This window comes from Lycium barbarum, chromosome 10 (assembly GCF_019175385.1).
Source record: "Lycium barbarum isolate Lr01 chromosome 10, ASM1917538v2, whole genome shotgun sequence".
NCBI lineage: Eukaryota > Viridiplantae > Streptophyta > Magnoliopsida > Solanales > Solanaceae > Lycium > Lycium barbarum.
In genome coordinates, this window is record NC_083346.1 from 17,633,653 (window position 1) to 17,705,741 (window position 72,089).

General features: G+C 35.9%; 1 protein-coding gene and 3 long non-coding RNA genes across 13 annotated transcripts; 1 reads left to right on the forward strand and 3 right to left on the reverse strand.

The window, feature by feature from the left end:
- Positions 1–11,006: 11,006 nt before the first annotated feature.
- LOC132614314 (uncharacterized) lies at positions 11,007–20,543 on the reverse strand. 10 transcript variants are annotated; one of them, XR_009572261.1, is made up of 7 exons: positions 20,062–20,543; positions 14,610–14,682; positions 14,315–14,419; positions 12,067–13,326; positions 11,761–11,931; positions 11,622–11,666; positions 11,007–11,542 (listed from the first exon to the last, which is right to left on the reverse strand). It is a non-coding gene; the product is annotated as an uncharacterized LOC132614314 (long non-coding RNA). The 10 variants fall into 10 exon arrangements; XR_009572257.1 differs by having other exon boundaries at positions 14,610–14,710; positions 20,062–20,542; XR_009572262.1 differs by lacking the exon at positions 20,062–20,543 and adding an exon at positions 15,520–15,768 and having other exon boundaries at positions 14,610–14,710.
- Positions 20,544–28,373: 7,830 nt separating this feature from the next.
- LOC132616178 (uncharacterized) lies at positions 28,374–34,388 on the reverse strand. The gene is made up of 2 exons (XR_009573037.1): positions 33,789–34,388; positions 28,374–28,800 (listed from the first exon to the last, which is right to left on the reverse strand). It is a non-coding gene; the product is annotated as an uncharacterized LOC132616178 (long non-coding RNA).
- An 8,154-nt stretch (positions 34,389–42,542) lies between these two features.
- Positions 42,543–45,254, forward strand: LOC132614160 (uncharacterized). The gene is made up of 2 exons (XR_009572194.1): positions 42,543–44,455; positions 45,018–45,254. It is a non-coding gene; the product is annotated as an uncharacterized LOC132614160 (long non-coding RNA).
- Positions 45,255–56,345: 11,091 nt separating this feature from the next.
- On the reverse strand, positions 56,346–57,306 carry LOC132614332 (RING-H2 finger protein ATL78-like). Its single transcript, XM_060328754.1, has one exon. The coding sequence runs from the start codon at positions 57,178–57,180 to the stop codon at positions 56,521–56,523; it is 660 nt and encodes a 219-aa protein (XP_060184737.1). The 5' UTR covers positions 57,181–57,306; the 3' UTR covers positions 56,346–56,520.
- Between the last annotated feature and the right edge of the window lie 14,783 nt (positions 57,307–72,089).

Consider the following 72,089-nt stretch of genomic DNA (forward strand, 5'->3'; position numbering starts at 1 on the left):
AACAATCTTTTACATTGAATAATTATTATTACCGCATAACAACTGATGGTATACTATAATATTTGTATAACTAGCTAGAAGCCTAGAGTATTCGGGAAAAAACAAGCCCTAAAATGATATCTTCAACCCGAAGCATGAACTATTTACATGGCATAAAACGATATTACATTTGATCTTAACAAACTGTAAAATTGAGAAAAATTTAACAAGTGGGGAGACAAATCCGACGAAATTTTATGGTTTTCTGTAAGAGAAACTTCACGAGCCAATCTGATATGCTACTATATTATTCCATCTGCGCCTAGAAACTTTACAAAAAGTTAAAGCGTCTACCATCATATTCATATCGAATGAGATTATGCTGATTATTAATAGGAAAAGTGTTACCAAACGTTAGGAAAAGTCTACTTGCATCTTGTAAACACTCTGCGTATTTTCATATCAATTCTAGATTCCTAGTACATGACCAAATCTTCAGTTAGGCACTTAAGTTCTCTAGTATAATAAACTAGTTCAAGTTGTTTGAGATTTTAATATACCTTAGATTGATCAGTCCCATATAGCCTTTTTTTTTTTTTTTTTTTTTTAATTTTTTAGTGATTCAAATTCACAATCTTCGGGTTGGAGGTGGAGGATGCTTACATTTGAGCAACTTCCTTAGTCCCATATAGTAGGATCAACTCTTTGTTTGTTTGTTTAATACAGAAAAGGTTTAAAATCGCCTTCCTGGTTTTCGAAATGGTTTACTTTTGCCCTCCCTTTTAAAGAGGGGTCAATCATATTCTCCCAGTTACAAAACAGACACACATTTGCTTTTACGGTTTGTGATATGGTTTACTTTTGCCTTTTTCACTAACGAAGCAATTAAAAAATAAACATGAGAAAGATATTCAAATTCGCCCCACTAATTTAAAATATGTTTACTTTTGCCCAAAGTATAATAATCGATCTGAACTAATATTGGCTTCTATTTTTCACTAAGACCTCATTTTGAACCTTAATTTGTGTATATTAAAATCACAAAATGACACTTAATCAATTGAACCTCCTCTTATTTACGACCCATCCCTCTCCCACCCTTTATGGACCCGTCGCATTACGAAGTATTAGGATTATAGCCTTGTCAAATCAAATAAAATCAAATGAAAATTAGTTCCCGGAAGTACTAATGAGAAAACCAAATCCTTACTTAAGCTTTTCGGCTTTTTCATAACTTCCCTTCGATTGGTTACCTTTTGGGATTTTCCAATGGCATGCACTCATAATTTTAGTTTGTAAGTAATCCTCTGGATTTCGTTCACAAACCAAATCCTGGATAATGCTTCTTAGTATTTAACAAGTCCCCATTTGGTAGGAAATCTTGAGAGATTATACTCTCCTGTTAAATCAAATATTATCTTGTTTATGCATAATGTTAGCTTGATATTGGTAATACCTTTCCGGCATATATATCTTTATCCGCAAAGTAACAATTTATTGAAGGACTAATCAATTCCCTTGTATACTATGACAACCTGTAGTTTTGTTGAAGACAGATCGATGAAACAATGGTTATCACCATCATAGACATATACATTAGTTGATTCTACTTATTATGATGAGAAAAGTAACAACAACATGTTATAGATAATTGGAACCACAATATAAGTTATATTTTCCTAGTGTACTGCTACAACTTGTCATTTTTTAGTCTTAGTGTTTAACTCTGGTTACCGCTGGGTTAAGAGCATCTTTCCATTTCAAGTTGTATATTGCTGGATTAAGATGTAGCGTCTAGTAATAAGCACCAAGTTGGTCTTTAGAGGAGATAGTGCAACATCAATTAATATCTGTAATTATTTTTTTAGTAAATAAAGTATTTATTAACAAAATAAGATGATCAGTACAAGGCAAAAGAAAGACTGAGAACTAGACAGCATGTCCCAGAAAAACCTCAGCCACTGCTCAAAGTATTAAGAGCCATAAGACCATAAGCAAAACGGGAGTAAATTTTATGGGTGGTCATACAATTTTGTGTCCGTTACCAAAAGGTCATTATCCTTTTTTTCTTACCTAAAAATCATTTTATTTTGCTCCACCTATCACAAAAATAACTTTGACTGGATTTAGGAAAACCCCTTAGAATGGGTAAGAACAATTTATATGTAAATCTCCTTTTACAGATTGAGGGGACTGATAGAAGATCTACTTGTATAAAGACACCTAATTTCTAACGGGATATATCTACTTGTTTATAAAACTAGATGTAACCATTTGTGTGTGTATATATATATATATATACTCATGGCTATAACTAATCCAGCACAATATCCTTGAAGGCACAGTCGAATTAGGAAGTATGATATTTTCGTATTTTGAATTTTTATGTGTACGTTCTCCACACATGCATGAAAGAAACTTCTATTGAAAAACAAATGTCCAATCGCAACACATTTGAAACCTTATTTCATTTCAAAATGACACTTGCAAATATGTTAATCGAAATTTAAAATTTACGATTGCTACTCATTCCAACGACTTGTTTCGTGTAGAAATTTTCTTACTTTTGATGGAAAAAGGAATTTTATTTCTGACCCACCAAACCAGTTCCAACATATAAAGCACCCTTGTCATTTTAATCAGTTTTATGTCCTTGAAGCAGGAAAAAAAAAAAGTTGAATTTTATATTTTCTCGTGGCTCTGGAGCAACATAGCCACTATCTTCCAGACAGACCGTGTTGGTGTGTGTATTATTTGACGAGACAATGAGCCAAAAGAAAAAAAAAAAAGCATAGTTGACTTTTAAAAGCAGAGTCAAAATCAAATTAAGTGAGTGAATAGTACAACTACCGTGTCAAAGGATCCTGAAGTCCTCATTAGAAATCCCACATAGTGTGAAGCCTAAATGGGCAATGTCACTTCACTACTTATAGAGGTTAGTTGTGCATAACTTCATGGATTGATCCTCACCGAAATAGGTGGGATCCTTCGTCCCTTTTCAAATTATTTTTCTGACAATACTATTTAAGCATTTTAAGGAGTATTAGATAGATTCGTTAGATAAACGTTGTATTTAACTAATTTTTCATGGAGACATGATTTCGAACAAGACGTTCATTATCTACTATATAGATATTAAGAAAAAAATATTAACCTTATATATATATATATATATATATTGAAATTTTCTGGTGAACGGTTTCGCTCCTCTAGCTCCATCCCCGTGCCAACTAGAAGAAGCTATAAAGCATCCACCAATAGACTAGGAGGACGAGAAATTAAAATCCAAATATATATATTGTACGCCAAAATTATGTGTCTGAAGCTTTAATGTAATTATGTTGTCACGACCCGACTAGAGGGCCATGACGGGCATCCGGAGCTACCCTACCGAGCACCACCTAACTCACTTGTCATCACATTCAATCTGAACATACACCGTTCTCATCATGAAACTCATTACGAGACAACCTTCGTTTACTTCCCAAACATATATATATATATATATATATATATATATATATATATATATATATATATATATAGGCCCACAAGGCTACAAAATGATGTACAGAACATGCACTAATAAGATCATGAGACATCTACTACCCACACACATGTATCTGCGAGCCTCTACTAGAATACTAGAATCATAAGGACGGGACAGGATCTTGCCATGCCCCAAATATGTACACCAAAAATATACCAACAAGCGGCAACTCCGGAGAAGTGGAGTGCTCCTATAAGACTGCTGATAGAGCTCCTAGGTATCCGGTTCGTCTCCCTGTCTACCTGCGGGCATGAACGCAGCGTCCATAAAAGGAAGGACGCCAGTACGAACAATGTACTGAGTATGTAAGGCATGAACCATAATATATATATATATATATATATATATATATATATATATATATATATATATATACATATAGGCCCACAAGGCTACAAAATGATGTATAGAACATGCACTAATAAGATCATGAGACATCTACTACCCACACACATGTATCTGCGAGCCTCTACTAGAATACTAGAATCAGAAGGACGGGACAGGATCTCGCCATGCCCCAAATATGTACACCAAAAATATACCAACAAGCGGCAACTCCGGAGAAGTGGAGTGCTCCTATAAGACTGCTGATAGAGCTCCTAGGTATCCGGTTCGTCTCCCTGTCTACCTGCGGGCATGAACGCAGCGTCCATAAAAGGAAGGACGCCAGTACGAACAATGTACTGAGTATGTAAGGCATGAACCATAATGTGGTAAAGCAATAAGGAAACATGAGGGAAAGAGATAACCTGTATATCAAACTGCCTCTTAAGGCGAATACCATGCATGCTTAGCTTTTTAAGAAAACATTTTTCATACATGTTATACCCTATTTTAACCGAAGTCAAAAATAGTTTACAACATCCCGGTAGTTCCGGGGTTAATTAAAATTAGGGAGTCGCCACCTAATTATTTATGATGAATTAGGACACCTAAAGTTCATTAAAGTAATTATCTAAAGTTAACTCCGTTTTAAAGTCTACGAAACCAAATGATTTAGGTAAGGGTACAACTAATCTAAAGGGAAGGTATTAGACACCCCTTAGAATCCATTAACAATGGTTATCCAACCGGACTTATGTTATTTAATTAAGACTAAAAATATACAAATATAACATTTTAAATGTTTGGAAAAATAGTTTGTAAGTATCATCAGGATTCCAAAATGGAGAATATAAGGCTACTATTTAAATTAGAATAAGGTAGTAGTTTATAGAAAAAGACATTAGCCATATTAGAAAATATGCTGGATTAGTCAATACGTTAATAGGAATTCAATGATCGATTATTAACTCATTTTTAACTGCTTAGCTTATTAAGTAACAAATAAGATCAAGAAGGCAATAAACAAATTAACTTCCTACTATTATGTGAAAAGTTGTCTAAAATATACTACCTCTTTTATGAAAATTGGGCCTTGTTTGGGAAAATAAAGATGTGAATTAAGCTGGGAAAATGATTCATCACTTTAGAAATGGTCATTTATTGCCTTTAAATAGAATTACCATAAAACTTAAAAAAACATTTTATGAAATAAAGTTATAATTTAAAGTAGGTGGATAGTTTGAAATCAGATTTAATTCTTGATCGGATGACTCAATCCTTTTTAGACTTGTAAAAGAGCAATTAACAGAAATTTTGTACTAACGAAATAAGCTAAATTATTAAACCATGAAAGCAAATTCAAACTCTAACTATCCATTATCACTAGACTATCCCACTAATTCTATTAGAATTCATCTAACCTAAGAAAGACAAAATAAGATAAATGTTAGGCAAGTAAACAGATACACAAAGATAGAGTAACAGAAACACATGCGTTAAATGGGTTTGGCCCATTCAATATGCTGCCATATATTCTGCCATATGGGCTTCGGCCCAACATCATATTTTGCACGATTGATAGAGTGACTCGAGGAATATGACATTGGACTTTTATCCCAACATCGAATGCGGGAGAGGTGTCCGTCGGACTCGTGCCAGGATTTCACATACAAAGACAGAGAGAGAAAAGAATTAGTAAATGAGCCCAACTATAATCAATACTACTCGAATCTAAACTCAATGCTTCATATCAAAAGTAATAGATCTGAATGACTTTAATGAACAACAACACAGTGGTATGTTGACTCCTCAACGAATTAGAGTTAAATTTTAGAGCCACTTGCTAAAAATTTGCAGTAGCAAGGTTAATCTGAAGCGGTGTTACAACCTCAAAATACAATAACAATTCAGCTCAGAATGAAGCTGAAATTCAGCTCAAAGCACTGCAGAAATTCGGCTCAAAATGTAATGGTTCATGGCTCGAAAGTACAACAACAAAAGTGGCTAAAGCTACAGTAGTTCATGACCGTAGGTAAGGTGGAAAATGGCTGAAATGCAGCAGCAGTTCCAGTCCAAAATAGGCTTCAGAATTAAATAGCCAACTCCATCAAAGTAGAGAGATGTTTACTCTTTCTCTAATCCTTAAAACCGAGGCATCTTTATTAAGAAAGAATGGTCTCATAGAGCAAGTACAAATATTCACCTAATTTATACAATATCCTAGGGTAAGTACCAAACAGATCCAATTTACTAAGAGATGACTAAATAGCACACGACTAGCATGTTTCATCAATAAAGAAATTTCAAATATCATCACAAGACTTAGCAGGTCATTTGTATAGATTTAAAGTGGCTAAAACTGAGCTTTTAAATGCTTAGACTCTTTGGACCTATTCTGAGATTTGGCAGGATTAAGGCCAACAGCAAGTTAAAGGTACCAGCTTTATAGTTTTGAACAAAATCACTAAAGAGGGAGCATTTACAGGTCCTGGTCAGTTTACAGATCATATTATATGTCACTTAATCTCAACTGGGCATAGCCTTAGGTTTAGATAGACTTACACAAACCTATATGCAGCTTATCATCAAATCTTAACAATGTGGACATACAAAGACAACTAAATACTTTGAAGCAAACATCATTTTTTGAAATGCCAATTCTACTGACCGAGAACCAAATACATATATATATAGTTAGATATGATTTTGTGCTACCAAATAACAACTCTGAGTCACACATAGATTAAGTGAATCATCAAGCATGTTATTTAAATATCCAAACATTTCTAGCAGTTTCAAACGAACAGGAAACTAAGGTTGGCACAATATTCTTCAAATGACTCATTCCCATAGTTAACAATTTCTAAATGGACAATACCCAGGAAGAAGCAGGAACAATATGCTCTTTCACACATTTCTGAGATTCTACAATGTAAAACCCACACACACCTAACATATATATGCTAAGTTTAATTCACTATTATCACTAAATTAATCAAACATGTGGATAAATTCATGTAATTTAAGGAGCAGGACCATAAACCATACATGAGTGTCTATTACAGGCTATACCTTAATCCTCTTTAAACTATATAACCAGTATTTAAAGACTAAGCATAGTGTTAAAGCATCCTGTAAGTAGATATACACTTGACCAAAGATTAACTAATAGACGTGCTAATCATATAACTAACAAACTAAACCCACAGTCGGATCTAAAGAGTGAACTACTCAACAAAACCAAAACTAGATTTAACTATATTATGCACTACACTTGAATAACTTATACAATAACCAAGTTTAGATTCGAACAAGACACTCATGACCATACTAATATTATTCAAAACAACATAAAGAGGACCAGATTATCCATGAAACAGCATAAGCATACTAACTTAAATCAAACAAGGACTAAACCAACAACCAACACCTTGGTATGGTCAAACAGGAATTAAACATCCATAAACATGCCTAAACTAATAATTAGACAATTAATCTGACTGCATAGGAAGAGCAATTAACTCAAACATGCATACACCAGTAATTCGGCACACACAACCATCAAGTAGGTAAAATACCAAATAAACTAAAAGGAAAGGAAGTCACCTCCTTCGGGTGCAGTGAACGTGGTTTCAAGTCTCCGATTTACCCTCGACTCCAAAGTAATAGAAGAATTGATAAGAGTGAACAATTTAATACTCCAAATAATTATTCCAAGATATGGTGATTAAAAATGTCGATATTTTAAGAGGGGTCAAAGCAGCTGAAAAGAACTTCCCTTTGTTGGATCGAAAATGAGTATTTATAGGATGATTTAGGGTGCCTTTAGGGTTCAAAATTTGGGCGGTATTCGAATCTTGGGTTTTGAAAACGAATCAAAAATGAACCGTTGAAATCTGAGCTAATCTTCACGTGATTTGATTCGGGTGTTACCAAAAATGGTTCGACCATTCTCTGATTTTGGAGATTATTGTGTGTCTTGAAGCAAAACGGGCAGACCTTTCCCTTTCAATCGACAAACACATGCAGGTAAACAGAAAGAAAGATAAATTTTGGTATGAAAATATAGTAGACAAGCCTGTTCATGGCTAAAAAGGACTGGTCTTTTGCTGGAAATGGAGCGAGAGAAACGAAGAGAGAGAGAGAGAGGGCAGAGGGGGTGAAGAAGACGACAAGGTCGGCTGGGGCTTTTTCCTTTAGGGTGATGAATTGGCTTTAAACAAGAAGTGGGCCGAGTCGGGTAGAAGCGGGTGTGGGCTGATCTGTTAGAATATGGGCTGGCCGGGTGAGTTGTTAAAGGGTATGGGCTGATGAGATTTTAAAACGTGGGCTGAGTAAGTTTGGGCCATTTTTTTGGCTGAAATTCCTCTACCATGTAAATTCATTGGGTTTCTAATTTAATGGCAAATGCAACATATTATTATGTGACGGCAATCGACGATCAATACGTAGAAAATAAAGTACTAATATTATAACCCCTCCATGTATGTAGATACTAATAAAATATGGATTTATAATTAATTTAACAAGTCGAATCTTGATATAAAATAACCACAATCTATTAAAATGGTGATAAAATAATACTATTGTCGTTGATAATAAAATAGTCAAGATGACAATAAAAAGAATAATAGTATTAATAGTAGTAGCGTTAAAATAGTGACGAAAAATAAAGTATTTAGCTCGTTAATAAATTTGGAAACCCAAGGGAATAAATAGGAATAAAGGAGGGATGGAATTGGGTGTCAACAGATGCCCCTCTTCGACCGGAGACGATGTAAGAGTTTTCGGGCGAAGAAGTTGACGCAGTAGCCAATTTTGTTCCGACCAACAAATATGACTTGGAAGAACTTGAGAAAATATGGGTTAGGAGAATTGGTGGAAAATATTATACCGTGGAAGGAATTATGGTTGGAAAACATTATGGGATGGAAGGAATGTTGGAAAATTATGGCCGAACCCCAGTTTCGAGTTGCCTATATGTCACGGGTTTCGTGAGAATCAAACTGTATGAAGTTTGAAAGAAGCGGGTCGATACTGACGCTACGCTTTTTGCCCCAGCGTTGAATTATGTTGAGACCGGATATAGAAAGGGATATAAGATTGTGAAAAGAGTTGATTGAGTAGAGTTTTAGCGGTGGATATGAAAGAAAATTTTGGATAACCCACGTATCATGTGTTTGTGGACGTAGGTGGAGTTGAGTTTGAGAGTAGATCCTTGACCTTTGCTTGTGAGTTTGATATTCCTCTTTAGCACATTTTGCTCCAGTTCACTGCATAAGATAAAGTTCCACATTGCGTTGTGCCTCTGTAGATTGTATTTTCTGTCAAAACTGAAATTCATGTCAGAATCATTAATAAAGTCTGGGATAAATTTGAAAATGTAAAACTTATAAGGAGTGTAAATATGAGTGTAAGAATGAAGCCGCGTGGCTTATAATGAGGCAGTGTGGCCCAATGTTGTCTCTGGTTGTCTTCAGGGACTTGAATGAATGCGTGATGTTTATGCCGAAGATGTAATAATATCTCCAGTTGTATTTGGAGACTTTAATGATAATAATAAGGTCTCTGGCTGTCTCCCGGGACTCGATGATAAATGATGTCTGTGGAATTTAAGGTAAAGTCATTAAAGTAGGCAAAGTAAATGATAAAGTAATTGATAAAGTAGGGGGTAAAGTAAGTGTATAGTCGTTTGGCTTATGAAAATGAGGCTGTATAGCCATATGATATCTCTGTTTGTCTTCAGAGACTTGATGAAGATTCCCGCAAAGTCCGGGGTAAATTCGTTAAAGTAGGTAAAGTGAATGATGTCTCCGGTTGTCTTCGGAGACTTAATGATAATTCCTGTAAAGTTCAGGGTAAAGTCGTTAAAGTTGGTAAAGTGAATGATAAAGTAGAGAGTAAAGTAATAGTGTAGCCGTCTGGCTTATGCATATGAGGCTGTATAGCCGAATGATGCCCCCGGTTGTCTTCAGAGACTTAATGATAATTCCTGTAAAGTTCAGGGTAAAGTCGTTAAAGTGGGTAAATTAAATGATAAAGTATGGAGTAAAGTGATAGCGTAGCCATTTGGCTGATGATGCTGATGGTATCATGACAAGCCAACTCAATGACACGTAATCCTGATTTAATTCGCCTTCAATCATGACAACCTACAAAACAGGTATATTTGTTAATAACTCATAAAGTTATTGTGATAAAAATAAAGTTCGAAATAAAGCCGTTTGTCTTTTAAGGAGAGGTCATAATGAGCCTAATGGTGCTTTTCGGCCATGATTGATAGACTTGACTGTTGGTCACGCGGTTTTAAGTTCCTGCACTCAAAGAAAAATTCTTAGTTTGGGAGGGGGAAGTCGATTCGTGTTGACTCGAAGCTTGACGTTGTCGGCGCTCCATTCGTCTTGTTTGTTCGGATCTTGTGATCTCCGTTCAAGCCTCAGTAGATGAATAGTAGTGAAAACGATTGAAAGAAAGTGTTTCATTTAAAATAAAAATATATATAAGTACTAAAAAAGAGGATTTCCCAACCTCAAAAAAATGGCTATTACCGACCTCATGAGGTCGGTTTTCTCGAAAAACCGACCTCAAAACCGACCTCAAGCTTAGGTCGGCAAACAGTGGGTCGGAAATTTTACCGACCTCATGAGGTTGGTAAAATTTTTAAGCTAGATAAAAGTTTTTTAATTTACCGACCTCATGAGGTCGGTATAGTAATATATTTTTTTTTTTTACAAAATCATTACCGACCTCATGAGGTCGGTAATTTGCAGTTTCTGAGAATATTTTGCAAAAAACCGACCTCATGAGGTCGGTAATTTTCAGTTTCTAGGAATATTTTGCAGGAAACCGACCTCATGAGGTCGGTAATTTACAATTTCTGGAAATATTTTGCAGGAGACCGACCTCATGAGGTCGGTATTCTGTAAAAAAATTGATAGGATCTAGCTACTTTTGCAACTGCCCACCTGTCAAGATGAAAACAATTTTATACTCAACTAAAACCAACTCAAATAGCTGCCAACAATTCACCAAACTAATACAAATACATAAAATATTAAACAACTTCAACAATTAAAAAAGGAAGTGTTACACGATTTAGTCTACTTTTTTTTCAAACTTTTCCAAACTCTATGTCATTAATCCACATATGATAGAACCAAAAGAAAACATTTCAATTAATAGAAGGTTAAATAGCTTCTAATTCATTTCCAGGAACCAGCAAGACAAAGATACAATAATTTGTGTGGGAAAATATATCAAACAAACCAACAACAATAAGTAAAAGGACTAGAAAAGTATTAACCAAAGGTCTCTTCTGTCAGTTCTCACAAATCAATTACAACAACAACACCACAAAAAAAAAAAGAAAAAAAAAGAAGAAGAAGATAATCAAGCTCCGCCTCAATTCCAAACTAGTTGGGTCAGTAACAGATGAAACATGAGAACTCTCCGCGGGTCACCCATCCTAGTACTATTCTCGCCCACGCACATTTAAAGTTCTGACAGGATCCGGTGCATAAGTGTTGGTATGATTCCATCCCTCAAAAAGATTAATTTTTACACCGGCTATCAATCGAAGACAACCTCAACTCAAGTAGTTCTTTCATCTTAGCACCTTATCTCGTACGAAGCAGCTTTAGTGATATAACGAACCTACTCAACTGTGTTGTAGCCACTCTTCTCCCACACCTGCACAGAATTGACTTACATGAAGCAGATATCATACCAAAACGAGACCACTATTGAATTGTAAGTTTGGCAAACATACCTTAAGAAACCGAAAACGAAAACCAGATGTTGTAAACATGGGAACCTGCAAAGCACAAAAAATTCATCCTGAACTCTAGCGCCAATAGAATAAACCACTGCATAACAAGGAAAGAATGCCATTGTCGAAATTAATTTACCCCACCCCACAGAAAGCCCTCCAAAAGATCCATACAAGGGATAAAGAAAATCGTCAACTTAAGCGAACACAGCTATCAGGTCTCTCAGGAGGGATGGAATCATTAGCTCAACATCAGCACTCAGTTTGTCCCGGAAATCTTATCTTGCACCAAGTTGTCCATATTGAAGATCTGTTTTTGAAGAAGCTAGCTTTAATGCAAAAGAATGTACATTACATGATTAAGATTAAAATAGTCAAAGTTAGCAATAGTAAATCATATAAACAAAGATTGATGTTTCAAATCAAAATTCATTCCATATCAAACCTTAACATTCACTTCCGTACGTGTACGGCCTAATTCTTTGATAGTTGGTAATACACGGAAAGGAAGATTTACTCTTTCAGTAATGCAGTACCTGAAGAGAACCACGGGTTAACCATTTCAGGCACTGTTATATAAAAGTATTCCCATGAAAATCGGTATAATCTGAACCTCCTCCAAATCAAGTGATGTACATATTTTCACAATTATCTAACCAAACCAGTATATACACAAAACCCAACAAGGAAAATGTAGAAATCAAAAGCAAAATGAAACTATAAGAAGAAGAAAATTACTTGGCATACACATAAACAAATCCAATACTGAAACATGAAAGAACAAAAGATCAGGAAAAAGTTAACCAAATATTCAGATCTTTATTGCATCAGTAACACCACTTTGCAAATGTTGCTATTATCAACAGAACTTCCATGGATATTAGAAGAAAAAACCCAGCTTCCTATCACAACCCATAAACAGAAATATACAGAAAACCAATAAAGTTTGCAACTTTACTCATTATTTCCCTTTGTATTATGCATAACAATCTTAAAAAGACATACCTTTGACTTTAAGTCCACATGCATTCAAGATTTTCACTATGTAGAACATTCCTTATCTAAACCAAAGTAGCAAACAAGCATATACACCTTACCCAAAAAGGGAAATTTAGATATCAATAGCAAGATGAAACTGTAACAAGACGAAAACTACTGGGCATACACATAAATAAATCCAATACTAAAACATGAAAGAACAAAAGATCAAGAAAAAGTCAACCAAAAATTCAGATCTTTATTGCATCAACAACACCACTCTGCAAATATTAAAAGGAAAAAACCATTTTCCTATTACCCCATAAACAAAAAATATACAGAACACCATAGCAACTTTACCCATTATTTCCCTTATCAATATGCATAACAATCTTAAAAAGACATACCTTTGACTTTAAAGTCCACATGCATAGATATATTTTCTATAAAAGGTTTAGAAATCAATAGCAAAATGAAACAACAAAACAAAAAAGAAGAAGAAAACTATTGGGCGCACACATATAAATCCAATACTGAAACATGAAAGAACAAAAGTCAACCAAATATTCAGATCCTTATATAAGAAGAAAGACCAATAAACATGGCAACTTTACTCATTATTTCCCTTCTCAATGTGCATAACAATCTTAAAAAAGACATACCTTTGACTTTAAAGTCCACATGCATTCAACTTCCCCTAAACTCAACTTCCCCTTTCTTAACACAACTATATATCAAATTAACAAACGTCAAATACAAAAAATAAGCGCTTCAATCAAGAATCAATCTTTAGAACCCCATAGCACAAAAGAAGTAAACAGAGATAAGGCTAAAATTCATAATTGATCACTGAGTAATTATCTTGTAATTAGTTTCCTGGATATTTTAATTTTCAGATATACTTCAACAGATTTTGTGAAGAATGGAAGATAATACACCACAAAATAAATAAATTATCTGCACCTTCAAGCTTGGATAAGTTCCCTATATTCCTTTACATTATCTCCATTTTCCCAACCAAAATTTTCCAAAAGTTCACTCTATCTTAATTTGTCTTCCAAGTCATACTACTCCTTAGTTCCTACTATATATCTATTCCTAGAAAACACTGCAATGATAACATGTGAAACGACTCTAATCTAACTCATAAAAAAGGTACTAAAACTGGTCAAACTACTAATGTTCAAAGTGATATATAATTGAAATAGAGAAATACTTGTAATTATTAATTTGACTCAAAGGTACTATTAATTTTTTTGACGGTATCTCTGTTCTGACATTTTATCAAACACCACATAGGCTTCTTTAAGTCGCCCTCTGGAAAATACACTACAGGTGATTTAGTATAAGCAAATAAATCAAAATTGGACCAAATAAAAAACAGTGTATATTGAAACAAATGAATCAGACTAAAGCTAGTCTCCAAACACAAACAAAATAAGCAAAAGTACTCTATTTTGACTCTCGTATTCTGAATGACTTCACACAAATTAGGTGTTTAGGCACTAGCTCCCATTGGTATTTTGATAATAAATCTTATGAGGTACAAGCTATATATATCCACAACTTGTTTGGAGTAAGTTTTACATCAATGAGGTCACCCTGAGGTTACCCCCACAACAGTAAGCAAAGATATTCCTTTAATGAATATTGAGATTAATCAAGATACATAAAGCAAGCTGCTCTTTAACCCAAAAAAAAAAAAAACAGTTTACCTCTTCCAACAAGATGCTTTCTGTTGAAGGATCCAGTAACAAGTTAATTCTATCCCCAGTACTGAAATAAAGGCTATATAAAGAGATCACCGCTGTGCCAACTTCCTTAAATAACCAAAGAAACAAGTAGAAGTCAAAGCTAAGGTATAGGCATATTAAAGGGCAGAAAGTGAAATTCCAACAGTAGGGCACATGGCAAGTCAATCAACACTACCGTGGGCCATATTGAACAATCTTCATTCAAAACATCCAATTTGAAAAGCTAAAAAGAGGGGGGAAACACAGAAGAACTTACAGGAAACAAGAATCAGTCCCAGTTATGAAGAATTTTCAGAGCCTTGAAACAGCTGCTCAGCAACAAATGCATCCTGTAAAGAATAGAAATAAGCTAATTCCCTGAAAATAAATATCACACCATTAGTTGCCCTCAAGACAAGAAGCAGAGTATGTACATACATCCGAGTTATGAGTCCAAAAACATTATTCTATAAAAACCATATGTAGCAAAATACTTCATGATGATCTTCTTTCTTTAACTTAACTATCAGAACTTCGAGCAAACCATGCAAAAATAAAAATTTCTGGAAGCCAGATACTAAAGTTGCAAACTTCATTTAACATGGATACAGTTCCCATATCAATATTTCAGCCATATACATAGTCATATTATACTGTCAAAAGAAATCTACCTTAAAATCCAACAGACGGATTGTCCAATTTCTAAAACTAAAGCCTCTCAAGCAAGGAGACCAAATAATTCACCTTTAGCAAACTCAACAAACTAAAAATTACCCAGTATCTCACACCAAACATAATCATCAAGCAAAAATCAGCACCAAATACCAAATTAAAACAAAGACAACAATTTGGAGAATCAACAAGAAATTTGACAACCCAAAGAATTTCCCTTTGCCAAACTCAACAAACTAAAAATTACCCAATATCTCACAAACAAGAATAATCATTAAGGGCAAATCAACACAAATATACCAAATTAAAATAAAGGGAAAATTTTAGAGAATCAACAAGAAATACTTCAGCCATATATATACAGTTCCCATATCAACATTTCAGCCATATAAATCGTAAAATTAAACTGTCAAACGAGGATTATTCTAACTTAAATCCAACAGACAATAGTTCCAATTTCTAAAGCTTGGGAGACCAAAGTATTCACCTTTACCAAAGGATAAGTTAGGGCTTACCTAAAATATGGACGACGTGGGCGTGGGTAGGGACGGTGGCGGCGTGTCATGACCGGCAGGATCGGCGGTGACGTCGCCGGAGTTTCTAGGGTTAGACAGAGAGGGGGAGAGAGAAGTGAGAAGAGAGAGGCAGAAATGGGAACGAGTACAGGAACGGGTATAATGGGTCTTTATTTGACAGATTATACCGACCTCATGAGGTCGGTATAAGTAAAATATTTTATTTTTTATTTAAAATAATACCGACCTCGTGAGGTCGGTATTCTTTTAAATTAAATATATTTTTAATTTAAAAGAATACCGACCTCACGAGGTCGGTATTATTTTAAATAAAAAATAAAATTATTAAATATACCGACCTCACGAGGTCGGTATTATTTTAAATAAAAAATAAAATATTTTACATTTATCATCAAATAAATTCCCGACCTACTGAGGTCGGTATATTATTTTTTCAAATTTTGGTACAATATTACCGACCTCATGAGGTCGGTTTATTTTTTAAAAAATTAAAAAATACGTATTACGACTTTACCGACCTCAACTGAGGTCGGTTTTTTGAGGTCGGTAAAAGCTATTTTTTTAGTAGTGACTAGATGCATGTTGGTGTTAACCATGACTTTTAAGATACCTAGGTCAGTGTATGGATTTATGTTATCTAAGTTCATTATCTTTTATAATATCTAGGTACATTATTGTATTTTCATGAAGGCTAAGTTCATAGTGAGAGTGTGAACGCATTTACTAGTATGAGTTTAGAATTATCCTTTAGCACCTATATAAACCTTTTTTGTAATGTTATTATGGAGTTATATGAAGTGAGCATAATGTTTATCTACCTCTTCCATCATCTTTGTGCCTTATGATATTATCAAAGGCCCGCCTTAGATTTCCAACAAGTGGTATCAGAGTATTGGTTCGATCCTAGAAGGTGTAAAGGTGAAAGTTTGGCTATCTCCATTGAAGGTGTATCTCCAGGTTTGATGACCTGTTGAGAGGCCAGCTATTTGCAAAGGAATAGTGAATTCTTCAGGTTTGTGAAGAGAAGACAACCCATCCAAAAGGTGTGAGTCTTGAAGGACTTCACAAGATAGGAAGAGAAGACAAGAGAGTCTTCCGTGAACTTTTGTTTACAAAAGCCAAAAGTTGAAAGAAAATGGAGATCGAACTGCATGTATTGTCACGACCCAACTCGGGGAACATACGGGCACCAACTATTTCCTCCTGAGTAGGCGAACCCGTTCCTTATGCATCCAATCATCAGAAGTAAATCATGAATAAAAGAATGAAAACCCAAGAATAATACTATAAGTCTGACATAATATAGAAATACCAAGTGCGAAAGATAAGCAAATCCCAAATCGTGGTCTGATCAATACAAGAGCTACTAAATACTACTAGAAGTCTGAATAGTCAATACATCATCTGAAGACATATTGTCTCGAAATAGAAATGGGACAATAAAAGAGATAGAGTCTTGAGCTGCATGGATCATCAGTAGGCTCACCCTTTGAACTCTAGGATAGATTGCAAACTAGGAAATCTAATCTAATGTTGTCCTTTTATTTTTATTTTTCTTGAATTGATAGCCTTCATGCTTATGTCATTATCTATTGGTTATTTCACTTTCTTTCGAGTAGAAGCTTGTCTCGTCCTCTAATTTCTTTGTTATTCTCTCGAGATGTTGTCTTCCTGTTCTTCATAATCGTGTTCAGCACATAAATTTTATTCATTCGTGTCACAATCATAAAATTGACAGATTTGATAATTTATATATTAAATAAAATAGAAAATAACAAATAATAGAAAGTTAAGGAAAATCAGAAATGTATTCATAGATTTTGCAATTTAAGCTTCCAAAAGATTAGGCAAAACAACAAAAGTTTTGGGGCACGATTAAGCCTCAATTTTAAAATCGTGCTATCTCAAAAAGTTCACTACATGTTCAATCTACCAAGACTCCCGGCAAACCAGGGACGGAGTGCAAGTCCAATTCTTCAAAGTTTCTCCTGGTTCGGCTCCCCAGATGGTCGGTGTCTCGGTGTTGTGAGTAGTTGTAGCAGCAATCTTCATTGATGCTTGTCTTTGGACTGTTCCCACGGGAGCAACAAAGGTTGATGACATACCCTTTTCCAAATTTTCGATTGGCATAATGGTTCCTTTCAAATCCCCATCCTCCTCAACAGTTATCATGTTCACGTTAGCATTTTCGTGAGTAGGTAAAGGGTTGTTATCCACATTGGGTCGAGCTCTAGTGAGCTGGATCGCTCCTTCTTTAATCAAGGCTTCGATTTTGTTTTTGAGACCAAAGCAATCCTCAGTGTCGTGCCCGGCAACTCCAGAATGGTATGCGCAACGCTTGGAACCATCAAACCATCTTGGAATAGGATCGGGAATTTTCCCTTCAATCGGTTGTATCACGGCTGCTGCTTTTAGTCTTTCAAATAATTGAGCCAAGGGTTCAGCGAACCGAGTGTAATTACAGGTATTTTTTATGTCGGGGTTTGGACGGGTTTTGGGTGTAGCATGTGGTCGATTTTGGTAAGTTGGAGCTTGAACAAATTGATATGGACGTGGGTTTTGATAGGGAGGTGCTCGGGGTTGGTAGTAGTTTGCTTGGGCGTTGTAGACAGGGTAAGGAGTTAGTGGAGCTTGGTAGGTGTTATACCCCATTTTAAACGGGTCAAATCGGAGTACAACATATTGGAGATTCCTAAATTGCTTATTGTAAGGAGTCGCCACCTAATTGATTTTAAGGTGAATTAGGGCACCTAATAATTAACTAAGGTAAAGCTAACTAAACCCCGTTAATGGTCTGCTTAACTTTAATTCTAGGTAAGGGTTCTAATTATCCTAAAGGGAAGGGGTTAGGCATTCTCTAGGATCCGTAACTACGGTTATCCGGCCAAACTTAGGTTAATTATACGATAAAACTTGATAAGAAAATATAGCATTTTGAATACTTCATTAGATCTAAAAGAGAAGGAAAATTTCAATACTAATATAATAATGTGATGAAGCAATATTTACCTAACATGACAAAAAAAAAATTATACCTTTATAAAAAAATATTTTAAAAATCACATGGACGTTAGCTTTTAAAGAATTTATTTTGAAGCAAAAGACAAAAGATGACTTTAAATTTTAGGCCAAATAGTCATAGATTTTCTTCTAAATTTTAGTCCAAATAGTCATAGACTTTAAAGTTATCTACTGGTTTTCCTTTTATGAACTACCCTTTCTAAGGTCTATGCCATTCTAAGCTTAATCCTTCTAACAGAATCAAAGTAAAATTCAGCAAATTACTAACAAACAGCAAGATTGCAAAAAGACAAAGAGAAAGCTAGGAGAGAGCGAAGGCAATGGCTAATGAGAGATAGGAGCGTCGTCACGCTCTTCTTCCTGTTTTCTTTTTCTGCTCTGAGGCATAGAGGGCGAGACAAGATGCAATAGGATGTAAATGCAGGTCTTGGGTCTAGCAACAGCCATATCGAGTCTCAAAACGAGACTCTTTGTTACTCCGAGTGCATTACATGTGAAGAAAAGAAAAAGGTGAAGATTAGCAAGATAACTTATGCAAAATATATTGGCAACAGATTTCTAGATAGAAAGGCTAGATAAAAGAGATCCATGAGGGAATAATATAATGTTCAGTAGAAAAAAAAAACCATTTTATGTCCCAATCTCATTCCTAACTGATTGTAAATTAATGAAAGTACCATCTACATTACAGTGAAGTGACGAGACTATATTAATGCAGTTAAAGGAGTATTAGTGCATGACATCTGAATTCTAAAATGGCAACAGAGGAATGTACATGGATCAATAAAATAGAAATAGAAAAATCACACACCATACGTCAGTCGCGCTTATCACTAATCAGAGAAAATTTATACTCTTTGTTAAACGATCATATGATAAAAATCTGTTTAAAAAAAACTTGAAGGTACATTTGAAGCTTTCATATAAATATCCTAAGTTCATTTACAAGGCTGAGAACAGAAAAGGGATATCATATTTTGGTTTGAATAATACATTATTTGAGAGTCCTAAAGAACATGGTCTCTTCTTATTATGCTCAAACAGATTCAGCAGAATAATCTACATTACACATTACTGGTGTTGTAGTTTTCTCATAAAAATGTTAACAACATGAAACATACAAACATATTTTCCACAAGTTATATATATTCTTTAGACAAGTAAAAAAGTACTAATGTATATCCTAATGTGGACAGCAACTGAATACATACAGAAGAGCATTTTTTAACTGGAAAGAAAAAGAAATTTCTCATGCTTTTATATGAACAGTGAAACAGAGATTTTAAGCCATATTTTCGAATGAAACACTGAGTATACTAAATAAGCACCAACCATTATCAAAAGACAAATGCAACTTCCTATTTCAAGACATCGGGTATACAAATTTTAACACAGAACCAAATCGAAACTAAAAGTACTTTAGACACACAAACAAAGAATCTAAATACACATCAAAATCAAAGCGAACTAAAAAGAGAGGAAGAAAGGGATTGCACTGACCTTTTTTGGGTGCAGCGAACAGGGGTGCGGGGTTTAGATCTATGCTCGAACGCGACGAACCCAAACTCGGAAGGACTTTCAAGAGTGGTTTTTCTAAGAGTGTTTTTCCGACCAAAAAAAAAATCTCCTTTTCATGAGCAGCAAAGCTTCTATTTATAGTGATAAGCTAGGGTTTTAGCCTAACATTTTTGGGCGGGAATTGGAATCGAAATTTGAAATCGAATCCTCAGCCTCCGAAATCGAACATTGCAGACCTTCATGTGATGGTTCAGGCTTTGCTAAAAAATGGGCCGATTTCCTCTGATCTTTGAAGATTTTATGTGTCTATATTCACCAAAGGAATGGAAAGGTTCGGAGTAGTGCAGACTTACACAGAAATGGAAGGATAGTCTCTGTCCATGGCTAAAGAGAAAGGGGAGTTTAGCTCAAAATGGAGGGGAGAGAGAGAGAAGGGGAAGGGAGGCGGCTGAAGAAATGATTTGTAACCTTAGTGATTTCATATTTTGTTTAACAAACGGGTCGGGTCACTGTAACGGGTGTGGGCTGGGTTGATAATGAATAGTGGGCTGATTTTATGGACTGGTCCGAAAGCAGCTGATTGGGCTCGAATTTGGGGTTGATGTGAGGCCTTCTTGGGCTAGAAATTTTTCTTCTTCTTATACTGCTTTGGGCCTCTAAATTAAATAAAAGACCTTCTTCAATTAATTACATATTAACGTGTGCCAAAATATTATTTACTATAAAATATATTTATCACTAAATAAAGTTGTATGATGTTGTAATAGTCGTGCGATAATATTTTAAAAGGTTAACAGTAAGTAAATGCTTTGTTTAGTTGCATAAAGTAAAATGCGATGCGTGTGTGCATAACACGGTAAATAAAAATGTTAAAAGTGAACATAATAAAGGTAATAATAATAATAATAATAATAATAATAATAATAATAATAATAATAATAATAATAATGAGAAAAGCGACGGTATTAATAGAAAACTGATTAAAATTGTGGTAAAGTGTAAACAACTATTCTTAATCTATCAAAAATAAATATTTGGAAGAAAGACGGGACAAAATTGGGTGTCAACAACTTGTCCCTCTTTGACCGGTAATGATAAAAAAAATTCGGGCAAAGACGTTGACTTAATAGCCTATTTTGTCCCGACTAAAAGAATTTTGGGAGACTAAGGGTAAAGAAAATTTGAGAGAATTGTGGCCGAACTCCGGTCTCCGAGTTGCCTACATATCTCGGGTTGCACGAGAATCAGGTCGTGTGTAGTTCTGGGATAACTACGACACCTATGAATAACAAATCCTGATTGGTGCGAATCTTTGCAAAATATTGTCCCAGTGTCGAATTATGATGACACTGGGTATTATGATCGAACTCGAGAATTCTGAAATATGAATGTGTTGGTATGCAAGCGGAATATTTGGGGTTGGAGACGAGTGTTCGAGGTAGATCCTTGACCCTTGTCGGGAAGTCTGATTATCCTTCCAACAAATTTCCCCAGTTTGCTACCGAAGAAATAGTTCCACGTTGCGCTAAAGCTCCTGTGAAACTTAAACTAGATAAAATAGTCAGTAAGAATAAATATCGGAAGTAAAGCGATGTAAAATAAACCTATGAAAGAGCTGCAATGATTTAATAAAATGATAGCCTTAGCTGAGGCTAATGCAAATGAGGTTGTAGGCCGATGATTCTTGAGAATGATGCCTTTGGCGATGATTAATGAGGCCTTAAACCGGATATGAATATGGGCTATATAAGCCGAATGATTTATGAGAAACGAGGCTTTTCAAGCCAGCATAATGAGGTTCCCTCTGAAATCTAATGATTGATGAAAATATGGTTTTTAAACCATCATGATTCAATGTGTAAAGTACTTATGCAGTGAATTTTAAAGCATTTGTGCGGTGCATGTGCGTTTGCAAGTATTCATGCGAGGCGGATGAAAGCATTTGTGCGATGCGTGTGCGGTGCAAAGCATTTTGAAGGCAGCCATGCAATGTATGTGTGGTGCATTTGCGTTTGCAGGTATTTATGCGAAGCGGATGAAAGCATTTGTGCGATGAATGTGCGGTGCAAAGCATTTTGAAGGCAGCCATGCAATGTATGTGCGGTGCATTTTGGAAGCTGTAATGCAATATGCGTGCGGTGTACTTGAAAGCATTTATGCAGAGCATTTGAAGGCAGCGGTGAAATGTATTTGCGGTGCATTTGAAAGCATTCATGCAGAGCATTTGAAAGCGGCAGTACTATGCGTGTGCAGTGCATTCATGTGCGGGGCGTTCGAAAGTATTTATGCAATGCGTTTGCAGGGCATTTGAAAGTAATAGTGCAATGCATGTGCGGTGAATTTGAGCATTTATGCGGTGCTTTTGCAGGGCATTTGAAAGTAATAGTGCAATGCATGTGCGGTGCGTTTGAGAGCATTGATGCAGTGCGTTTGCAGGGCATTCGAAAGCAGTAGTGCAATGCATGTGCGAGATTCATACAAAATATTTGAGATAAAAGTGGTGCAAATAAAAGTTGTGCAAGTGCGAGATCAGTACAAAATATTTGAGATAAAAGTAGTACTGGTGCGAGATTAGTACAAAAATTATTCGAGGTAAAAGCAGTGCAAATGCAAGTGCAACATCAGTGCGCTTTTTGTAAAACTTAATATGTCCAATTTTAAGGCGGACATGCTCAAATAAATTAATCAAGTCCTATTATAAGGCGGACAAACCCAAATAAAATGATTAAATCCTATTGTAAGGCGGAAAAACCTAATAACATTGCGTCCAATTTTAAGGTGGGCAAACCAGATAAAATAATTAAGTCCTATTATTAGGTGGACAAACCTAATAACATTGCATCCAATTTTAAGGGGGACAAATCCAAATAAAATAATTAAGTCTTATTATAAGGTGAACAGACCTAAAATGTCCTAGTAAAGGCGGACGGACCTAAAATATCCAATTAAAGGCAGACGAGCCTACACTGTCCAATTAAAGGCGGCCGAGCCTAAAATGTTCAATTAAAGGTGAACGAGCCTAATATGTCCAATTAAAGGCGGACGAGCCTAATACGTCTTATTAAAGGCGGCCGAGCCTATAATGTCCAGTTAAAGGCGGACGAGCCTAAAATGTCCTAATAAAGGCGGACGAGCCTAAAATGTCCTATTAAAGGCAGACTAGCCTAAACAAGTCCTATTAAAGGCGGACAGACCTAAGATGTTCAATTAAAGGCGAACAAGCCTAAAATGTCCAATTAAAGGCGGACAAGCCTAAAATGTCCAATTAAAGGCGGACAAGCCTAATATGTCTTATTAAAGGCGGACTAGCCTATATGCGGTGCTTGATTTATAATTACTAAAAAAAAAAAAAAAAAAAAAAACTGGTGCGGGGCGAAGATCTTGATGCGATGCTTGATTTGCAATAGTAAATATCCATGGTGCAGTGAGGAGAGCTTGTGCATTGCCTAGTTTGATAGTAGCAAATATTTCGCAGTACGATGCCAATAAATTGGAGATCTTCCACTTTGCTGCAATTTGTTTGCTAAGAAAATCCTGCACTCAAAGAACATTGTGAGTTATGAAATTTAAGTAATGTTGAGTTGGCCTAGTCCTTTGCTTCATCTGAATCTTACAACTTCCGACTTGATGATGAGCTTTCAGATGACGTGCAATATCATTGAAGAATAGCTAAAATATGCCCCTACGTTACTCAAAGAAAATTTGTTAGTATAAAATAAAGTGGTTGCCTTGCATTGAACACTGAAGATTTGGCGTTGAATCTGCATTTCTCGTGGTGGTGGCATTGCAACAATCTGGTGACGGTAATATATTGCTCGGGATTTCGATTCATGCTTTTGTCGAATAATTATAGGCCATTTGCAAAGCTGCCCAGTGTCGCTTTATGGGGAAAATGAAAATTTTCATTATATTAAGACCGAACCCAACATGGGCGCCTACGTATCCCGCTACTAACAGGAATCAGGTCGAACGTAGTTCATACAAAGCTTTAGCAAAATTACAAGAAAGAAAGCTGATCATAAGGCGAGTGGGTGGAGAATGCTGGTGACGGTAGATCCTTTCAATCATCCTACTTAGTTCCACGCTTCCTTTTCAAATGCCTCGGTGCCAATTTTGATGGATCACCGGTAACAATAATTGCATTTGCAACTGGAGGGCCATCATTGTCGCATAATTTATTTTGTTGTACGCTTATCTTATCCTTTTCGATCATGTTCTGGATCTTATGCTTAAGTGCTCGGCAATTTTCTGTGTCATGACCTGGAATATTAGAGTGGTAAGCACAACTCTTGGACCAATCAAAATCTGGCGGTAGGCTTTTAGGGATCCATCCTTTCTTTGGATTCAGGAGTCCCTTGGCTTTCATTCTCTCAAATATGCTGGTTAATGACTCTTCAAGAGGAGTAAAAGTGCGGAATTTTACGTGCTCTGACTGTCGTAAGCTGGACTGTGGTTGATCGGGTTGATAATGAAAGCCTCGTTGATGAAGAGATATATGATCACGCGAAACTTGATAGTTCTGTCGTGATTGCGGCTGATATGTAGACCTGATAGTTGTGTCGGTTTCTCTCCTTTTGCCTTGCAAGTTGTTGAATGTCTCAGCTTGAAAAGTTGCTTGTACTGATGAAGTGTCAACAATTCTTCCTGCTCGAACGCCCGCTTCTACTTGCTTTCCAACTTGAATTAGATCAGAAAAGTCACGTAACCGCGCACATAACAACTTTTCATAATATATGCCCTTTTGCATTTGGATGAAAGTTGAAATCAACTCATTCTCGTGCAATGGAGGGCGTATTTTTGAAGCTTCCAATCTCCATCGGATGGCATATTCCTGAAAAGACTCATGTGGCATTCTTTCTATCTTACGTATATCATAAAGATTTGGACTAACCCCGATGTTAAACTTGAATTTTTCTACAAAGTCGCGGGTCATGTCCTCCCATGTGTACCATTTGCGAAAGTCTTGTTCTGTGTACCAATCTAATGCTAACCCTGACAGGCTCTGAATGAACAATTTCATTCGTATGGCTTCATCTTGTCCAATTCCCATTAATCTGCTACAATAGTCCTTCAAGTGCGTGACATGATTTCCTCTGCCATTGAAGGTGTTGAATTTTGGCACTTTGAATCCTGGCGGCAACTTAACATTTGGAAGCATGCACAAGCTTTCATATCTTAAACTTTGGACATTTCTTGCTCGCATCTCTTCTTCGATAATTCTCCTTAAATTGTGAAGCTCTCTATCCGAGTTATCCCAATTGATTGCATTCGTTTCATTTCTCAATCTCTTGTATGTGCATACCGCTAGCTGATTTTGCTAGTTTTTTGTGAAGGGTGCTGCAAGTGCAGCCTTTTGGACATCGGGCATCGACGTGACTTGCAAAGCTTCTGGTTTAATAGAGTATCTTGGCGGTATATATGTAGGAGCTGGGTGAGGAGAAATAGTGAAGGAAATGTTTTGGGTTGAGCTGGAAGCTGAAGTTGTGTTAGGAAGAAGGCTGAAGGTATTTCCTAAATTGACCAAAATGCTTCTTTGAACCACATTCTTTTTGCTATCATCACTTTGTTTTCGCACCAACCCCATGCTAGTGTTGAATGATTCAAATCTCTTCGCCATTTTAGTCCCGTCCTTAATGCAGATGCGCAGCCAAAACAATGTTCAATGCTAGGCAACCTCTAAAGAATGCAATAAAACTAAACAAACACAAAATAAAATGTTAGAGCGTGAGAATATACACCAAAATAATAAAATATGTGATAAATTAGTTCGTGATTTGATTAAGCAAGAATAGACGACCTAAGTCGTAGCACGAGCGGAGGAAAGCGACTTATTGGCTAGTAGGCTCTAACGCTTGAGGATTAATGAAAGAAAAAGCAAACTACATTGGAGTAGAATTTGAAGCTTGAAGAAAATCTGAAAAATTGAAGTTTGAAGAAAAGCTGACTTATGCTGAACACCAAAGCTTGGCCCTGATTTGATTCTTATCCTTTGCTAACTTTGGCATATTTTTTAAACAATTTGCCCCAGTTTCATATTGGCCGCCTACGCATCCTGTATCCGATAGGAAATCAGGTCAAACGTAGTTCACCTTGCATAACAAGGGACTTCTAATAATGCAAAAGATTGGTCATTTAAGCTTACAAAAGATCATGATTGATCGAGCGCTTATATGGGTATGATGGACAAACTCGGGATGAAGATAGAAAGATCACGATTGATCGAGCGCACGACAGTTGCATTTAATATACTCGAGAGTTGCGAAGCATTGGCGGATTGCAAAATGTCAAGGATGAAAAACCTATGAGATTGTCCCTTGACTTGCATGCCAAAAAAATTGAAATTGCGCGAAGATAAATCTCGGCGACCCAAAATGAGGATGACGCGATTGAATGAGTGAAGACGCCGCAGAAGTAAGGTACTTGAAAAGTCATTCTTGAACAACTTAATGGAAAACGTTGAATAAATTTCAACAAGCATCATTTGATAGATTGTGCAAATAAATTTGGACATCTACCAATTTAAGAAGCGATAAATGGTGAAAATGACGGAGTTTTGAAAGTAAAAGTTCCATGACGTAGACCGAGTGCAAAATAGATTCTACGAGGCATGGAGCTAACGGGCCAAATGTTCCATCGTTTGAGACAGAAGATCATACCCATAAAGGAAGGTCTTGGAGAAGCTCTGGAATTTGCAGTTTGATGCGAGACAAATTATTTGACACTAATAGATTTGATTAACTAAGCAACTAACGATGGGAAGGACAATTATAGAAAAAACGCCTATTAAAACAAAGCTGGAATGACAGGAATTAACTTCAAGCATTGGCAAAATGAATTTTTCAAGGCTAGTTCATGGATGAGAAATTAGGAAATTTCCTCCGACGATTAGAACGTTGTTGAGTGAAACATCCTGCTTTGTAGAAAACGGGAATCATGCTAGGAATGTGAACGATCTTAAAGGTGCTCTAGAGTCGCTAAAGTGCGCTAATCGCGGAATAATTTGATTACTATTATTTTAAAAATCGTGAAGGTGATGCATAAAAAAATAATTAAAAGATAATATCAAAATAAAGAGATAAGCAAATATGGATTCAATTTTCTCTCTTTTTATCAAGAGAAACGAAGAAGACGTTAGTAAACATCAAGTAATAGCATATCACAAATAAATTCAAGTAAGAGCATATTGCAAATAAATTTAAGTAATTCTCTTAGCATCAAGTAATAGCATATCGCAAATAAATTCAAGGGCGAGCACATTGCAAATAAATTCAAGTAAATCACTTAGCAAGTAAGTAAGCAAACGACTTACAAAGTTTATGACACAAACATTAATAACACGTCCTAATATGCAGGGACCTCTTTATGCCAGAGGTAGGCCTAACGCCAAATATTTGAGATTATGATAGAGTGATCCAAGCCATTTAATTGAGGAACTTGAGTTTGGAAATAAAAGGCCAAGTTTCATTGAAATAACAAAAGCGAGACAATAAACCAAAATACATAAAAGGTGACATAGTGTAAAGACAATCCTAAGACTTGGCCTAGATCTTTCGCACTTGATCATGCTGGTGGCTGAACTGAAGATGATGCTCCGTCATTGCTAGGCCATGCGCCCGCATTCCCCAAATACTGCATTATGTTAGCCATTTGAGCCCACATCTTGGGAATGACAACCACGGTCCCTAAGCGAGAATGTCTTATCCAAATTGTCTTCCCATGACGAAATCCAAACGCAATGAACACTCCCAACCCAGGCGAAACTTAATTAAATTAGAATCCTAATAGAAAATATCCATACGTAAACTAGAAGAAGAAAAAATTGTGAAATCAACTCTTATATAAATTTGTCCTTCTCCTGCTACTACTAGATGGTTCAAAGCATCATTTGATCCTCCAATTAGCACCAAAACGACTTTAGCCTTAAGGAAACCAGTTGGTATCCTTTTCCTCCTTAGTTCTACAAAATACAGCCTTTAGCAATTGCAACTTAAATTAAACAAAACCTTGCTGAAAGAACAAGCCAAGGAATGTTCCCAGGAAAAGAGAAGTGCATTTTTTCAACTGTGGGCATATCGCGATACATTTCACGTTGTTTGGCATTCTTATCATAAACCTCTGTCGTTGTGCGAGGAAGCTTGCTTGTTTTCCGAGGATCCATTGATAAAGAAACTCAATTTTTAGAAGTGTCAATACTTCAATCACTTTATCAACCTTCAGTGCAGTAATTATTTTTTCAGCCGGCAGAAACAAAGGCGAAAGACATCGTAAAGAAACATTCAGTACACGCCAAAACATAAGGAGTATCAATAAGTTGGTAATTATTATGCCTTTAAATGTGTGGTAATAGTAAATAAAATTATAATGCCAACGCATGCTAAGATTCTATGTTGGAGAAAGTTTAAGAAAGTTTAAAAAAAAATCAGCCTGTTGACATAAACAATGATGTCCCTGATAACATATTCATGCTTAACACTGGTGCAGTATTTGCAGTCATGATCTTACAACTCGAGCGTAGACAGAGACAGAAACAACACATAAATATCCAGTACAGCCGAATCCCAGTAAGAAGGATGCTACAAAACGCTTTTCGTCGGTTTGTCATGACTTGAAATGTCCTTGGAAAGTAGTGCAGTAGCTTGTGTAATACCATTTGAGAAAACATATTTGACATGTATTGATCGAACTCCAAAGTAAACTAACTTCTGAAAAGTCAAGAACATGCTGCTAGAGATGGAAAGAGATCAGTCTTAGAAACTTTGCTTAAGGAACCGTTAAAATTAGGGAGCCTGAAGAGAAGCAGGTATTACAATTGTCTTCAATTCACAAAGGGAAATGCAAGAATAAAATCTTACGCGCAATACCTCAGCTATGAACTTTTAAAATAACAGAATTGTGGCTGCTATAATAAATTGTAAATAACAGGCACCTGTACTGGAAAATAGCCGCTTCTATTTACTAAATTAGGTATCACATCTGCGAAAGCTGAAACTGGCATTAACTTTTCAGTTTCCTTCAACCTATTTCTTCGCAAGCCTCTCATTACCAACTAAATTCAGAAGCCAATAAAGCTATGCTATTTGTATAGTCAAGATTGATCAAGTTGTCAGCATTTACAAAGCATATTGATCAGAAGTGAAATAAAAATATTGACATACAAAGTGATCATTTAGTAAGACTAAAAAAAGGGCAGTCCAGTGCATTAAGCTCCCGCTATGCGCGGGGTCCGGGGAAAGGTCTATCATTTAGTAAAACTAAATTAGTAAAAAGATGCAGTAAGCAGGCAACCATGAAATCTAACTATTTGAAGGTATATTGGTTGAGTTTCCCTAGCGACCAGGTAAGGAGAAAGGTGAAAATAAGTAGTTTTCACACTGTAAAACCTCACAACCCCCCTTTATATATGCTTTCCAACTGATATGACACATTAAGTGAGTATCCTAAAACTGTTCAGAAACAACTTCTATCATCCAAGTTTAATTGTTTAATCTTTATTTCCATCGATATATCTATTCTTATCTTATTCTGCCTCTATAATTTTCTAAAGGGGAAAAAAAAGCAGCAGAAAGTTTTTGTGCGTCTCTATACAATGTTAGGTGCTAGAAATAAGAAAACACACATTCACCATACATATTCTGATATTTTTACACTTGATATGAAAATGAGGTATCCACCCGATTCGTGAAAAGGCATGTGGAGTTTATTTAGTTTCGAATATCATATTACAAGCTTGACTCGCGTAAAAATACATTGAAGACGTGCAGAATAGCAAAAACAGGAAGCAGTCAGCAATAACATATATAACTAAAGAACTGGCAAGTTAAAAGATGTCGTTGCCATAGCGAGAAGGTAAAAAAAAACTAACGCAGGCAGCTCGGAGCTTTTCAAGCCTAAGGATATAAATTATTTCGAGAATGTTTAGCCTATAATTTGATATGATGCAAAGTAAGCAACATAAAATGAACCAAGAAAAGAGAAAAGAGCAGAACAAAAGGCGTCAAAGGAAGTAGATGGAGAAAGGGGAAGAACCAGACGAAGAAGCAAAGGAAAACAATATTATTAAGTTGTTTCACACATATTATCGAACACCACCGGTGCATCAGTGCGGAAATCATGTAGTATGTCACATATATGTAGAACTGTGCATTCATGTGGCACTAAAAAATTTCATATGGAAGCATAAACGTAGGACTTTCTCCTTTAATATGATGCAACTGGCTGATGAAAATGCAGATAATTCCACATGACTGACATATGACATGCGACAAATAAGAGACTTTGCTCACAGAACCCGACTTCTAAAAACTGAGCTACTGAATAATAAAGCAAATACCTCGCAGATAAAAAATGCTTTTAGAATCAAAGTTAATGATAAATATCACATATTTGCAGTCATATGAAGGGAAAAAAACATAAACAAAAGCATGATTAGGCAGTTTGAGTCATTTATAGGCCTAACAGGGGCATTATCTCTGCTGATTATACCTTAAGTGATCATATTTTCTGACTGGTGTAGGCCATGTAAACACACTAGGAGTACAACAACGCATCAAAGTCTAATGAGTAGTTAGTTAAACACTAATCATTATACCCAAAGTAAGTAATATAGGAACTGAACCACTAAACTGATAGTAGACAACATGTAAACAGGATTCAAGAGCTAGCAAATGACATTTGTGGACTAGACAGGAATTCAAAAAGGCATGAGCTCAAACTGCTGATATTTATGAATCCAACAATACAGAGGGTTAAACTACCAATTAAACCAGCAGCTAATCATGAATGAACAGGCATCTGAACAGAATCAAACTAATAATTAAACTGTAGCTAATCATTGTTAACTAGGCATTTAAACAAGACTATACTAACAAACTAATTGCTAATCATGATTGATTAAACATTACAACAAGGTCACACTAAGCTAAACTAGCAACTAACCATTAAAGCACACAAATAACACTCCTACATATTTAAATTACTGAAAGTAAACTGAAGGAAGGAAAAAAATACTTTTTTTATGTGCAGCGACAAGGGCGACAAGATTTACGAATCGACTTCGAAAAAACGCGATAACTAACTCGAATTCAAAAATATTTTAACTTGTTCCGATAATTCAAGAACTCGATTTACAAGAGAAATTTTTTGTTTTAAGCGACGTAATTGAAAGTTCAGAACTTGGGGATGTTAAAACTTCCTACAAAAGGAAATGATTCCCAAACTCGAAATGTCGTGGTCAGGCTTGGATCCTTCTATCATTATCACGTTACACATAATATTCTTGTTGGTCGTTGGGTTATGAAAACTCGCCGACAATTTGGTAGGTTTCCTAATTGTGGAGTCGCTACCAAGGACCGACCCGCCTAAGGCTTATGCATGGATGACTTAAATAGAATTGGTGGCATAGCTCTATCTTAAGTTTTCTAAGATTTGTCTTACTAGACACAAGGTTCCCCCAAGTGGACAACTTGAGAGTGGAAAGTCTGTGGCTGTCGACTGCACCGCCGATCGACTAAATCCACAAGATCGATCCAACTAGGGGGTGATTTCGTAGTGCACGGCCGCGAACCGCGAAACCGCTTTACGAGTGTGAATTTGTGTGAATTTTCCAGGAGTGGAGAAAGTATGAACGGAATGCCAGTTAAGGAAAGCAGTAACATATTATTACATAGAAAATTTCACATAATAAAACAATCACTTAAAAGGACATAAGAGAAACAAATAAAACAACAATAAAGGCAAAAATAAAGAAAGACAACCAAAACATCCAACAAATTAATTATTAACCTAAGTTGTTATGGTTAAAAACCTAAAGTCCCCAGCGGAGTCGCCAAGCTGTTATACCCCATTTTAAACGGGTCAAATCGGAGTACAACATATTGAAGATTCCTAAATTGCTTATTGTAAGGAGTCGCCACCTAATTGATTTTAAGGTGAATTAGGGCACCTAATTATTAACTAAGGTAAAGCTAACTAAACCCTGTTAATGGTCTGCTTAACTTTAATTCTAGGTAAGGGTTCTAATTATCTTAAAGGGAAGGGGTTAGGCATTCTCTAGGATCCGTAACTACGGTTATCCGGCCAAACTTAGGTTAATTATATGATAAAACTTGATAAGAAAATATAGCATTTTGAATACTTCATTAGATCTAAAAGAGAAGGCAAATTTCAATACTAATATAATAATGTGATGAAGCAATATTTACCTAACATGACAAAAAAAATTATACCTTTATAAAAAAATATTTTAAAAATCACATGGACGTTAGCTTTTAAAGAATTTATTTTGAAGCAAAAGACAAAAGATGACTTAAATTTTAGGCCAAATAGTCATAGATTTTCTTCTAAATTTTAGGCCAAATAGTCATAGACTTTAAAGTTAACTACTAGTTTTCCTTTTATGAACTACCCTTTCTAAGGTCTATGCCATTCCAAGCTTAATCCTTCTAACAGAATCAAAGTAAAATTCAGCAAATTACTAACAAATAGCAAGATTGCAAAAAGACAAAGAGAAAGCTAGGAGAGAGCGAAGGCAATGGCTAATGAGAGATAGGAGCGTCGTCTCGCTCCTCTTTCTATTTTCTTTTTCTGCTCGGAGGCATAGAGGGCGAGACAAGATGCAATAGGATGTAAATGCAGGTCTTGGGTCTAGCAGCAGCCATATCGAGTCTCAAAACGAGACTCTTTGTTACTCCGAGTGCATTACATGTGAAGAAAAGAAAAAGGTGAAGATTAGCAAGATAACTTATGCAAAATATATTGGCAACAGATTTCTAGATAGAAAGGCTAGATAAAAGAGATCCATGAGGGAATAATATAATGTTCAGTAGAAAAAAAAAACCATTTTATGTCCCAATCTCATTCCTAACTGATTGTAAATTAATGAAAGTACCATCTACATTACAGTGAAGTGACGAGACTATATTAATGCAGTTAAAGGAGTATTAGTGCATGACATCTGAATTCTAAAATGGCAACAGAGGAATGTACATGGATCAATAAAATAGAAATAGAAAAATCACACACCATACGTCAGTCGCGCTTATCACTAATCAGAGAAAATTTATACTCTTTGTTAAATGATCATATAATAAAAATCTGTTTAAAAAAAACTTGAAGGTACATTTGAAGCTTTCATATAAATATCCTAAGTTCATTTACAAGGCTGAGAACAGAAAAGGGATATCATATTTTGGTTTGAATAATACATTGTTTGAGAGTCCTAAAGAACATGGTCTCTTCTTATTATGCTCAAACAGATTCAGCAGAATAATCTACATTACACATTACTGGTGTTGTAGTTTTCTCATAAAAATGTTAACAACATGAAACATACAAACATATTTTCCACAAGTTATATATATTCTGTAGACAAGTAAAAAAGTACTAATTTATATCCTAATGTGGACAGCAACTGAATACATACAGAAGAGCATTTTTTAACTGGAAAGAAAAAGAAATTTCTCATGCTTTTATATGAACAGTGAAACAGAGATTTTAAGCCATTTTTTCAAATGAAACACTGAGTATACTAAATAAGCACCAACCATTATCAAAAGACAAATGCAACTTCCTATATCAAGACATCGGGTATACAAATTTTAACACAGAACCAAATCGAAACTAAAAGTACTTTAGACACACAAACAAAGAATCCAAATACACATCAAAATCAAAGCGAACTAAAAAGAGAGGAAGAAAGGGATTGCACTGACCTTTTTTGGGTGCAGCGAACAGGGGTGCGGGGTTTAGATCTATGCTCGAACGTGACGAACCCAAACTCGGAAAATCTTTCGAATCAAAAATCTCGACAACATAGAATACTCTTTTTTTTTTAAAGAAATTTAGTTTGATTTCAAATAATTTCAAATGACGATGATGGCTCCAAAAAAAAAACTCTGGTGAAACCCAAAATAAACGCAAGGACTTTCAAGAGTGTTTTTCCGACCAAAAAAAATCCCCTTTTCATGAGCAGCAAAGCTTCTATTTATAGTGATGAGCTAGGGTTTTAGGCTAACATTTTTGGGCGGGAATTGGAATCGATATTTGAAATCGAATCCTCAGCCTCCGAAATCGAACGTTGCAGACCTTCATGTGATGGTTCAGGCTGCGCTAAAAAATGGGCCGATTTCCTCTGATCTTTGAAGATTTTATGTGTCTATATTCCCCAAAGGAATGGAAAGGTTCTGAGTAGTGCAGACTTACACAGAAATGGAAGGACAGTCTCTGTCCATGGCTAAAGAGAAAGGGGAGTTTAGCTAAAAATGGAGGGGAGAGAGAGAGAGAGAGAAGGGGAAGGGAGGCGGCTGAAGAAATGATTTGTAACCCTAGTGATTTCATATTTTGTTGAACAAACGGGTCGGGTCACTGAAACGGATATGGGCTGGGTTGATAACGAATAGTGGGCTGATTTTATGGACTGGTCCGAAAGCAGCTGATTGGGCTTGGATTTGGGGCTGATTTGGGGCTGATGTGAGGCCTTCTTGGGCTAGAAAAATATATTTTTTCTTATACTGCTTTGGGCCTCTAAATTAAATAAAAGACCTTTTTCAATTAATTACATATTAACGTGTGCCAAAATATTATTTACTATAAAATATATTTATCACTAAATAAAGTTGTATGATGTTGTAATAGCCGTGCGATAATATTTTAAAAGTTTAACAGTAAGTAATTGCTTTGTTTAATTGCATAAAGTAAAATGCGATGCGTGCGTGCATAAGACGGTAAATAAAAATGATAAAAGTGAACATAATAAAGGTAGTAATAATAATAATAATAATAATAATAAAAATGAGAAAAGCGACGGTATTAATAGAAAACTGATTAAAATTGTGGTAAAGTATAAACAACTATTCTTAATCTATCAAAAATAAATATTTGGAAGAAAGACGGGACAAAATTGGGTGTCAACAGTAGGGTTCAGCGTATTGGTAAGGGTAGAAAGGTTATTGTGGATGGTTAAAGTAGGTAACAACTTGGTTCGGCTTATTTCCTTGGATATTCATGACTGCAGCTACATCTTCTTTCTTCTTTTTAACCCCGCTGATAGAACCAGATTGAATAGCTTTGTTTACATCTTGCAAAGCCGTAAGATCCTGAATTTTTCCTGATTCGATTCCTTCTTCTAAAGCTTCTCCCATTCGGACAACTTCTGTGAATTTTTGTCCCATCATGCCTATCATTTTCTCATAGTATATGCCAGCCTGGCATTCAATGAAGGTAGCAGTCATTTCTTTATCATTCATCGGGGGTTGAACCCTGGCTGCTTCTGACCTCCAACGCAGTGCATACTCGCGGAACGACTTAGTTGACTTCTTAGTTACCTTAGTCATGTAGACTTTATCTGGTGTGATATCGGTGTTGAAGCTGAATCGGTCCATGAAGTCTTGTGCCATATCACTCCAACCATGCCATTTACAGATGTCTTGTTGTGTATACCAAGTAAGAGCCTCACCGGATAAGCTTCTTATGAATAGCTCCATCCTTATATTCTGATCTCTACCTACTCCAACCAGTTTGTCACAATAAGCCCTTAAGTGTGTATGGGGGTCGCTTGTTCCATTAAATGTATTAAATTCCGGCAGCTTGTAGCCTACGGACAAATCAACGTCAGGCTGAACACACAGATCTTCGTATTCTACACTCTTGCTTCCCCTAGCAACTTGAAGGTTTCTCATTTCTTCTTTGAGATTGTGGATTTCTTTTAATAACATATTATCCACCCTTGCTTTTGCATCCTTTTTCCATTTCCTCGTATTGATCCACCTCGGACTGGAACCTGACCATTACTGGGTTGGTAAAGGCTTGTGTTTTCGCTGCATATACTGGAGGAACATATTGCGCATTAGGAGTGACAAAATGTGCCCCATGTATATGCTGGGTTGGATAAGTTTGGACAATTTAAGGGTTTTGGACTGGAGGTGGTGTGTTATAAATGGTTGGTTTGGTAGGTTTAGAGGAGTAGTTGCAGGTGGCGGATTAGTGTTGGTGGATAAAGGGATATAAGGAGTGTGGACTAGCGATTGACTTGGTGGGTTGACGAGTAGTGGATTAGGAGTAGCATAGGTAGTGTAGGTGGGTGGTTGACTTTGTCGAGGGGTATAGACGGATGATGGATTTGGTGGATTTGTGAGGGTGACTGGAGGAAAGTTGTTGTTGTTGGTGGGAGCATTGTTTCGTGGAGGAAAATGTTCAGGAACTGGAGATTCAAGTGATGGAAAACGAGGTGGGTTTGGTGCGACATTTCTAGGTTCAGGAGGTGGACTTTGGAGTGTAACGGACAAATTGGTCAGGTCCCTAACCCGATTCAGTTCTCCACGTAGATCCTCAATCTCTTGAGTCAGGCGGGCGATATGTTCATCATGTTGAATAGTAGTTCTATGTTCGGAAGTCTCGGGGGGATCACTAGAGATCATGATGTTTTCCAAACCAGTTGAAATAGCTGAGGCTGGATCAGACATAATAATTTCCTTTCCTTGAACAACCCAGCTACGTCAGGTAATGACGACGTTTTTGACCTTGTGAGGTAAGGGTGGTCGGCCAACTCGAGTGTCAACACGAATCAACTTTTTGGGAACACAAATAAAAAGAAACATAATAAGAAAAAGGAAACATAAAATGTAAATGATATCAGTCTCATTAACATATCTAGGTAAAGTCATGATCACGTAGAGTCAAGTAAGTCATGTAGCAAATAATTCATCAAATAAAGTCAAACAAGTCGTCAAGCAAATGTAAACGAGTATATCAAACAATAACGCGTCCTAATATGCATGTGACCTCTTTGTGCCAGAGGTAGGCCTAACGTTTGTTTGAAGGGTAAAGTGTGCCATAATACGTCATCCCATTGCTTTTGGCTAATTAAACAAATTCTATTTCCCCAAAAATAAAGTACAAAAGTAATGTAATATTTATTACATATCAAATGAATACAACATAAAGTGTTTCCTAATCTAAGTAAAGTAAATACAATTTCCTATGTCTAACTTCTAGCTCCATTTTGTGATGTCCTTGATCTTCGTCATTTGTTGTACTCCAACGCAAATCCGTACCTGTCATAGAAACGTTAGTCATTCCCTCCCTCCTAAAGTTTAATTAGTTAGAGCAAATAGTCAATATTTAGGCACAATTATCCTCCAAACATGCACATAAAGTATGATTAGTGTCACTTGGGGTCGTGAACCCACTTGGACGTTTGGGTAGAGTCATCTAATGGGCTTAATACACCAAGGGTATTAAACCTCCTAGGTCATGAAATGTATGCTCCTAATAAAGGGTTTTGGTTTAGCTCTACCCTAGGTTGACTAAGAGTTGGTTTCCTACGACACAAGGCTCTCCCAAGTGGACAACTTGGGAGTGGAAAGTCCGTGGTTGTCGACTGCACCGCCGATCGACTAAATCCACAGGATCGATCCAACTAAGGGTGATTTAGTAGTGCGCGGCCGTGAACCGCGAAACCGCTTTAAGTGTGTCAATTTGTGTGAATTTTCCAGAAGTGGAGGAAAATGATACGGGAGGACAGTTTATATCAAAACAGTAACACTTAAACAGTTTATATCAAACAAACAATTAATAGCATGTACAAACAGTTAACAACAAATAAAGTAATTAAAACAAGCATCCAAAGCCTAATTAAGACTAAGTCTGTTATGGTTAGAACCTAAGTATCCCTAGCGGAGTCGCCAAGCTGTTATACCCTATTTTAACTGAAGTCAAAAATAGTTTACAACATCCCAGTAATTCCGAGGTTAATTAAAGTTAGGGAGTCGCCATCTAATTATTTATGGTAAATTAGGACACCTAAAGTTCATTAAAGTAATTATCTAAAGTTAACTCCGTTTTAAAGTTTACGAAACCAAATGATCTACGTAAGGGTTCGACTAATCTAAAGGGAAGGTATTAGGCACCCCTTAGAATCCATTAACAATGGTTATCCGACCGGACTTATGTTATTTAATTAAGACTAAAAATATACAAATATAACATTTTAAATGTTTGGAAAAATAGTTTGTAAGTATTATCAGGATTCCAAAATGGAGAATATAAGGCTACTATTTAAATTAGAATAAGGTAGTAGTTTATAGAAAAAGACTTTAGCCATATTAGAAAATATGTTGGATTAGTCAATACGTTAATAGGAATTCAATGATCGATTATTAACTCATTTTTAACTGCTTAGCTTATTAAGTAACGAATAAGATCAAGAAGGCAATAAACCAATAAACTTCATACTATTATGTGAAAAGTTGTCTAAAATATAACTACCTCTTTTATGAAAATTGGGCCTTGTTTGGGAAAATAAGATGTGAATTAAGCTGGGAAAAGGATTCATCACTTTAGAAATGGTCATTTATTGCCTTTAAATAGAATTACCATAAAACTTTAAAAAATGTTTTATAAAATAAAGTTATAATTTAAAGTTGGTGGATAGTTTGAAATCGGATTTAATTCTTGATCGGATGACTCAATCCTTTTTAGACTTGTAAAAGAACAATTAACAGAAATTTTGTACTGACGAAATAAGCTAAATTATTAAATCATGAAAGCAAATTCAAACTCTAACTATCCATTATCACTAGACTATCCCACTAATTCTATTAGAATTCATCTAACCTAAGAAAGACAAAATAAGATAAATGTTAGGCAGGTAAACAGATACACAAAGATAGAGTAACTGAAACACATGTGTTGAATGGGTTTGGCCCATTCAATATGCTGCCATATATTCTGCCATATGGGCTTCGGCCCAACATCATTTTTTGCACGATTGATAGAGTGACTCGAGGAATATGACATTGGGCTTTTAGCCCAACATCGAATGCGGGAGAGGTGTCCGTCGGACTCGTGCCAGGATTTCACATACAAAGACAGAGAGAGAAAAGAATTAGTAAATGAGCCCAACTATAATCAATACTACTCGAATCTAAACTCAATGCATTATATCAAAAGTAATAGATCTGAATGACTTTAATGAACAACAACACAGTGGTATGTTGACTCCTCAACGAATTAGAGTTAAATTTTAGAGCCACTTGCTAAAACTTTGCAGCAGCAAGGTTAATCTGAAGCGGTGTTACAACCTCAAAATACAATAACAATTCAGCTCAGAATGAAGCTGAAATTCAGCTCAAAGCACTGCAGAAATTCGGCTTAAAATGTTGTGGTTCATGGCCCGAAAGTACAACAACAAAAGTGGCTAAAGCTACAGCAGTTCATGACCGTAAGTAAGGTGGAAATTGGCTGAAATGCAGCAGCAGTTCCAACCCAAATTAGGCTTCAGAATTAAATAGACAACTCCATCAAAGTAGAGAGATGTTTACTCTTTCTCTAATCCTTAAAACCGAGGCATCTTTATTAGGCAAGAATGGTCTCATAGAGCAAGTACAAATATTCACCTAATTTATACAATATCCTCGGGTAAGTACCAAACAGATCCAATTTACTAAGAGATGACTAAATAGCACACGGCTAGCATGTTTCATCAATAAAGAAATTTCAAATATCATCACAAGACTTAGCAGGTCATTTGTATAGATTTAAAGTGGCTAAAACTGAGATTTTAAATGCTTAGACTCTTTGGACCTATTCTGTGATTTGGCAGGATTAAGGCCAATAGCAAGTTAAAGGTACCAACTTTATAGTTTTGAACAAAATCACTAAAGAGGGAGCATTTACAGGTCCTGGTCAGTTTACAGATCATATTATATGTCACTTAATCTCAACTGGGCATAGCCTTAGGTTTAGATAGACTTACACAAACCTATATGCAGCTTATCATCAAATCTTAACAATGTGGACATACAAAGACAACTAAATACTTTGAAGCAAACATCATTTTTTGAAATTCCAATTCTACTGACCGAGAACCAAATACATATATATAGTTAGATATGATTTTGTGCTACCAAATAACAACTCTGAGTCACACATAGAATAAGTGAATCATCAAGCATGTTATTTAAATATCCAAACATTTCTAGCAGTTTCAAACGAACAGGAAACTAAGGTTGGCACAATATTCTTCAAATGACTCATTCCCGTAGTTAACAATTTCTAAATGGACAGTACCCAGGAAGAAGCAGGAACAATATGCTCTTTCACACATTTCTGAGATTCTACAATGTACAAACCCACACACACCTAACATATATATGCTAAGTTTAATTCACTATTATCACTAAATTAATCAAACATGTGGATATATTCATGTAATTTAAGGAGCAGGACCATAAACCATACATGAGTGTCTATTACAGGCTATACCTTAATCCTCTTTAAACTATATAACCAGTATTTAAAGACTAAGCATAATGTTAAAGCATCCTGTAAGTAGATATACACTTGACCAAAGATTAACTAATAGACATGTTAATCATATAACTAACAAACTAAACTTACAGTCGGATCTAAACAGTGAACTACTCAACAAAACCAAAACTAGATTTAACTATATTATGCACTCCACTTGAATAACTTATACAATAACCAAGTTTAGATTCAAACAAGACACTCATGACCATACTAATATTATTCAAAACAACATAAAGAGGACCAGATTATCCATGAAACAGCATAAGCATACTAACTTAAATCAAACAAGGACTAAACCAACAACCAGCACCTTGGTATGGTCAAACAGGAATTAAACATGCATAAACATGCCTAAACTAATAATTAGACAATTAATCTGACTGCATAGGAAGAGCAATTAACTCAAACATGCATACACCAGTAACTTGGCACACACAACCATCAAGTAGGTAAAATACCAAATAAACTAAAAGGAAAGGAAGTCACCTCCTTCGGGTGCAGTGAACGTGGTTTCAAGTCTCCGATTTACCCTCGACTCCAAAGTAATAGCAGAATTGATAAGAGTGAACAATTTAATACTCCAAATAAGTATTCCAAGATATGGTGATTAAAAATGTCGATATTTTAAGAGGGGTCAAAGTGTCTGAAAAGAACTTCCCTTTGTTGGATCGAAAGTGAGTATTTATAGGATGATTTAGGGTTCCTCTAGGGTTCAAAATTTGGGCGGGATTCGAATCTTGGGTTTTGAAAACGAATAAAAAATGAACCGTTGAAATCTGAGCTAATCTTCACGTGATTTGATTCGGGTGTTACCAAAAATGGTTCGACCATTCTCTGATTTTGGAGATTATTGCGTGTCTTGAAGCAAAACGGGCAGACCTTTCCCTTTCAATCGACAAATGCATCCAGGTAAACAGAAAGAAAGACAAATTTTGGTATGAAAATGTAGTAGACAAGCCTGTTCATGCACTACAAAAAAATGCTTAAATTGCGGCGGTTTAATAGCGGGGGTCAGCTATAACCCACGCAAATTTCATTAAATAGCGGGGGTTTACATGTCCGACACAAATAAAAGAAACTAGCGGGGGTTTGGAACCTCCACCATCTGGGAAAAAAAATAGCGCGCAACTTTTCCCTCACTTTTTTTTTGGCTCTTTTTTCTCTGAAAAATCTTTTCCCCCTCTCTCAAAACCCTCTGCCTCTCTCACTACTTTTTATTTCTGCCACATTTTCCTTTTCCTTTTCTCACCGTGAACCATCCCTTTTTGCCACCATCCAAACCACCCCAAAACCCCATCTGAAACATACTTGAAACAACCAAAAACAGAATACCAAACCGATCCGTAGCCCACTTAATTTCACCCCAAAATCACCATTGTCACCACCTTCGTTTCCACCAAAAATCAGCACCAAACACCCAGTTTTATTTTCCGGCAAGGTTCAGATTTCCCACCAAAGATTCCGTTCAGTCGAGGTTTCCAGTTTGTTTTATTGTTCATTTCAAATGCTGTACTTATTCCTCAGATTCGGTAATCAGAAAGCTTACCTTTGAGGTCCATTTTCCCTTTTTCCTTTAAAGCTTATGTATGGTCCATTATGGAATTTGATTATTGTGTTTATACTTTGTTCGAAAGCAACGCTATTGATTTGCCTAAGTTTGGTCATATTTTCATTCCAACTGTATCTTGTTATTAAGTGGTGTTTACTTTAACTGTTTTCGAACTAGACTCAACAAAACCATTAGACTCATTCTAATGAATTGTATTTGTAACTTTGAAATATCCTTTCTCAAACGTCAAATGAAATTGGTCCAAACATGGGTACGAAATTAGTTTTAAATAAAAGTTGGAGTTTTTGAACGAAATTGGTCTTGTCTTCTACTGCTACTACTTCTACTAATCTATCTATTATCTCAAGTATCTTCTGATTTTTGGTATTTCAGTATATGGGTTTTCCCCTTTCTTAATGTTTTCATGTGATTATATGTTCAAACACCTATGATTTTTTAAAGATTGACACTTCAATCGCTGATTAGTGAATAATCTGAGTTCACTAATTTTTTGGGTTTACCAGGTTCTTCTTCATATTTTGATCGTTTTGCTGCGTGTCTTCACTGCTCAGTTTAGGTGATCTACACAGTTATTAGGTGAGTTTGTTTCCCGATTTCCTCTTTATTTTTCCATCTTTTCTGATTATCAGTGCTGAGTTTTAAATTGAAGAATGCTCTTTTCTGTGTTTTGAGTCTTCCATGGAAGATTTAGCTTACTTTCACCTAAATTTTTTGGCTAATTGGTGGTAAATCTCTACACCTCTGTTGTGTGTGTTCAGCTGCTTCGCTGTTTTCATGGTTTATTCTTTATTTTAAACTGTTTTAAGCTTTTCAAAGTGTAGTAAGAATGGAACTGCTATCAAACTTGCCTTGGAGGTGTTTGACAAATTGCCTGAAAGAACAAACTTTTCGCTGTGTTAGGACCCTCTTAAATCCAGATTGTTTAACCAAAAATAGCTTTGATGATGAAACTGATAAAGGATGGAGTGTGGCTGTACATCTAAAGCCAAGAGATTTGTTTGACATGGGAGAGGTTGATGAAGAGGAAATATACGAGAATGAACCATATCGACAACAAGAATTTGGACAATTTTTTGATGTTGATTACGAGAATATCCAAATTGCAATAGAGGAGAATATGACTGAATAGATATATCATTACTTTTTTAGTTCCCTTAGTCACCTTTTTTTCCCGCTTGATTAGGAAGGTTTCATTAGTGTTTTTTCTAGAACTTACTATCTTTTGGTTAAGAAAGTTATCTTTATTCTTTATGGAATTTTAGAGATAAATTTAAAGCTGGATATGTGGGCAATGGGTGGATAACACAGAGTGGTAGCTACAAAATTCATAGTGGCTATCAATGGAGGAAAGGAGACCAAGAATCATGGTATTGGGAGAGGTGGTGTGGAATAAACTCAATATACCAAAATAGAGTTTCATTTGTTGGATAGTACGTAGGATATGACAGGATCCTTACAAGATCAAGACTACAAAAAATAGGGGTGTGCCATGATAACAAGTGTGTCATATGTGAGGAGCAGGAGGAAAAAACTGAACACCTCTTCTTTCAGTGTCATTTCTCACAGGAATGTTTAAGGAAAGAGTGTCGTATAAATTTGGACCGAGGGAGTAGTATTTATATGAAACTGATTGTAGCTAGTGTGAGATGAAAAAGAGGTTTAGTTACTTTTGAATGTGATTGATGCTTAATTCTCTACTATGTATTATTTTCTACTATATGAAAAAGAAGCTTGAAGAAAAAGGACAATACTTCTAATTTGTGGCAGTAATGTAGCCACCTTAAAATCTTAAATGCAAAAAATTAAAACCACAGAGATAGTGCCCCTATAATTAGTGTGATGTAGTTCAACATCATTTTCATGCATTAACTAATGCTAGTAATTTTGGATGCCATGTTACGTGACAGCTAACTACTTTTGGATGCTCAATTGAAAATGATGTATGTGATCATAAATGTTGTTTTAAGATCCATATATGACTTCCTTCCTTTATTTTCACATGGTTCATTACAAATTTTGTTGTACGAAATTAGATCACGAATCCTTGCCCTAAATCATATTGGGAACTCTTTTTTATCTTTCCAAATATTAATGCTGGTGATGTATTCTAGTACTAGTTATGTGAATTCGTTTTTACACTTTGTTGCTGTATTTTGTATACTTTTGGTTAGGGGTGGGCGTTCGGTTCTTCGGTTCGGTTTTTCAAATTTCGGTTCGGTTTTTTCGGTTTCGGTTTTTTGAAAGTGGACACCGAACACCGCACCGAATTAATTCGGTTCGGTTCGGTTTTTTGAAATTCGTTTCTGTTCGGTTTCGGTTTTTCTAATTCGGGTTTCTACTTGTAAAATGGCTACTTCATGCACAAGAAAGCTAGAGGAGAACTGAACATGCACATACTTCATTATCCCATAATGATAAGCAGCACAATGGCGTCTGCTTTTTGCAGCCATGGGTAGGCAAATCTCAGCCTCCTTCTGTGTGGAGCGACATGGTTAGCAGGTGAGTTTGTTTTTTCTGCTCTTGTGCAATTGTACAGAAGAGGCAGCAATGATGATGTTTCACTTTTTGGACTAGCTGAATATGGACATTTGACAATTTGACCTGTATCTTGGCCTGGCAAATCAGTGGATGGTTGGCATTTGAGATTCTCTCTTTTTCCATCAAGATCATATTTGAGCCTCAAATTTCGGGGAATCGAACTTGGGCACTAAATTTTCGGTATTTTCGGTTTAACCGAATACCGAAGAACCGGTGAACCGGAACCGAATACCGAACCGAACACCGAAGTTTTTATTTAAAAAAAAAACGAAACCGAAAAACCGAACTAATTCGATTCAGTCCGGTTTTTCGGTTTTCGGTGTTTATGCCCACCCCTACTTTTGGTTTTGGTTGGTGTATATACTCATGGATTAACACGTTCTTTAATTGTCATTCAATGAGTTGATAAGATATTATATAAGATTGTAAGTGAGCAGTTGGATTTCCAAATTAAACCTGAATAAAGAGTTGTGGTGTTATCAGGATAATAACTAACTCTATTTCTATGCTTTTCATTATGCAGCCAAGTGATGCGGCGAGTGGATCCCTTTCTCCCATGGATGTAAGAAGATCATGCGGTGATAGTAATCCTAGTGACAACCGTTGATTTCATTGTATTGTTTGGTAGGAATGGATGTTAAAATGCTGGAGTGAATCCATTGTGTTTAAATTTAGTTTTTGAGCGATCTGATAATGCTACTTAAATTTTTAATTTCAAAAGCTAATGTTACTTTATGATAACATTTGTGATTTTACGATATGTTATCGATGTCTCTTAAAGTTTTAATGTTTTTTTTGCTTTGATTATGATTTCTAGCTTAATTAGTGATTTTGTAGTCGATAATATATAAAAAAATTCAATGAATTGTTGGGGGATATGAGACTGCCAGGACCTTTAAATATAAGCTAATTTTTTAAAAATAAATATATATATATATATATATATATGTGTATTGCGGAGGTTCTAAACCGCCGCAATCTGTCATTGAGAATTATTTTTAAAAGATTAAATTTTAAAATTACGGAGGTCAACTGCCGTAAAATGACCGCCGCAAATTAATTCTGGCGGTCAGCAAAAAACCGCCGCTAATTGATTGTGACAGCTGTTATTGTGGGGGTTTTGCCAACTGCCGCAACAACACATTGCGGGGGTTTCAAACCGCCGCAAACCTTAAAAATAACCCCCGCAATTTAAGCGTTTTTTTGTAGTGATGGCTAAAAAGGACTGGTCTTTTGCTGGAAATGGAGAGAGAGAAACGAAGAGAGAGAGAGAGCGTAGAGAGAGGGCAGAGGGGGTGAAGAAGACGACAAGGTCGGCTGGGGCTTTTTCCTTTAGGGTGATGAATTGGCTTTAAACAAGAAGTGGGTCGGGTCGGGTAGAAGCGGGTGTGGGCTGATCTGTTAGAATATGGGCTGGTCGGGTGAGTTGTTAAAGGGTATGGGCTAATGAGATTTTAAAACGCGGGCTGAGTAAGTTTGGGCCACTTATTTGGCTGAAATTCCTCTTCCATGTAAATTCATTGGGTTTCTAATTTAATGGAAAATGCAACATATTATTATGTGACGGCAATCGACGATCAATACGTAGAAAATAAAGTACTAATATTATAACCCCACCATGTATGTAGATACTAATAAAATATGGATTTATATTTAATTTAACAAGTCGAATCTTGATATGAAATAACCACAATCTATTAAAATGGTGATAAAATAATACTATTGTCGTTGATAATAAAATAGTCAAGATGACAATAAAAAGAATAATAGTATTAATAGTAGTAGCGTTAAAATAGTGACGAAAAACAAAGTATTTAGCTCGTTAATAAATTTGGAAACCCAAGGGAATAAATAGGAAAAAAGGAGGGACGAAATTGGGTGTCAACAATACATACATAACATAATATCATCACTAGCCCGCGTCCGGGCCTCCCGCGTCCGGGGTAATCATCTCACACCGCCCACTAGTGGTGACTGCCCGACCAACTAGGCCCGGTGTAACTATCATCATCCATAAGCCGCCCACCGAAGTGGTGTCTGCCCGGCCAACTAGGCCCGATGTAATTATACATAAAAATAAGCATGCATGAGAGTCCAATTAAAAGCTACAATTCTATCGGAGTGACGTAAGGTCGGTAACCTCCGATTATGTTATGGAATAATCGTGATCGCCATGTCTCACCTTGAAGGAACTAGTATTATGAGGTGAGACTATCAACAATGAGTAATATCAAGAAAATCATGCAATAGGATCATTAGTCTGATTATAGCATCATTTCATAAGCTTTAGAATCTCGATGAATAAAATCATCATAATCATCGTCATTATCATAGAACATATCTCATCCCTTTCTCATAAGAAGCTCTTAGAAATCTTTAGCCTTCAACTTTGGGATGTGGGGAAGTCATGTAAATATAAAGGAATCATAGTATAGGAGTCATCCCTTTGAAAGAAAGGGATTAGCCTTAAATACCTTTACGTCTCTTTAACCTCCAACCTCACGATTCTACATTCAAGAGAATTCGTACTAAAATTAGATAATTGGAAGCATACTTGAGTCTAAACTAAAATGAGTAAGAGCTAACGAAAATTGGGCAGCATTTCCTTTGTTCCAACCACTTCCTCCATATGATAAACAACTCCCAAATATCAATAGCAACACCCATAATATCATAATCCATAAACTTTTTCAAGTTAAACATTATTCAACTCTTAAAATTCCCTCCCTTTCAAAGTCATCCTTAACCATAACTACAATGCAACACCATATCCATTTTCATATAATAATTCCTCAACATCATTTGTATCATTCACAACATGATTATACTCATGGCATATCAAGAATTATGATTCAAGTCAAATTACTATTCAAAGAATATCACTATTTCCACATTTGAGACTCATATTCTACTTTCTTTCCCAGTCTAAGTCATTCAACCACTCAATACTCTTAATAACATGAGATGAATACAAAACTCACCTTTGGTGATGTAGGAATGGACTTTGGATGAGAATACTTTACTTGAGAAAAAACCCAACTTCAATTCCAAGAGAATTCTTGGCTTCCATCAACCCTGGTGAGCATCCACACACTTGATTCTCTTGATTCTTGGTGTTTAATTTTTTATTTCTCTTGGATTTGTGTTGATATGGTGAGCTAATGGAAGCTTTGAGAGGATTTAGGGCTTTATTTTGGGTGAAACATGAGGCCTAAATCATGGGAAGCCTCTATTTATAGGCTTAGGAAAATTTTCCACCGACTTCAATTTTCTGGAAATTTCAGGGATAGTACGGGCATTGTTCACCCTGTACTTTGAAGTACGGTTACTGTTCATCCGTACTTTCAAAGTACGGGTTACTGTTCATCAGAGGTAAAAAAAATCCAACTTTCTAGAATTTTTTGCAAAGTACGCCCAGAAAGTGCGGGACGTACTTTATTGTACGGGTCGTACTTTCGTCCGTACTTCACAGAAATGTGATATGGTAGTTGCATTGGAAAGAAGACTCGCTAAACTTCAATGTTCATAGGTTATGGGTTCCGTAACTCCTTATATTCTAGGAGATATGCCCCTCTCAAGTTGGACCGAAATTTCTGTCAAGTTTTTTCCAAATTTTCAACGAACCTAGTTTCTTCGATTCGCTTGATCCCGAAACCCTTAAATACTTTTCTAACACTTATTAAAAGTCTTCTTGACCTTATTGGGGTATCATAGCCTCTCTGAACTCACGTTAGTTTGCTTACGACGACGCGAAAATTCACGAGGTGTAACATATGTCAACGGTATAAAAATTGTATAATATATGTATATATATTATATGTTATGTGTATAATTCCGCACTTTGCTTATTTCTTATTATCTCTAGATGCATGTCAGGGTAAAGTAAAGTGCTAAACGTCTTTCCAAAAGTACATATATGACCCTCAATGGTTCTGCCAATGTGTACATCTAGAGAGTGGAAACGACATACACTATATATATATATATGGTGTTGGTGGTTTGACGATAAAGATAGAAGAAATCTTCTTCCCAACCCCACCAAAATTGAAAGAAAGCATAGTCGGAAAACTTATTTGATTTATTTCCTTAAAGAGTACAAGGAAATAAAAAAAAGTAGAAAAATAAATACGAAGACCCCTCAGTGAAATTGATTTACTCCTTCCTTAAACAGCTCGCTGACACAGTGTTGTATATCTTTGAACTTGGACTAGGATTCATATGTTGTTCTTCAGGCTAATTTGCAACTTAATTCTCATTGTTCTTATAGACCTCTTTAACTCACATCACCTTCAGAAGAAAATTGCAGTACAACAAAACATCATCATTAGTTAATTTAAATTAGTTCGTCGCACAAAGTAGCATAGACACCACCAGAAAGACTATGTTGTTGTGTGGATTCTTGAGGAGAGATGCGCCAAAAAAATAACGCATGGTTGACTTGGTTAAGAATATCTGAGAAAGAACTATACATGGTACATGAATCCTTGAACTTCTTATCTGAAATCCAACATGGTGTGTTGCCTAAGTAAAGAGGCAGTGGCACTTACTGCTTAGTGATTGAAATGATTGAAGTATACTAAACTACCCGTTTGGCCATAAGAACTACACCTTTTTTAAAAATCAGTGTTTGGTCATGAAAATTTCAAATACAACTTCAAATTATATTTGAAATTGAAAAAACAACCAAAACTTGTTTTTTACTTTTTTTCACAACCAAACCTTGTTGAAAAAGTACATTTCAACAACAAACTATTATTTGCAAATACAACTCCAACTCCATCTTCAAAATTTTAAAAAAAAAATGAATTTGTTTTTTATTTCTGTGGCCAAACGCCTACTAAATTTAATGGCACTGTGCATAATTTTATGAATGCGATCCTCCCCAATTAGAATAAAGGTGTGGGTCATGAGAGATTGCTGGGACCCTTTGTCTTTTTTCAAGTTATTTTTCCGACAATACTTTATCTAGGCATTGTGATATGGGTTCACTAGATTAATCAAAGTCTTAATTATTTTCTTTTGGTTTGGTGGGATTGAGTAGATGATTTCTTGTATCATTATCACCAAAGCACCAACACAATGTAGTGTATGTGGATATTCCTTAGCTCCTGTCTTTTCACCCTTGAGGGTTATCCTTTTTTAAAAGACGTTTAGCACTTTACTTTGCCTTAACAACTAGAGATTAGGAATTTCCTTATCGGCACATTGCAATATATATATTCTTGCTAATTTCTTTTTCTTATTTATTGACAAAGTTGGTGTTTTAATTTGTCTCTAAATTAATTGATGTAATTTTCTTGTTTCTTTAAGGTAATGGAAGGAAAATCAAAGTGCTGGCACTACTTGTTAGTTACTAAGGGGTGCTTTGACATTTTCTTGAATTTGGCTCAGAATTTGTTTATATTTGTTGCATTTCATATGAATCAATTCCAGCTCGTTTCCTTTGGCTATTTAAATCTTCATGTCCTTTTTTTTTTTTTTTTAATTACATAGGGGGTAAGGGAAGGTGAAATGGGAGAGAGAATTACAATGTGGGGATTCGAACCCTTACCAACAAGATGAAAATTCAGGTAGTCAACCAACTGAGCTAATAGATCCCTACAATCTTCATGTCCTTTCTTCATGTGTTGTCATTGTTTTAATCTTTTTTTCTTTGGCAAGTAATCCTACACTCAAGTATGGAGCTAGCTTATTCACGTGATTTTTTGCCCAACCGCTGTATATGTATTTAGAAATCACTAAATATTTATAATTATTTAACTGTAAATTCAATTATTACTATATACTAACTAAGGTCCGTAAGAATCCATAAACTTCAAATCCTGAATTTGTATCTACACTATTCATATTACAATAAGGTTTATTATTATTTTTTTTTTTGCGTGCACCGGATGCAAGTTGCAACTTTGCATGATACTTGATTTCTTAATTTTAGCTAAAGCCACTCAGATAAAATGGAAATGGTAGCTGATATGAAAAGGATGTCACTTGGCCAAATAATATAGGACATTACATGATTTAAACAGAAAACTAGCATATTTGATTTTCTCCAGTGGTTTTTATCGGGTCCGGAACCAAAATTCCCCCAAAAAAACCATTTTGAACCAAAATATCCCAACAAAAAAAATGTTACAAAAGTACCTTTAGCGCAGTAAAATACTGCGCTATAGCATTTCACGGAGACGGAGCCGTTATGTGCTATAGCGCAGTATTTTACTGCGCTATACAAATGTTTCTCTCACTTATAACGCAGTAAAATACTGTGCTATAGGACTCCGCCATTTTCCAAAACATTACATTTTCACTCCCTTTTACGTAGTTTATCTTTTTTACGTAATTTAGCCGTATATTAATCATGTTTTGAGATTCCGGAACTTCAATATTTTATATAGAACTCTAGTTATATTTGTACAATTAATAAAATAGGCTAAACACATCAAGAATACGCAATACTTTGGATTGTCGTTTTAGTGGTTGAAAAGTGCTCGAAGTCCTTTTTTGTTTGAAGACTTATAGTCATTAGCTTTAAGTTATTTATCTTTTAGGGTTTCGTCTTGTTTTTAAATTAATGCTTAACTTTATTTCGAATGTGTCACGTTTTTTTTTTATTATCAATTTAGGATGTGAAACTATAAACAATAATAAATACTAAGATAATATTTATAAATATGCAAAAAATAGATAATATTTACAATAAATTGTACAACACTAATGTATATACACTATCGAGGATGGGTCCCACATGTAGTATGCCGGAGACTATCCCTAGGCCTAAGGCTCATACCATCCCCACCGCCCTCGCCATCGTCTCCATCGCCCTTTTTCCTCTTAATAACCGGGCGCTCCAAGTGATGATCATCTCCTCTTCCCCTAGCCCTTGCGCCCTTAATTAGAACGTGCTTCTTCTTGGGATCTAGTCCCGCTGGCACGCTCAGAACCTCAGGCTGAGCTGGGTTTGGAAACTCGACCTCTTCCTCGTCGGGAGTCGCCACCGCAGGCGCCGAAGGATGAACCTGAAAAGTATATAAATATTAGTACCATTTCTTATTTATATTGAATAGTTTAACGTTATTTATTTAATCAAACATGTGTGTCAACGGGCGCCTGAGTAGGCTCCTGAGATGGGTCTGTAGGCTCCTGAGATGGGTGTGGTGGTAAATATGAGGTAGTCTCCTGGACAAGATGTTGTTCGAAGTCCAAGTAAAGGTTATAAAAATTAAATAAATATTTACCTTATATTGAATAAAATTAGTTTTAAGTAAAAACTTACATGCGCCTCGGTAGTCTCATGAGAAGACACCTCTGTCTCGACAGGCTGATGAGAATGCTCCTGAATGGGTAGCTCCTGTGGACCCACTGGCGCCGAATCCTAAAATATGAAAAAAAAATGAAATAATAAGTAACATACATATTTAAAATAAGTACTTTAAATGATCAAATATGTATATTAAATATTGACCTTATATTGAATAAAATTAATTTTAATAAAAAGCTTATATGTGGCTCGATAGTCACATGGGAAGACATCGCTGGCTCGGCAGGCCCATGAGAAAATGCCTGAGTGGGTGGCTCTGATGGACCCGCTAGCGCCGAATCCTAAAATATAAAATATTACGAAATAATGAGTAACATATATATATTTAAAATAAATAATTTTAAAGGAACAAATAAGTATTTTAAATACTAACCGGGATAAAAAACTCATCGAAGTCAAGAATCCTGGCTCCCTCTAAATTCCTCACAGGCCACTCATCAGCTAATGAAGCGCGTAACGCCGCCCGATCAACGTTATCACGCTCCTCCATGTATGCATTCTGGCTCGGCTGTGATGAAGACCCGAGTATCTCAGCAAGTAAGAGCGCCGGCGTAAACGTAGGTGAGTCCCCAGGTGAGCTGCCATCGGCCTGGAACGGTTGCGGATGGACTAGACCGTGAACGCCCTCTGGAATGGGATCGGCCTCATCCTCCTCATCTACCAGATGGTGTCCTCCACCACCAGGTCCTCTAGAAGCAGCGCTGCGTCCTCTACGCGCACGACGTCCTCCGGCAACACGGCGTCCTCTGCCAGCACGGCCTCCTCCTCTAGGAGCACCCGGTCCTCCTCCCGGTGCTGCCTGATACTCAGCCTCCGGAACAGGCTCCGTCATGGGCCTAATCTCGACTGCCTGTCGGATACCATCCTCGGATATCCGTACCATCTCCGCGGAAAGCCTCGCAAGCCCAGGGTAAGGCATATGCTCTAACCCCAAGATGCGTAAACGTTGTACGACCACCAGCTGCATTTGTGTTTAACAGAAGAAAAAAAAATATTTTTAAAACATAACAATTAATGCAATTAAATAAATCTAAATACGATAAACATACCAATGCCTCGTACTGCCCCGCGAGTGTTGAGTATCCTACATCCCTAGGGGGACGCAAAGCTGGGTTACCGATGAGTCGGCGTGTGATCTGATGATACCAGCGCATGTAATGCTCAATGGGAGTCAAATGGCCGACCACCGCTAAAGTGCCCAACCTGTTCTCCCAACGGTGGAGCTGGACATCCATGAAAGCCAAAAAATCATCATCAACGGCAGCCCGATCATCCCGCTGGTAGTGTCGGAGCTCATGACAGACATCAGGGGGTATACTCTGTGTATGCCCAAACTGTCGTAAGACACGCTCGGGCATGTGATCCTCTACGATGTCCAGGTGTATCAATGGACACCGCGACCTCCAAATCCCCTGACCTGCCCTACAGAAGGGCGGAAACCATCTAATATAGCAGCGTACGACGTCCATATAAATACAAATCAGTGATCACCGAGTAGAAAAGACGTTTAATTAAATTATTAATGTAAATTTAAATAGTTTTACCGCATCGTCCGTCATGTGATCAAACTGGTCTAGGAATGGAAGAATACTGTGGTGCGTATCCACATCCCGGTCAAAACTCGCTGTCCACCTCCTCGTATAAGGCATGTCAATCTCGAGGTGATGCCTAGGTACAGGTTGAAAAGGCAGCATCCTCTCCCACGCCCATAACTGTAAGCGATATTAGAAAATACGATTTTTTTAGTCGTCCTTTCAAGAAGTTTGTTGACATTAAAGGAACGCACACTTAAAATATTACCTGGAGAAGAACAAAAAATCCTCACACATCTCTGACAGCACCAATAGACGTTCGGCACAGGCATCTGTAAAGATACGCCAAAACAGCACCGCCCTAGCTGTAGTCTCCCAAGCGGTCCAGATGCTCCAAGAAAACCAAATAACGTAAACTGACAAAGGCACCCGATAAGTTCGGGAACAAGATGCCCCCGAATATAATAAGTAGGTACAAACGGGCATGACGATCAACATCGTCCTGCAGGGTGCCGTCCACAACCGGATCCAGACCCTCCAAATAAGTGCAGAGTGCACTAAGCTGAACCCGACTCTGTCCCGATATCTGGGCCGCGGCATCAGGCACGAAGTGGGTGAGCCTAGTCAACTCTGTCACCCGCGTCTGACCAGGAGGAGGCTCGTACCGAGTGTATAGTGACTCTCCATCTACCCGACCAACGGACACGCAACGGTAGATACCGCCCCGAAATAATATCTCCAACACGCGAGGGTGTGGGGGGTGCTCGCGTAAAAGAGCCCACGCTCTCTGCAGCCTACGGGGACGAAGCCTAGTAGATATCCCTATAGTACCGGCCCATAATAACTTTGACCTGTGATTGTCTTGCAAAGAAAATACTGATCTATCAGCGGGCCCCGGGTGAACAGCGGGCCTCGGGTGATCATCGGGCCTTGGGTGAGCATCGGGCGCCGGGGGAACATCGGGCCCATGGGGAACATTCGGATCCATGAAAGAGTCCGGTCTGTACAAACTAAATTAGTCATTATTCTTGAAATGAAAGATAAATTATATTAACTAATTAATAATTTGTAGGGAATATGTGAATTATGTAGTATTATATCTTGTGAATAATTAACATGGGATATGCAGTAAATTTAATATGTGATAGTAAGGACACATATGTGATGGCAAAGATTTTTAAGTTAATTACTTTTGAATTATGTGATGGCAAAGACTTGTTAAGTTAATTAGTTTGGGAATCGAAATTCAGCAGTAATATTTATTTGGAACTCTCTTTTGAATATGTGATATATTTTTAGTTGACCAAATAGCCAACACAACTACGATAAAATTAAACTAAAAGAGTATATTCGTCGACCACATATTTTCCTACAAACTTTACATTTTTTCGTTAGCTTATGTATTTATGAAAAGAAAAACTTTAACTATTATTTTTAAGATAATATTTTTTTATTTAACATATATATTCACGCTTTTAAAATTATATAGATTAACATTTCATAATCATTTACAACTTGTTTGGATGGTTGTTGCCTATTGTATTATATTATGTTGTTAGTTTAAATAAAATGTTTGCTTTGATTGTTACTTTAATTTTATTGTTATGTAACGACGAAAGATCCTATTTTATGTAACCACTGATTTGGTCCTATACAATACAACACAATACGATAATTGTCAAAACAATACATAACAATCATCCAAACAAAGTGTTAACAACATAATAATTCATTACCAATCAACTTCTTTCAATTCATAAACAATATTTAACAAATAATCAATTAACAAAATAATAATTCATTAACAATTCATAATAATTAAAAAATTAACAACTCATAAACATATAACAAATTAACAATTCATAAACATTTAACAAATTAACAATTCATAAACATTTAACAAATAATGAATTAAACAAAAAAAATAAAAATCAGAACAATGACAAAAGCCACTGCCCAGTCCGAACAAGAGCAAAAAAAAAAATTGAATTTTTTTATTTTGGAAAATAGCAAGGATTAAATGTTAAGCATGCTTAGAGTATAATGTATATAACAAAATAATAAAAAAAGTTCTTAGTAGAAAACCTTAATCGAAGATTTTTTTTAGAGTTATTTTAATCGACTTGTACGCCGCTTTTTCCCAAAATTCGAACTTAGAATCTTGCTCTTTGACTTCAATATACCGAGAATCTAAACTTCCCAGACGAAATTTAATAGAAAACGACGTTTTTTGGATGTGGGGACCACCTTGGTATCGCCTCCAATGGCGTTTTTCAATTTATTTTTTTTGCCACTGGAGGGACCAGTGGTGGAACCCGACGGGGTTTTAGTTGGGTGATATAGCGCAGTATTTTACTACGCTATAGGTGAGAGAAAAAGTCCTATAGCGCAGTATTTTACTGCGTTATAGGTGAGAGAAACATTTGTATAGTGCAGTAAAATACTGCGCTATAGCACTTAACGGCTCCGTCTCCGTGAAGTTCTATAGCGCAGTATTTTACTGCGCTAAAGGTACTTTTGTAACATTTTTTTTGTTGGGGTATTTTGGTTCAAAATGATTTTTTTGGGGCATTTTGATTCCGGACTCGCTTTTATCTTACCTTCTGCAGGTGGGGACCCTTGATTTTAAAAGGGTACATATCCAAATATACTCTTACTTGACAATTTGTGTAGGTAAATGTGTATAGTGGTTATTTTAGATTGAAGTCCATAAATAGTTAAATGACAAGTTTGATTCATAGCTTGAAACCTTAAAAGATAACTTCCGCAACATAATGATCGAGTTCCCCTTCCCTAATGTATCCATTTTCTTTTCTCCTTGTGCAAAAACAGATTTATAATCTTCCTAAATCAGTGGACAAAAATATGACAATCTTTGTGAAGTATTGCTTTGGAAAAGATAATATGAATATCTTAAAAGTTGTTTCGTTTTAGTGCTTTTAGTCTTTCGATTCCCTTTGCTAAAGTTCCCAATTTTTTATTTTTCCTGACATGAAGAAACATAAGTCATTAATAAGAGAAATTGAAATAAAATTTAATTTGTATATACACTTGCAAGACAATGAATCATTGGAAAGCTACACTTTCGTTGGCCTCATGCTAACTAGCTAAAACTTTTCCAACTAGAAAAAGAAAGAATTAAGTGTGTGATACCACAATAACTAATCCTATTTTTCTATCTAATTTCTATTGCTAGAAATAACACCTTCACGTTCGAGAGGTTCAATCCTTATTACAATTTCTTGAACTGCAGTTAATGATGAAGTGTTGCTAACTACTAGCTGAGTGCTTGAAATTGCAGTAGTAGTAACAGAATCTGCACCGTTAACAATTTTTTGGCAAGTTTCAATGAGGCAGTGCCTACAAGTAGGACAAGAAGAGTGAGAATTGAGCCATTTATCGATACACTTGACATGGAATCCGTGGTTGCACTTTGGCAGAACCTTAACTTTCTCTCCGATTCCAAATTCGGATAAGCAAATGACACACTCAGAGTCGAGCCCCGGATGTTTCAATTCAGTAGTGTATGTTATAACTGGAAATGTCTTAAGGGCTTTCTTCTTGATCCCTCTATTGGCTAATTTTGCCGGAGAAGGGTTATTTGTTTGGTTTGAGGATGAGTCTTCCAATATTAGGGTAGAGCACTTACATGCACATTTTATGATGGAGTTCAATACAAGTGAACAAATCAAGCCAGATACAAGTACTGCCAACACCATTATAACATTTGCATCAATTGTGTCGTTGTGTCCAATTGTGTCGTGACTGATTCCGGCAGCCGGAGGCGGTGCCATGGCGGCCTCTGGGAGTAGTCTTCTTGAGTAGTGGAAGTTCTCCATGTATTCTTGAATGAATAAATTAGAAGTGGTTGCTATGGAGCTTTTGGTTGAGACTTTGTATGTGTGTTTTCTTTGTTTGTTGGTGTTGAATGTTTACTGAATTGAAGTCCCACTTAGGCAGTGACTTATATAGGACAAATTTATAGGGGTAAAGTATGGATTAATTTTTTGAGTCTTAAATAATGGAAGGATAATATATTTTATCTTCTTTAAAGATATGTATCAGAGTTCCAAGCCATGTTTTAATTAATAGGTGTACTTCATAAACAAGTGGATCCCGTGCATACAGCTTTTTAGAAGTATTAAATTAATTCTCTTATAGAAAAGATACATTGTTTTGACAAGGAAATTAAAAGAAACGGTTAGCATACCATTGTAGGCTAAAGAAATAGTTCTGGTTCTTGCTCCACTAAGACCCCTCTGTCTAAGCTAATGGGCTATCAACTCAAGAAAAGCCCACCGCCATTGCCAATTGCCGACTACGCTGCTAGCCTGCCACGTTAATATTGGCATTACAATGATGGAATAGTTACATATTTGGTTGCTCGTAATAATTATTTTAATTGCTAGTTGTTATATCTATAAAAAATATATGGTCAAATATATACTACTATATTACTTCCTCCGTTCCAATTTGTTTTGCACTTTTCACTTTTCGAGAATCAAACGAGCTGTTTTTTACCGTAATTTTTCATGTCTTTTAAATATTTTAAATTATTAATTATGATGACTTATAATAATTTTTACGTAATTTTCAAATATGTAAATTTTGTTTCGAAAATTTTAAAGATTTTATGTTCAAACACAATTAAAATTAAGAGATTTAACTCTCGAAAAATGATAAGTGTCAAATAAATTGAAACGAGGGGAATATTTTTTAATAGGCAACCATCCGGTATAAAAATTCCGTTAATAATTGATGAACCCAATGTCCACACTAATCTTATTTGGGACCCAAAGCCCAAGAAGGGAGCAGGAAGTTTTCCTATTCTCTCCACTGCAGGGAAAATATTTGCAAATTTTTCTTCTCATTTCTGTGGACTTTTGACTAACTATCAAGAGAGAGGGGTTGGGGTGTACCTTTTCAATTTCATTTCATTTCATTGCCTTTTCACTTTTCCATATATTACTTGGAAAAAAAACGTTAAAACCCACTAATACGATTTGGAATTGGATAGGGAATCAAATGCTTGCGGGAGTGGTAGAGAGAGCTTAAGGAAGAGTACTTAACAGCTAGATAGAAGTTAATTAGAAGTCTTAGAAGTTATTTTAATTTAGTATCTTTTAAGTAGAAGAAGTGTTATTTACGCATTGTACTTTCTTTTTAACACTTTTCATCCTGGTCCTTTAGTTTGTAGCGGCGTGTATTTGTAAGGAGCGAGCTCCCATTTTCGACTCATCAATGAAAAACCCATTTTAGAGCCCGTTTGGATTGGCTTATAAGTTGCTTATAAGTTACTTATAAGCTGTTTTCAGCTTTTTTGAGTGTTTGGTTGGCCAACTTAAAGTCATTTTGTGCTTAAAATAAGCTCAAAAAAATAATTGAGCCCATTTGACTCAGCTTATCTAAAACAACTTATAAGCTGAAAACAGCTTATAAGCCAAAAAAAATAAGTTAGACTACCCCAACTTATTTTTTTTTAACTTATAAGCTGCAAACAGCTTATAGGCATAAGTCCATCCAAACAGGCTCTTAGCCTCTTAGTATAGCTTTAGCTTAGCTTAGTTTTAGCTAGATTTCTTCCCATATTCTTAACTCGTATCGCCCATCTTAGTTCATGATTTAATTTGCTTATGTTCCTCAAGACATGTTAATTTATCGTGAGCATACGTTTTATGTACTTGAACAATTGCAAGTAATTTTTTTGCATTTAAGCTTGATTCGATAATTTAAAAAAGAAAATAAGTAACTTATAGTAGTGTTGTAATATCTCTAGCTACTAAGACTACATACAAATCTTGAATTTATTTGTTATACATTTGTTTACCCCGAATTTCGGGTGACAATTAGATTTGTAAGCGAGGTATATGATATGTGAATGAACTTTAATCTATTTGGTTGGTGTGAAGTGTCAATGGATTTGTTTGTAGTTATATCTATATGTATACGTGTTCATGCTATATATATGTTTACTATGATTGATGATTTATGCCAAATGTATTAAGTAATATTGAAAGGATAAACAAGCTAAGGAAGAACACCACAAAATCCGGACCAATATCTTTGAGAGAGAGCTTTTTTTATGTTTGATGATTACAATATTGAGATATGAGAAAAGGCAGCCCCCAAAAAGGGAACGAATGTCCTCTATTCATAGGTATGCTTTATGGGCCATAGATACAATACAAAAGCCTTTATGAATAAAAAACCCTAAAAAAGATAAGGTTGATCCATACGGTCTGACACCCGTACGGTCGTCAACGCAAATAGCGGAACGGTTTCATGACGCGTGGCAACCTCACAACCGGTTATCCGGACCAACGGATACGCTAATTTAAGCTTGGTCTATCTGGACAAACGGACATGCTTATCTTGTCTCGGGTCAATTATATCCGGTACGACAACCTTGGTGTGGAGAAAAAATCGAACAAGCTCGTGCTCGTTTGGACTTATCCTCGGCTCCGGTCTCACCGGTCACACATTGACCCGATTTTTAACGTATACAGATAGTCCCCACACTTTCCAGATCGTAGTTTCATCGGAGTAACGGGAAGTGGAAAAGTCTCAAAACCGATGGTCTCATAAGCTCGTTCTTATCTTCAAAATGGGCGGAAACCGTTATGTCACGTCCTTCTGACTCCGGCCACATGTCTCACCCCGAATGGTCAACTTCGGTAACCGCCTTAACCCGCGTTGCTTCAAGTCATGTCCAATTAATTCTCGGACACGTGTCGTCTCTCGATTGGCCGACCTCTGTAACCGCTGTAGTGAATCATTTATATAAGGGCCAAAGTTACATTTTTTACTTTTCACTTTCACTTCTCACTTTTCTGATCTTCAATTTCTTTTGTTGGGTTTCATCTTTGCTTGAATCTTCAACGTTTTTTGCAACAAAGCCTTAGCATCTTCAACACGAGTCTTCAATCCTTCAAATCTTCATACTCATTATTTCGTTCCTGTCTTGAAATCTTCATCTGCATTTTCAAACCTTCAAATCTTCATACCAACTTTTTCATAAATTCATCTTTTAGCTAAAATGTTAGCCAACACTGATTCTGCTTCCCAAGACGTACCCTCGGTTTCTTCCCCGGGCGTCGAGCCTACTTCTAAACCTAAAGGCAAAACCTTTGTGGAACCAACTGCCACAGACATAATACCAGCCAAACCCAATTATAATCACGAGTTTGCCGTTGAGAAGCCAGTACAAATCGCGGGCAGGGGTTTCGATGTGAGACGGTACCCTTCGTCAATTACAGAGGACCTCCTTCCTCAGGTCCGGGCCGAATGCGGATGGGATAAGCATCCTGTACAAGTGTTTTCCCCCGGCCCTGACGAGTCCATCACCGATTACCAGGAAGGGTTCCTGTACGTTTACACGTACCCGATCACACTCAAACTCGACCCCCCTATTAATCCGGTTATTCTCGATATGTGCCGGACATACAACGTATGCTTGGCCCAAATCGGGCCGATTATCTAGAGGATCGTGGCCTGCCTCCGTCTACTGGCTAATAATGCCAAAAAGGAATTCACGTTGGCACACTACATCCTATTATATAGTCCGGAGATCTTCCGAGGGGGCGTGATAAAGGTCGCCAAACGAGGCCGAAACCCGATTCTTTCCAAACTCGATGAGGATAGAGATCGAGGGTGGTTGGAACGTTATGTCCGGGTAAGGACCGCAGACATCATTCCGGCTGATTGCATGCCCTTTCCGGAAAAGTGGAATAATAGACGTAAGTTCCTCAGTCGTCTTTCCTCCACATTTGTTCAAATCTACTCCCTTATATATATATTATTTAGACACATACCCTACATAATTTAGACACATAAAAAAAAATATGTGGTAAGTGGAGGAAATAATTATGATGAGACAAAAGACTGAAAGATTCGTTGAACAAAAGCAACGGCTAGAAGACATTTGCAGAAAAAGAGAACTTTATTAAAAGTAGCTTTAATAAAGCAGCCATAGTAAATGGACAGATCAGCAAACGGACAAGAAAATAAAGTTTCTTTTGGAAAAGTTCACGTGACGATGGGGCCCACAGATCACCCGGCTGAACTCAAAGATTCTTTAGTGTTTTGAAATCCAGAGTTGAAGTCCGCCAGACGCCTATAAATAGCAGCATTTGTGGAGAAGCAAAGACATCACCAAGAAGAGCACCAACAACCTCTCTCAAGAAAAATCCAATATTCCCCTTCTCTTTCATCAAATGCTAAAATCCCTTTTCCAGTCCAAAACCCTTGTAATATTAACTCCTATTGTAAAATAGTATTAAGTTTTTAATACCTACCCCCTAGTGTGAAGTATTTTTTGGGGTTCCCCGAAAGGGAAACCTCTCTCCTTCTTCAAAGCATGTAAGTTTATTTACTATGTTTTTGTACTACTCTCCCTATTATGTAAATTATTTCGTGATTATATGAATATTATGCTCAAGTAATTATTTCCTTGTTATCATGAAACTATTACTCTTAGTATATGGTTATTCTCTTAACTTCTTAATAACCTCGATAGATTAACCTGTAAATTCCTAGGTTTTAAGAGGCCGTTTTAATGTCCAAATGATGAAGGACGATGTTGGCCAAGGTAACCGGGTTGTGGTTAAAGAAGACTGATATTAAGAACAAAGGTTAAGAGAAAGAGATGAACAGTATAATAAGATTCATGACTGGACAGAGTCCAGATTAACTAAAAAAAATGCATAAACTTTGGGAGATAGACAGAAAATTAAGAAATATAACTACATGATAAAAGGAAATATAGGAGTGAGGAAGTACCGAGTAGAATTGTTAAAAATATATTGAAAAACAACATTATTTTTTCTTTGTCCTTTGAACTTTTCTTATTGAAAAAACATATATCTAAAAATCATTACCCCCTATCAATTTGGTATCAGAGCGAGAAGATTGTGGAACCTAAGACTCGCTTAAGACTTTATGAGAAGACCTTTCTCTGCTAGAAGAAGACAATAAGCACCTGTACCTATTATTAGACAAGAGTTCATGAGACAACACCGTTTTATTAAGTATATAAGTTTTCACTATCGCATGATCTATATTACTCGAAAAAGACTCGTAAATTTTAGAAAATCAAGGAAGTTTCTTACTGAATACGTTAATTACTTAGACACTATTTGTATAGAAGAATTAAATAATAATACAGCAGTATTAAGTTTTAGAAATAAGTAAAAGTTTTAACCAGTGATATTAAAGAATTAAAAAGACAGTAGAAGAACTAAAAGAAATCACTCTTTCATGAGTAGACCAACTTTAGCTCAAGAAGAAGCCTCTAAAGTTTTAACCAGTGATATTAAAGAATTAAAAAAGACAGTAGAAGAACTAAAAGAAATCACTCTTTCATGAGTAGACCAACTTTAGCCCAAGAAGAAGCCTCAAAATTAATAGAAAAGTCTATACCTTTACCACAAGACTATAAATATTATATACCTAACGCTAAATCTGATCAAATAGCGCTACAACAAAATATTACGATAATTTCATTAATATTAGAAATAATAAAGAAAATAGAAATAATAGTACCAAGGTTAGACTTAATAAGTGAACACCTACGGTTGTTAAGTGAACAACAAAAAGAGAAAAATATAGAAACCTCTAAAAATAAAGAAGTTGAAGAATTAATAGACAAATTAAAGAAGATAGAAATAACACCCCAAAAAGAAAAAGTCAAAATAACTAGAAAAGCACAAAAATGGACCTTCTTCCAATTAGATCAAGAAACGAAGGAGGATCAGAAAGGAAAGAAAGACCAAAAGTAAGTTTTTCAGACAATAGAATAAGTAATAATTTCTTATCAAGAATTTTAAATAGAAGAACGCCAGAGGAAAATAACCAACAGTTAAGTGAAGTAATAGATGTAGATCGAGACATATAAATTTTCCAACAAAATCAGTTGAAATTACTAAATCCAAAGACTTTATACAATATAGGACAGTTCTCAAGAACAACACAATTATATAGGCATTATAGAGAAGAACAGTTGTCAGCCATAGGAACTAAAGTTACTACTATAAATCTAATAAACCCAGAAGCAGTAAGACAAATTAAAAATACTGGAAGAACATTAATGCATATGGGGTTAATAGTAATAGGATTAAAAGGATTAACTAGAAAAAAATTAGGAACTAAAGTCCTAATAGTAATTTACGATGATAGATGGTCAGACATGAAAAAGTCAATAATAGGAATAACAGAAGTAGATATGACAAATAACGGAGAAATTTTTTATATTAGTCCAGACTTCATAATGAATCTAGTAGAATTTGGAAAACATATAAAGATAGGAATACAGACCAAAGGATATGAAGAAATGTGTAATGGTAATAATTTATTAATGTGCGTAGGGTTTTTAGGAAAAATGACTAATAATAGTAATACCAAGTTTAAAATTAAAGTGGAAGATGTCGTAGAATTAATGGGAAATAAAGGAATAAATCTAATTAAACCCATAAAAATAAATCCTGAAGAATACGCAGGGTTAGAATGGAATTTAGAAGACTTTAGTAGAAAGAAGATTCTACAGCCAGAGTCGCACATAATGTACACCAATTCTAGAGGAGAGATATCTATAAGATTTACCAATTATAATTACGCACCACAAAGAAACATATAAGAGGAAAGTACTTTAGATGAAAATGAAACTACTGAGTCAACCTTTATGAACATAGAATTAATACAAGAAGAGTTTGAAGTAGACATAACTATAGAAGAAGCAAAAAGACTCCATAGGGATAACAAAAATATAACTTTTAGATGCAAAGGATGTCAAGTAGGAGATCTAACAATAGAAGAGACTATAAGTCACTTTAAATTATGTGAAGCTAGAACTGATAATTGGGGATACATAGTAGAGAATATATACCAAAAGAAATCAGATGCTTTTGATAAAATATTAGAAGATATGCAAGACAGTGATGAAGAAATAGAATTGGACTCAATATTAAGCCAAAAAGAATTAATGGAATCTAGTGCATCTAGTTTTAGTCCATTTCAAAGAACAACTGGAGAACAGTATACGGTAGACACAAGTACAGGAAATGTGCCTAGAAGAAGAGTTTTTAGAACAACAGGAGAACCTATCGATAATATAAAACCATCATGAAAGAGAATGCCTATAGAAGAACCTATTATTCTCCAAGAAGGAGGTAATAAAGGAAAGATATTAAATATAGCAGCTCATGATCCACAAAGATGGAATTCAGTAATAGACATTTGGAAAGGAATAGTGGTAGCAGACTATATAAAAACTTATAATGATACAGATGCTGAAACTATGTATTAATACTTAGAGACATTTTTAGGAGAATCAGCTAAAGCTCTATGGGAAGCATATAAGGAAGATTTTCTGATGGAATTTCAATACTTAGTATCCATGAGAGCAAATCCATACAATTTTTCTAATAAAATACATACTCTAATCACAGGAGAAGATCCAAATAGTGGATTAGTAAAACTACAAAGAAATTCATTAATTAAATTAGAACAGTTAAGTATAAGTAGCTGGTTTCATATTAAGAAATTTTTAAATGATTGTTTTTATTATTGCACAATTAGTGGAAACGCTTTTGACCAAGAATTAGGTAAAAAATTATTTAATAAATTACCAGGAGCTCTACGAAGAGAAATAAAAGATAGATGGATTAAAAGAGATGGAGTAGTACAGAACCCTACTCTAAAATGGTCAATAGGACATAGGATACAACATATAATGGATATACTACAAGAAAACTGCATGCATATACAAATACAAAAGCAACTAAAACAAAATGAAATGAATTTTTGTAAAAGCGTGGTATACACTACTCAGAGTTACGATAAAGACAATTATAAAAAGAAAAAGTATAAAAAATATAGAACTCAATACAATAGAAATTACCCTCAATACAATAGAAAGAAATATTATCTTAGAAAATCATCAGCTAGAAAATCTTATTTAGATAGAAATATACATATAAGAAAATATAGAACAGACATAAATTATAAAAACAAACTGGAATGATTTACTTGTGGAAGTGTAGAACACTTAGCAAATACATGTCCAAAAAGAATAAATAATAAGACAAGAAATTCACAGCTGATTGAAGACTTTCAAAAAAACTTAATAAATGTAGATGAATATATGTCAAATACATAAAGTATATATTCCATAGTAAGTGTAAACACTGAAGAAAAAATTAATACAGACTCATCAGACTCAGAAGCAGAAGAATTAATCAATGAAATAGGATTAGAAAAACTAGACCTAGAATCAATTCAAATGGATAATCTAGCAAATATATCAGAAGACTGTAGTCACGACTTTGAAAGAAATAAAGGTTTAGATAGTAATGCATGTTTCTCTTGTAAATGGTTTCCTAGTAGAGATAAAAGGGCGAAATGTAAAAAATGTTTTATAGAGGGATGTATCATGTGTATAGAAAAAGAATTTAAGACAAAAATACACAAAGAGGAAAAACATAAAAAAATAGAAGACCCTACTATTAGTCTAAGAATAATGACATTAGAAACTAGACTAAATAAATTAGAAACCAGATTATATAAATTAGAAAAAGGAAAACAAAAAGAAGCAGATAGCGAAGATGAAGAAATAAGTTTATCTAATATACAACCACTAAGAACTATACCAGAAGATTCACAAGCAGAACTAATGAGTATAGAAGACCATGAAGCCCTAGTATGTAATGAAGACAAAAAATTAGGAACAATAAAAATACTTGCAAGAATTAAAATAGATGACTATGAAATAGAGACATTAGCATTGGTAGATTCGGGATGTACTAAATGTATAATAAATTAACGAATAGTCCCACCAAACTTAATAAAAGCTCTAGATAAACCAGTTGCAGCCATGCAAATGGATGGAACTCATAATATATATATATAAACATTATGTTCATAAGGCATACATTAGCTTTATCAACACTTGTTCAGAATTTTATAAACCTAGTTATAAAATGGATAAAATATGGGTAAGAGACTTGAATATAAATATAGACTTCGTAATAGGATTAGACTTTATGTTACATAACAATGGAAGTTGTATGATTACAAGGGATGGAGTAATTTTCCTAAAAAATTATAAAAATGTCGAAGATTGGCCCTACGGTTGTAGTGCCTCTCCATTCGTTGTTTTTGAGCCGCTAAATGGACCAGCGCATTTTCGCGTAGTTCGTCCGCCAGGTCAAGTTTTATGGCCATAGCCTTCTCGTTTGACTTGTTGGAGGCGTATTAGAACCGGAGGCTCGGTTCGCCAACTTCTACGGGAATTAGAGCTTCGGCCCCGTAGACCAACGAGAATGGTGTCTCTCCTATTCTCGACTTTGATGTCGTTCTGTAAGCCCATAATACCTCCGGCAGCACTTCTCTCCGTTTATGTTTCGATGTTTCAAGTCTTTTCCTTAGATTTTGAATTATTGTTTCGTTCTGGATTCCGCTTGCGCGTTTGCACTCGGGTGATACCGAGTCGATAATATCTTCTTGATCTTCAACCCCTCGAGGAAGTTATTGGCCTTGTTGCCAACGAACTGAGGGCCGTTATCACAGGTTATTTCAGCCGGGATACCGAAACGACCGATAATATGGTCCCAAGTAGTCGATGTATCCATTGTGCCAATCCCAAGTTAGACCCATTATGTTTATCTCGGCCTGCCCGTTTTCTACCGCCGAATTCATCAATTGCACTACAGTACCGGGGTTGAATTCTTCTGCTTCGACCGAAGAATCCAAATTAGCCAATGCATCGGCTTCGTTATTCTGCTTCCTGGTACATGTTGCATGTTCCATTATTTGAACTGGTGTAATATCACCTGAGTTTTCTCTAAGTATCTTTGCATTCGCTCATTCTTGACCTCAAAGACGCCATTCACCTGGTTCACCACTAAGAGAGAGTTGCATTTTTCTTCGATTGTTTCGGCTCCTAGACTCCGAGCCAATTCCAAACCTGCAATCACAGCCTCATACTCGGCTTCATTGTTAGTCAATTTTACAGTTCTAATCGATTGTCTAATGACATCACTGGCGGGGGTCTTAAGAACAATGCCCAACCTGGAACCTTTCATGTTCGATGCCCCGTCTGTATGTAGAGACCAGATACCCGAAGCCTTTCCCGAGGTTAAGAAAAGCTCTTTCTCTACCTAGGGAATCTTGGCGGGGGTAATGTCTACCACAAAATTGGCTAAGATTTGAGATTTAATAGCTGTTCTAGGCTTATACTCGATATCATACCCACTAATCTCTACGGCCCATTTGGTCAGTCTACCTGATAACTCCGGTTTATGCATGACATTTTATAGCGGGTAAGTAATTACTACACATATCAGATGACATTGAAAGTAAGGTTTTAGTTTCTCGATGCACTTACCAATGCCAAGGCCAACTTTTCGAGGTGTGGATAACGGGTCTTCGCATCTCCTAAAGTCCTACTCACATAATAGATTGGGAATTGCGTACCTGCTTCTTCTCGGACCAAAACACCGCTACCTCGGACACGGCAAGGTATAGAAATAACTGTTCGTCTGCCTTCGGTGTGTGTAGCAGGGGCAGGCTCGATAAGTACCTTTTCAATTCCTGCAAAGGCCTTTGACATTCCGGTGTCCAGACGAAGTCATTCTTCTTTCTCAGCAGTGAGAAGAAATGATAACTTTTATCCGAAGACCTCGAAATGAAACGGCTTAGAGCTGCTATCCTTCCGTGAGCCACTGTACGACTTTGACATTGTTCACCACTTCAATATCCTCGATGGCTTTGATCTTGTCCAGGTTGACTTCAATTCTCCGGTTCGACACCATGAAGCCCAAGAATTTCCCCGATCGGACACCGAAGGCACGCTTCTCCGGGTTCAGCTTCATGTTGTATTTGTGAAGTACATCAAAGGTATCTTGCAAATGTTTTAAATGGTCCTCTATTTTTGCAGGGACTTGACTAGCATGTCATCAATATAAACCTCAATTGTTTTCCCTATCTGTTCTTCGAACATTCCATTAACTAGGCGTTGGTAAGTTGCTCCGGCATTTTTCAACCCAAATGGCATCACATTGTAACAATAAGTCCCATACCGGGTAATAAAAGAAGTTTTCTTTTGGTCTTCCGTGTTCATCTGGATCAGGTGGTACCCAGAATAGGCATCGAGGAAACTCAACATCTCATGCCCGGCCGTCGCATCAATTATTCGATCAATGTGAGGCATGGGAAATGAATCCTTCGGGCATGCTTTGTTTAGGTCTTTGTAATCAACACACATTCTAAATTTATTACCTTTCTTTGGCACCACAACTATGTTAGCTAGCCAATCCGGGTATTTTACCTCGCGGATAGAGCCTATTTTTAAAAGCTTTGTTACCTCTTCTTTTACGAAGACATGCTTTGACTCGACCATTGGTCTCCTTTTCTGCTTAACCGGGGGGAATTTCCTATCGAGGCTGAGCTTATGAGTTGTCACTTCGGGTGGTACACCTGTCATGTCTATATGGGACCACGCAAAACAATCGGCATTAGCTTGAAGAAATTTAATTAACTTGTTCCTGAGCTTCGAGGTTAACCCCGTGCCCAGGTATACCTTTCTATCCGGTAGATGCACGAACAAGATGATTTGTTCCAGCTCTTCCACGGTAGATTTGGTTGCTCCGAGTCATCCGGTAATACAAACGATCTAGGATGACTCAGCGTGTATTACGGATGACTCGGCATGTATTACTTAATACATTTGGCATAAATCATCAATCATAGTAAACATATAAATAGCATGAACACGTATACATATAGATATAACTACAAACAAATCCATTGACACTTCACACCAACCAAATAGATTAAAGTTCATTCACATATCCTATATCTCGCTTACAAATCTAATTGTCACCCGAAATTGGTGTTCATGCTATATATATGTTTACTATGATTGATGATTTATGCCAAATGTATTAAGTAATATTGAAAGGATAAACAGGCTAAGGAGGAACACCACAAAATCGAGACCAATATCTTTGAGAGAGAGTTTTTTTATGTTTGATGATTAAAATATTGAGATTTGAGAAAAGGCAGCCCCCCAAAAATGGGAGGAATGTCCTCTATTTATAGGTATGCTTTATGGGCCATAGATACAATACAAAAGCCTTTATGAATAAAAAATCCTAAAAAAGATAAGATTGATCCGTAAGGTTTGACACCTGTACGGTTGTCAGCTCAAATAGCGGAATGGTTTCGTGACGCATGGCAACCTCACAACCGGTTATCCGGACCAACGGACACGCTAATTTAGGCTTGGTCTATCCGGACAAACGGACACGCTTATCTTGTCTCGCGTAAATTATATCCGGTACGACATCCCCGGTGTGGAGAAAAGATCGAACAAGCTCGTGCTCGTTTGGACTTATCCTCGGCTCTGGTCTCACCGGTCACACATTGACCCGATTTTTACCGTATACAACATTGTCATGATCCGTGACCGGCATTTTATGCCTTAAGTTGATCGAGCTTAACCTTCTATTCTGTTTATTCTGTCATACTTATGAAAATGACGTAATGACTTTAAATGAAAATTTATTCAAATCTAAATGGTTTAAAAACAATTCTTAGTCTGAATATTATCTGTTTAACCATTAAAGAAATATTGTAAATGTAATTATGTCAAATACGACACAATAACGGCTAGTTTTCAAATAATTTTATTTTTACTCATGTTATGACATATTTATTAAAACTGCAAGTTTCAAATGTCTCTTTATCTATTTTTCAAAATTTTGTGTTAGATTCAAATTATTTCACATAAAATTAGAACGAAAAGGGTCCTTGTTTGATCTAACTAGATTGTGAAATTGCACAATAATAGAGAAAAACTCTGACAAGTGGGGAGACAAATCCAACAAAATTTAGCGGCCGTCAGCATGAAAAACTCCACTAGAAGTCTAGAACCAGTCTGATAAGCTACTCTATTCCATGCGCACGTACTAAAAACTTGATAAACAAGGAGAAATTCATGTAGATTGAGAGTGAACTGATTATTAATAGGAAAAGTGGTACCAAATGATATAAAACATGCAACTTGGGTCTTGTTAATAGAAATTTGTAATTAAACCATATATTGGCTACCTTTTGTTACGTATGCTTCAGTTTTTTCTCTTTTTCTGAACTATTTGTGTGGTTTCATATCAATTGATCTGATTCCTAGTACATGACCAGATCTTTAGTTAGGCACTTAAGTTCTCTTGTCTATTAACTAGTTCCAAGTTGTTTGATACTTTACCTGAGCAGTCCCATATAGAGGAACAGATATGTATATTTGCTTGTTTATTAATTAAAATTCACCGATGGGCCATAACATCCCTTTTTGCATGGTAAGGCTGAGGTCCCATTCTCTCGTTTCTTAACCTTCTTTTTTATCCAAAGCCAATTTTTTGAAAACTAGACTAAGTAAATCCAAATATATATATATATATATATATATATATATATATATATATATATATATATATATATATATATAAACAGATGTCTCATATAATGAAAAAACCATATCTGCATATATATGAAACAGGTCTAGTTAGATCAATTGCAATGCATCATCCTGTCCCATTTCAATCAAGATATAATAACTTAATTCTTGTAAATTAAAGGCAACTGGGGAGAATATCATAGACTATCAGCTAAGTAATCCATTATTAAAAAACACAAATTAGCGACGAATTAAATTTCATAGCTAAACAGTAAAATTCGTCGTTAATCCTGTTTGCGGATTAGTCATAAACTTTCAAAAATTCTATTAGCTATGAGCGATTTAGCTAAAGATAAGGGCGATGAAGTTCTTAATTAGCTAATTTCATTTTTTTAAGGGTGATTGTTATTACTAAAAAGAGAAGTGAAAACAATATATTTGTTGTAAAATTTGAAAGCATATCTTCCCTTTCATTGGTTACCTTTTGGGCTTTTCCATGGCATCCACTTACCTATTTTTCTTCTTTTTTGTAAGTAATCCTCAAGATTTCGTTCACAATACCAAATCCTTGATTATGCTTCTTAGTATTTAACATGTCCCAATTTGGTAGGAAATCTTGGGAGATTACTCTCCTGTTGGATCAAATGTTTTTATCTTGTTTCTACATATTGTCATTTTAATTGGTACCTTTCACTTTCAGACCTATCTTTAGCAAAGTAACAATTTATTAAAGGACTAATCAATTTTGCTTGTATACTATGACGACCTCTAGTTTTGTTGAAGACAGTTGGAAGAAACTGTGGTTGTCAACATCATATTTAAGCTGGTTGTAGTTATTGAAATGAGAAAAGTAACATGTTGTGTAGAAAATTTGAAACCAAATCTTCCACAACTTAAAGTTGCCTTTTAATTTCCTAGTGTATAGTACTATACTACTACTTAATTTTCATTTTTTAAAGTAACCCTATAGAATATTCCTATTATATCCAACAAAATCTTAGTGAGTTTAGCTTGTTCCCATTGGGTTGAGAGCATCTTTCTAATTTGAGTTGAATGCTCGAGTGGCTAGTAATAATAAGCACCATGTTTGGCTTTAGAGGGGATTGAGCATGAAATGTTATCCAATCATTTAGGTGAAAGTGTTACTTCAATTAACGGTTTTGGATAAATAAGAAAAAATTACCAGTAAGACAATAAAGGTGGGGAAGTCTATTATGCTACTATATCTGGTATTTGGGTGGGTTCATATATCGTAACTCAAACTTTCATTTTATTGTACGAAAGTCTCTAAGCTATTGTTTG

Coding starts and splice junctions, on each gene's coding strand:
- LOC132614332 (XM_060328754.1), bottom strand. CDS start 57,180: ATGGAGAACTTCCACTACTCAAGAAGACTACTCCCAGAGGCCGCCATG.